This window comes from Neovison vison, chromosome 1, assembly GCF_020171115.1.
Source record: "Neovison vison isolate M4711 chromosome 1, ASM_NN_V1, whole genome shotgun sequence".
NCBI classification, from domain to species: domain Eukaryota; kingdom Metazoa; phylum Chordata; class Mammalia; order Carnivora; family Mustelidae; genus Neogale; species Neogale vison.
The window spans coordinates 166,044,292-166,116,380 of NC_058091.1; the positions used below are offsets into that span (position 1 = coordinate 166,044,292).

General features: G+C 40.1%; 1 protein-coding gene, 1 long non-coding RNA gene and 2 pseudogenes across 3 annotated transcripts; 1 reads left to right on the forward strand and 3 right to left on the reverse strand.

Moving 5' to 3' along the window:
• LOC122916630 overlaps positions 1–68 on the reverse strand; it is a 1,364-nt pseudogene extending 1,296 nt beyond the window's left edge.
• An 18,855-nt stretch (positions 69–18,923) lies between these two features.
• LOC122916754 lies at positions 18,924–29,122 on the reverse strand (annotated as a pseudogene).
• A 27-nt stretch (positions 29,123–29,149) lies between these two features.
• Positions 29,150–30,315, forward strand: LOC122915556. Its single transcript, XR_006386062.1, has 3 exons — positions 29,150–29,193; positions 29,308–29,453; positions 30,269–30,315. It is a non-coding gene; the product is annotated as an uncharacterized LOC122915556 (long non-coding RNA).
• Positions 30,316–34,612: 4,297 nt separating this feature from the next.
• LOC122915529 (T-cell-specific guanine nucleotide triphosphate-binding protein 2-like) lies at positions 34,613–50,981 on the reverse strand. 2 transcript variants are annotated; one of them, XM_044262284.1, is made up of 2 exons: positions 50,742–50,981; positions 34,613–36,378 (listed from the first exon to the last, which is right to left on the reverse strand). In XM_044262284.1, the coding sequence occupies exon 2, from the start codon at positions 36,356–36,358 to the stop codon at positions 35,042–35,044; it is 1,317 nt and encodes a 438-aa protein (XP_044118219.1). In that variant the 5' UTR covers positions 36,359–36,378; positions 50,742–50,981; the 3' UTR covers positions 34,613–35,041. The 2 variants fall into 2 exon arrangements, with proteins under 2 accessions (XP_044118219.1, XP_044118227.1); XM_044262292.1 differs by lacking the exon at positions 50,742–50,981 and adding an exon at positions 37,894–37,950.
• Positions 50,982–72,089: the final 21,108 nt, after the last annotated feature.

Sequence of the window (72,089 nt, forward strand, 5' to 3'; positions counted from 1 at the left end):
TTGTCAAAGCCAGAGGCCAAATCACTACTCTTTGTATAAGAGGATGTGGAAGAGAGGGACTGACCCATGGCTGGAGCAGTAGAAGGCACTATGGGGAGGAAAAAAAAAAGGGAAGAAAAAAGTTAGTACAGCAAGGAATGGCGTGGGCTCTGCTGTTAGGGACGGGTATAATGTCAGTCCTGGCCACAACATTGCACCCAGGAGCGCTTCTCTTTCTGTCCAGTCATTGCTTTTGTTCAGGCTCTTCCCTTATCTTCGAAAGCCCTTCTTCTATAAGACACTCTTCATTCTTCCAGACTAATTTTACAGCCTGATTCTTCAATCCAAACTTTTCCAGAAGCCCACATCATTCTTATTTATCTTGCTTTAGTTTACTTTGTTTGTAATGTTATGAAAATATTACTTTTTCATTGCAGCGAATCTAAGACAGCACCAGCAGTTATCTCAACACCCCTTCCCACTGTGATGTAAGACCCTCCAGAAAATCCACTTGTGATAACCTCCTACAACACCATGTCACAGAACTTGGTTCTCACATGAGGCACCTAAGTAAGGATGACTGGCTCCTTTCTTTCTCAGAAAAGATACTGTATATCTTCATTAGGAGAAACTTTCAATGATTGCAAATATGTTTTTTATCTAGTTTTATTTTGTGTGTGTGTTTTTTATCTAGTTTTTGTCTAGTTTTTTCTTTTATCTAGAAAGTGTGCTGGCTCATGAAAGTTTTGAAAGGACTCTTTGTATTTCATGGAAAAGCAACAGCAGGTGGCATGGGTTCCCATGTTATAAAAAGTATGTTGGACTATCCACTTGCTATGACCCACCCCAACTGTTCCAAGACCCCACCCATCAACTCCTTCATACCTGTGCATAAAAGTGGACAGAAATCACGCAGGGGAGATAGTCCTCCTGGAGGACTGACTGATGTATAGAGTGCCAATGATGTAAAAGATCATGTGAACAAAGACTGAAGCAGGGACTTCTGTCACTTTCTCTGGTATCAATGAAACTGAGCTTGTTCTTGAATCCCTGAACCTATCTGATCACTGGAAGCTTGTATCTTGAGAGGGGGCACCAGAAGAATCATATATCCAGCACTAAAGGTAATGTGAAAGATTTCTATACTGCCCCCTGCAGAGATTGAGAGCAGAGTTTTTAGACCAGGAAGCAAGTCATTTCAAGTCACCACTGATATCTGAGCAGCACGCTAGCTGGAGAGGTGTGCTTTGGCTAAAATGAGGGATCAGACGTTCTTTGGGGGCTTTCGGCTAGCCGTTGCTGCAGCCCAGGAGACGGTGGCAAAAGACATTTTTGGAAGAAATTATTCAGACCAAGTGTACATTGTCTGGACTTGCACACATATGAATGCAGCATGCAGACATTCTCCTTAGAAGAGAAAACCAGGGGGAGGGTGTCTAGCTTGGCAAGGGTGAAAGAGGCAACTATTAAACAACCAGGAATCATGGTGCCAGCACATCCGACTACCCAGCAGGAATATTCTTCGCATACAGAAGAAAGGAAATCCTGAGCATCTGGCATGTGCAGGGACAACCTCTTGCTGTGTGGAGAGAAAAGCATCCCACCACCCCTCTGGGGAGCAAGCCTCTCACAAAGCAGATTGAAGGAGACTAAGTATGGAAGTGGCATATACAAGCTTGGCCTCAAGGGCGAGCCAACAAGGTGAGACTACAACTCCTTCTGCTATAGTCTCCTGCCTGTGCATTCTCAGAGGATGGGGGAGGAAAAACAAAAAGACTCCTTGAAACAACTTGTTTCATGAGCTGGTCCACTTTCTACATAAAAAAAATGCATTGGAGGGTGAGGAAATACACCTGAGACAGGTCCTAAGGAGTGGAACAAATAAAGGGAAATAAAGGGAACCAAATGACAGAGTTAGAGGGTAAGCAGACGTGGAAAGGAAATTCTGTGCGCTGAGCATATTTCAACTCCACAAAAGCCATGCCCTATTCTTCTATAGGTTCTATACCTCACCTGATGTTGTATGTGAAGCTCTGTTACTTATTATTTTCTGCTGCAACAGCAGTGAAGGGGGGGCAGGGGCAGAGTACCTAACGGTATCCCTGGGAGCTTATACTTACCTTCTGGCACTGTGTTCTCTGCAGCTAGAATAGAAATGGCAGGGAATGTAAGAAATCCATGCCAGTAAACCTTAGATGTGCATCTCTACATACATTCCTCATCTAATCCTCTTAACAATCCTATAAGGACGTATAATAATTTCCAACTTCAAATCAAAAAATCAAATAAATGTTGAGGTTAAGAGACAGGCAATGAGGGTTTTACTGTTAGCAATGTTCAGACCTAGAATTCAAGGTGAGGGCTCTCTTCCAAGGGCGGAGTTCTGTCTCAGGGAGCAAAGGCAGAGCACACAATGAGGTGGTGATAGATAAAACTAGGACTCAAAATGAAGTCAGTGTGAGACACACAGGATTCATAGTTCTATGGAGAGATGTGTTAAAAAGAAAGCCACAGAGTCATAATGGGTCCATTTAAGTTAAAGCCCAAAGTCAGTAAACAAGACTTAGTTTCTAACAGCAGTTTCAACCCCCAGGGATGTAATCTTAGAGCAGTCGACTTGGCAGTTTCCTGGTCAGCACTAAAAACTATACTGACAGATCTTCTCTCTCCTTAGGATGGCAACTGAGCCTAAAACAAGGATTCTTTCCTAATAACTGTTTTCCTAATAATTGTTTTTCTGCTTTCTCTCCTCATTTAAAACCCTTTTCTTTTCTACAGCAAAATGGAGCTCTTTTCTAATTCCTAGATGGGATATTATCCAATTAAAAAATGACTTAATAAAGTCAATTAGGTTGTTAGAATTACTTGGTTCAATTCTTTTGTTTAACATATTTAGTGGCAGCGTCTACAGCCTAAGCAAACTTCTGACTCTATCTGGGGACAACAAGAAACACAGGTGTGGTGCCCAATGAATCCTTTTGAGTTCACCTTTTCTCAACATTTACAAGGATCATTGGTAAGTCCATCTTGTTTTGGGCTCTGCTCTTTTTTGCATGGGAGCTTGTGAAAGAATTGCCTTTCCAACCCAGGGTTAGTGGATCACTCTGTCACTGACACACAGGCTCTGACAGAGCAACATTCTTAGGCTTTGGTTCAATCCACAAGTCCACACTGGAATCCCTTCCCCAGTTCCAGGCCACAGTCAGTCTGGTCTCTGCTGGCTTAGTCTGTTCCCCATTTCCTGTCTGCAGTCTTCAATAATGAACCTGCTGGTTTAGTCCATGATGGAAATTTGTGGTTGTAGGTAGAGGGCACACTATTGAATAGTTCATAGTAACTTAAACCTAGCCCTTGGTTCTGAACTCAGATTCTGATTTGGGAACTGTTGGTGGTAGTTACATTTCTCCATGTGTGTGGAAGCAGGCTGCAGTCCCCATTCTTGGAGGTCTACTGGTTCAATCCCTGTCCTAATCCCTAGTTATTTGGGTACTGCTGGTGTCCATAGTTCAATTACATCAGTACTGTTGTGTTCTTTGAATATGTCCATGAGGTAAAGGACTAGCTTACAAAAAAACACTAAATAAACAAAAGAATAAATAAACTAACAAAAAATAAATGGGATCTTTAAAACTCCAAACAGTTAAGTGCTCTACCCACCAGCACATTGTGTATGTTGTATCTAAGATCCATGGTACTCCTTCTTACCCTGTTCATAGGAAAGCAAACTGGGACTGTACTTGAAAACAGCATTGAGGTGACTCAAAAAGTTAAAAATAGAGCTACCATATGATCCAATAATTTTATTACTAGGTATTTACCCAAAGAATAAAAAAATACTGATTCCAAAGGATACATGCGCCTTAATATTTACAGCAGCATTATCAACAATAGCCAAATTATGGAATGAGCCCAAATGTCCATCAACTGATGAATGGATAAAAAAAATGTGGTACATATGTAGAGGATGGGATATTATTTATCCACAAAAAATAAAGCCTTCCCATTTACAGAGAAGTGGGTGGACAATTATATCATTCTGAACACCTATTAATTCAACCTGAGATGTAAGAAAAGAATTGCTGAATCTCTGCAAGTAGAAAAGTAGGTGCAGGGAAGTGAAACTGAGGGGAGATATTGGAAGATAAAGGGCAGGGAAGGGATCCTCCATAAGTCAGCTATGGGAAAGTAAAATAGCTCCAGAACACAAAATTGGAACCTGTAGAAATGTGTTCCTGGGAAAGACATCCCTGAGTGAAAGGTGCTCACCAGGTGAAGTAGGACAGAATCCTAGGTGGGACAGTGTGGTCTCAGGATCCCCTGAACCATAGAAAGAATGGGGGTTCCTGAGCCAGTAGAGTTCCCATACACTGGAGCAGAGAAACTAGTTGTCAGCAAGCTCTGGAGGAGGCTCTGAGCTCAGTTTGGCATAAATCACAAGCTGTGTCCTGATGGGGTGACTGCTCTCTGCATGGAGACCCTCTGCCTTCCCCTGGGAGGGGCAGAGCAGATGTGTGCAGAATCAGGCAACAACTATCTGTGTGGGAGCCTTTTAAAGAATTTTAAAAGAACATTTTAAAGAATGTTAATGTAAACCATCCACCTTCCCCTGGGAGGATCAGTGTGGGCACACACTGCAGAAGTCTGCAGAGTTTGGCACATACAAAGTGAAGACTGCTTATCCCTGAGAGAGGGGACCACCATCTTTCAGCTCCGGGGTGGAGATCAGGTTGGCCATTTTTACTTTGATCTTCAAAAGGGGCATGAAAAGCCTTCAGGGAACAAACACCACTCAGAGCAACTAAAACTGCTTACACTGGTCTGGTCCACTTACAAGGGGAGGTGAACTACTCCCAGGAAAGACACCTAAGAATCAGGGCAGCAGCCCCCACCCAGAAAGCCAACTGGAAGAACAGGTAAACAGCAAGTTTGTGGCCTACATGGGTTTGTAAAACTCCAGCTCTAGGGGAAAATAATGTATACAACTTGGTTTTGTTTTGTTGTGTTTTGTTTTCTCATGATTCACTTACCTTTCAGTGTAAATTTTTCTATTTTTTCTTTTTTCCTCTTTCAACTAGTTTCTTATTTTATCAACTCCTTGATTTTGTTGTGTTGTTGTTGTTGTTGTTGTTGTTGTTTGACAGAGAGATATCACAAGTAGGCAGAGAGGCAGGCAGACAGTGAGAGGGGGAAGCAGGCTCCCCATGGAGTGGAGAGCCCGATGCTGGGCTCAATGCCAGGACCCTGATATCATGACCTGAGCCAAAGGCAGAAGCTTAACCCACTGAGCCACCCAGGAGCCCCTCAACTCTTTGTTTTTTGGTCTTTTTTAACTTTCATCTTTTTACATTTTCACACACACACACACACATATAATATATATACATACACTTCATTTTGGCTTCTTTTCTCTATTCAATGTGTGTGTGTGTGTGTGTGTGTGTGTGTGTGTATTTCTCTATTCAATTGTGTGTGTATGTGTATGTGTATTTTGTTGTTGTTGTTGTTGTTGTTTGGTTTTGCTTCCCTTACAATTAGGGGATTTAGTGTCTTCTAACAGACCACAATACACTCAGGACCAGGTGGCTCACCCCGTTCTGTCCACTCTATAACATTATATACCATCTTCCACCATCTTTTTTTTCCCTTTTTTCCTTTTTCTTTCTCATTTTTTTCTAGTTTCTGACCTCCCCAGACTTGTCTAGTATGTATTTTGCTTGTCTGGATGTTCATATTTTCCATAGTGTTCACTCATTCATCCATTCTTCTCTGGGAAAAATGACTAGAAGGAGGGGTTCACAACAAAAGAAAGAACCAGAGCTAATACTCTCTGCCACAGATTAAATTGATATGGATATAAGTAAAATGTTGGAGATGGAAATCAGCAGAACAACTATAGAGTTACTAGCTGGACTGAGTAACATCTTCATGCAAAAATGAGATTTAGTCAGGTCAAAAATAAAAATGCCCTAACTGAGATGCAGTCTAAATTGGATACTCTAAAAGGTAGGGTAAATGAGGCAGAAGAGAGAGTCAGTGACAGAGAAGACAAGCTGATGGAAAAAAGAAAGATGAGGAAAAGAGAGATAAACAACTAATGGACCATGAGGGAAGGAATTGGGAAATCAGTGACATCATAAAGCAAAACAATACTAGTATTACTGGGGTCTCTGAAGAAGAAGAAAGATAGAGAGGTCCAGAAAATATATTTGAGCAAATCAAAGCGGAGAAATTCTCTAATTGGGGAAGGAAACAGGCATTCAAGTCCAATAGCTAAAGAGAATGCCTCTCAAAATAAAAATAGATAAACAACCCAACATATAATAATGAAGCTTGCATATTTTGAGGTAAAGAGAAAAAGTCCTGAAAGCAGCTTGAGATAAGAGGTTCTTAAGCTACACTGGTAGAAACATTAGGCTGCCACCAGACTTATCCACAGAGACCTGGAAGGCCAGAAAGGGCTGGCATGATATATTCAGAGTACTAAGTGAGAAAAACACACAACCAGGAATATTTTATGCAGCAAGGCTGTCATTCAGAGTGAAAGGAGAGAGAAAGAGCTTCAAGTACAAACAGAAACTGAAAGAATTTGTGACCACTAGTCCAGCCCTGTAAGAAATATTAAAGGGGATCCTGTAAGTGAAGAGAGAGAATATTCTTGGGAGTAACATAGACCAGAAGAAACAGAGACAATCTACAGAAACATGAACTCTAAAGATAATACAATGGTATTAAATTCATATCTTTCAATAATTACTCTGAATCTAAATGAGCGAAATGCTCCAATCAAAAGACACAGGTGAGGGGGGACAAGATGGCGGGGTAGTAGGAAGAGGCGCCTTTTCAGCCGTACCCCAAAGTGAGCTGATTACTTACCAAAGAACTCCAATCACCCATGAAATCAGCCTGAGATCAGAATTATACACGTCTGGATCTCTACAGGGGCAGAAGACGCCAGTGGGCAGGTAAAGCGGAATGGGAACTGTGGACTGATATCGGAAGATAAACAAAAGGGGGAGGGAGCCACCAGTGGTGACCGGTGGGAAAGTATTACCCCAATACGAGGGAGAGTGCCCTGCGTCTGGGGACCAGCATTAACTTGGAGACTGGTTGAAAGCAGTCCAAAAGAGCAAAAGATCGCGGGGGGAAATTGTGGGAATCAGGGCGGCTAGGGACAGGGGCTTAAGTCCCCGGTCCCAGACAGCCTCCCCGGCGCAGAGGCAGAGAGAGTGCAACGGAGAAACCGCTCTTGGTCCCTAAGCCGCCAGCGCGCCTGAGAATGGGTGGGTTCTGGCTCCTGTGAGGGGATGGGGGCCGCACCGGTCTGCAGAACTCAGCTAGCCCTACCACAAAGCTCAAGATACGCGCACACGTCCCTCAAGCTCCCCTGAGTTACAAAGGCCCAGCTGGCGCTCTTTGACCCGCTCCATTGTTTCAAAACCTAAGCCGCGTGCCCGAAACTCTTCCCCTGACAGAGGCGCACAAAAGCCCAGCCTGGGGCTTACGGACCAGCGCCCCGTTCTCAGTGCCCGAGACGCGGGCCCGAGGCATGGCCGCCTCTGAAAAGAGGTGCGCACAAGCCGGGCACTCCCAGCCCGGGCCGGCGGCAAAATCTCAGTGTGCGACTGCTGCTTGGAACCTCTCTGGCGGTCGGGAGCTCCCAGACAGCCGCCACTGCCTCGGATTTGGGTACGAGCAAAAGATCCTATGCCCCCAGGGTCTGCAACTTGGAACCTGCTCTGCCAGCGGCCAAGGGGGAATTTATTCAGCTTCTGCACCCAGACTGAGGCTTCTCTCTGAGACGGAGATCAGGTTGCGGTTTGATTTCTTCTAATACTACAAAAACCATCAAAGGCAGTCAAGGTGAGAGGGAAAAAAGTGAACAAGCATAAAAACCGCTTTTTATGCCTGAAAGCCTGAAAAAAAACCAGTTTCCCCAGAGCCCACCCCCTTTCAGGGGGCGGGAGGACTCAACTCAGGAAACATCACTGACTGACAACCCATGTGGCAGGACCCTCCCCCAGAAAACAAACCAAGAAAGAAAAAAAAAAGACTACAAGAGAACAACCACTACTTCATAGGAAAACTTGTATTGTTCACTCATTTCCACTATTCCGGTTCATTTTTTTTTTTTTACACATAGGTAATTTTTTTAACCTATTTACCATCACAGCGAGCTGTACAGTACATCAAATTCCATACTACCTTTCTAACCAGAACTTTTTGATACATACACCTATGTTTTTCTTTTGCATTTTTATTTTTTGAATTCCTTTTTTAAAATTTTAGTTTAGTTAAGTCTAGTTTATTCCTTTTTATCTTTATCTTCTAATATTCATATAGAGTTAAACTTCAAAATAATCTCCTTTCCCCAATCAATACTACCCCTATAGGTAAACCAATTTTTAATTCCCTTTATCTTAGGAAAGTTGAGTCCTTTAACAAAGATATCAAGATACATCCAGGAAGAATCAAAACAACCTTCCTCGCACACACTGAGAATTTATAAGAACTCTCCCATCTTCTTCCACCAGTGTTTCTGTGTTTTTTGTGTTTGTCCTGATAGCATATAAATTTTACACTTGTGGTTCTTTTTGACGAGGTTCTTTCTTTACTTGCATATATATATATTTTTTTCTCTTGCCATATACTTGTATCAGACTTTTTATCTCTTTTTGTTTGTCTACTTCATAAATCTTCCCTTGGGGCCCATCTGGGCTGAACCTTCTTTTTCATCTTCCCTTTCTTTCCTGTATCTCTCTCTCTCTCTTTTTTCTTTTTCTTCTTCTTCTTTTCTTTTTTTTCTTTTTCTTTTTCTTTTCTTTTGTCTCTCGTTTGGGTGGGGAATCCTGATTGCTCAGAAGTGTTCCAGGGTGCACCTTGACTGCACCAGAATTGATACATCCAGCTACATCTGTTCAGTCATCTCCCACCAAAATGACTAGGAAGAGGAATGCCCAACAGAAGAAAAATACAGAGGATGGACCTTCTGCAACAGAGCTAAAGGCTATCAACATAGACAACATGTCGGAAAGAGAATTCAGGCTAACAATTATCCAGGCAATAGCTAGGTTGGAGAAAGCCATGGATGACCAAACAGAATTGATTAGGGCTGAACTGAAAGCGACCAGACAGGATGTTCACAATGTTAGGGCGGAGCTTAAAGCTACCAGGGAGTAGGTTCACAATGCTCTCAATGAGTTCCAATCTAATCTAAACTCTCTCAAAGCTAGGGAAACGGAGACAGAAGATAAAATTAGTGATCTGAAGGACAAACAGATAGAGAGAAAGGATCAGGAGGAAGCCTGGAACAAACAGCTTAGAAACCACGAAAACAGAATCAGGGAAATAAATGATGCCATGAAGCATTCCAACGTCAGAATTATTGGAATCCCTGAAGGGGAGGAGAAAGAAAGAAGTCTAGAAGATATCGTGGAACAAGTCCTTCATGAAAATTTTCCCAATCTCGAGAATGGAACCAGCGTTCATGTACTAGAGGCTGAATGATCTCCACCCAAGATTATACATTCCAAAAAAACCAGCACGACACCTGATAGTCAAATTGAGGAATTATAATTGTAGGTATAATCTCTTGAAAGCTGCCAGGGCAAAGAGGCTCCTTACTTACAGAGGGAAGCCCATCAGAATAATGTCAGACCTGTCCACAGAGACCTGGCAAGCCAGAAGAGGCTAGCAAGATATATTCAGGGCACTAAATGAGAAGAACATGCAGCCAAGAATACTTTATCCAGCAAGACTGACATTCAAAATGGATGGAGAGATAAAGAGTTTCCAAGACCGGCAAGGCTTAAAAGACTATGCAACCACCAAGCCGACACTGCAGGAAATATTAAGGGGGGTTCTATAAAAGAGGAAAAATCCCAAGAGTAGCATTGAACAGAAATATAGAGACAGTCTACAGAAAGAAAGACTTCAAAGGTAACTCGATGTCAATAAAAACGTATCTATCAATAATCACCCTCAATGTGAATGGCCTAAATGCACCCATAAAATGGCACAGGGTTGCAGATTGGATAAAACGACAGGACCCATCCATATGTTGTCTACAAGAGACCCATTTTGAACCTAAAGATACACGCAGACTGAAAGTGAAGGGATGGAGCAGCATCTTTCATGTCAATGGGCCTCAAAAGAAGGCAGGGGTAGCGATTCTCATATCAGATAAATTGGACTTCAAACTAAAGACTGTAGTCAGAGATACAGAAGGACACTACATAATCCTTAAAGGGACTATCCACCAAGATGATCAAACAATTGTAAATATCTATGCTCCCAATATGGGAGCAGCCAATTACTTAAGAAAACTGTTAATCAAGATAAAGAGTCATATTGATATGAATACACTAATCGCAGGAGATCTTAATATGCCTCTTTCAGAATTAGACAGAAGCAGAAAATCAATAAAGAAACAAGAGCATTGAATGACATATTGGACCAGATGGACCTCATAGATATATACAGAATATTCCACCCTAAAACAACAGAATACTCATTCTTCTCATGTGCACACGGAACCTTCTCCAGAATAGACCACATACTGGGTCACAAATCAGGACTCAAAGGATACCAAAAGACTGAGATGATTCCCTGCATATTCGCAGGTCACAATGCTTTGAAACTGGAGCTCAATCACAAGGAAAAGTTCCGAAGGAACTCAAACACCTGGAAGCTAAAGACCACCTTGCCTAAGAATGCTTGGATCAACCAGGAGATCAAAGAAGAACTGAAAGAATTCATAGAAACCAATGAGAATGAAGACACTTCGGTCCAAAACCTATGGGATACAGCAAAGGCGGTCCTAAGGGGAAAATACATAGCCATCCAACCCTCCCTCAAAAAAATTGAAAAATCTAGAACACATCAGCTGTCTCTACACCTTAAAGAACTGGAGAATCAACAACAAAACAAACCAACTCCACATATAAGAAGGGAAATCATCAAGATTAGAGCTGAGACCAATGAGGTAGAAACCAGAGATACAGTAGAACGTATCAATGAAAATAGAAGCTGGTTTTTTGAAAGAATCAATAAGGTCGATAAGCCACTGGCCACACTAATCCAAAAGAAAAGAGAGAAAGCCCAAATTCATAAAATTATGAATGAAAAGGGAGAGATCACAACGAACACCAAGGAAGTAGAAACAATCATCAGAAGTTATTATCAACAGTTATATGCCAATAAGCTTAGCAACCTAGACGAAATGGATGCATTCCTGGAAAAATATAAACTACCAACATTGAGCCAGGAAGAAATCGACAACCTGAATAGACAAATATCTAATAACGAGATTGAATCAGTGATCAAAAACCTCCCAAAAAACAAGAGCCCAGGACCTGACAGATTCCCTGGGGAATTCTACCAAACTTTGAAAGAAGACATAACACCTATTCTCCTGAAGCTGTTTCAAAAAATTGAAGCAGAAGGAAAACTTCCAGACTCTTTCTATGAAGCCAGCATTACCCTGATCCCCAAACCAGGCAAGGACCCTACCAAAAAGGAGAATTTCAGACCAATATCACTGATGAATATGGATGCTAAGATTCTCAACAAGATTCTAGCCAACAGGATCCAACAGCACATTAAAAAGATTACCCACCATGTTCAGGTGGGATTCGTCCCTGGGCTACAAGGATGGTTCAATATTCGCAAATCAATCAATGTGATACAACAAATTAATATGAGAAGAGAGAAGAACCACATGGTCCTCTCAATTGATGCAGAAAAAGCATTTGACAAAATCCAGCATCCGTTCCTGATTAAAGTGCTTCCAAGTATAGGGATAGAGGGAACATTCCTGAATTTCATCAAATCTCTCTACGAAAGACCCACAGCAAATATCATCCTCAATGGGAAAAAGCTTGCAGCCTTCCCGTTGAGATCAGGAACAAGACAAGGATGCCCACTTTCACCACTCTTGTTCAACATAGTATTAGAAGTCCTAGCAACAGCAATCAGACAACAGAGAGAAATAAAAGGTATCCAAATTGGTAATGAAGAAGTCAAACTCTCTCTCTTTGCAGATGACATGATTCTTTATATGGAAAACCCAAAAGACTCCACCCCCAAACTACTAGAACTCATACAGCAATTCAGCAACGTGGCAGGATACAAAGTCAATGTGCAGAAATCAGTGGCTTTCTTATACACTAACAATGAAAATACAGAAAGGGAAATTAGAGAATCAATTTTATTTATTATAGCACCAAGAACCATAAGATACCTGGGAATAAACCTAACTTAAGAGGTAAAAGATCTGTACTTGAGGAACTACAGAGCACTCATGAAAGAAATTGAAGAAGACGCAAATAGATGGAAGACCATTCCATGCTCTTGGATCGGAAGAATAAACATTGTTAAAATGTCTATACTGCCTAGAGCAATCTATACTTTAATGCCATTCCCATCAAAATTCCACCGGCATTCTTCAAAGAGCTGGAACAAATAATACTAAAATTTGTATGGAATCAGAAGAGACCCGAATCGCTATGGAAATATTGAAAAACAAAAATAAAGCTGGGGGCATCACGTTACCTGATTTCAAGCTTTATTACAAAGCTGTGATCACCAAGACACCATGGTACTGGCATAAAAACAGACACATAGACCAGTGGAACAGAGTAGAGAGCCCAGATATGGACCCTCACCTCTATGGTCAATTAATCTTCGACAAAACAGGAAAAAATATACAGTGGAAAAAAGACAGAGTCTTGAATAAATGGTGCTGGGAAAACTGGACAGCTATATGTAGAAGAATGAAACTCGACCATTCTCTTACACCGTACACAAAGATCAACTCAAAATGGATAAAAGACCTCAACTAGAGACAGGAATCCATCATAATCCTAGAGGAGAACATAGGCAGTAATCTCTTCCATATCAGCCACAGCAACTTCTTTCAAGATACGTCTCCAAAGGCAAAGAAAACAAAAGCGAAAATAAACTTTTGGGACTTCATCAAAATCAAAAGCTTCTGCACAGCAAAGGAAACAGTCAAAAAAACAAAGAGGCAACCCACAGAATGGGAGAAGACATTTGTAAATGACAGTACAGACAAAAGGTTGATATCCAGGATCTATCATGAACTCCTCAAACTCAACACACATAAATAGGCAAACACATCAAAAAATGGGCAGAAGATATGAACAGACACTTCTCCAATCAAGACATACAAATGGCTATCAGACACATGAAAAAATGCTCATCATCATTAGCCCTCAGGGAGATTCAAATTAAAACCACATTGAGATATCAATGTGGGTGGCTCAGTTGGTTGGACGACTGCCTTTGGCTCAGGGCGTGATCCTGGAGTCCTGGGATCGAGTCCCACATCGGGCTCCCAGCTCCATGGGGAGTCTGCTTCGCTCTCTGACCTTCTCCTCGCTCATGCTCTCTCTCACTGTCTCTCTCTCTCAAATAAATAAATAAAATCTTTTAAAAAAAAACGAAAAAAGCTTCTGCACAACAAAGGAAACAGTCAAAAAAACAGAGGCAACCCACAGAATGGGAGAAGATATTTGCAAATGACATTACAGACAAAAGGTTGATATCCAGAATCTATAATGAACTCCTCAAACTCAACACACACAAAACAGACAATCATATCAAAAAATGGTCAGAAGATATGAACAGAGACTTCTCCAATGAAGACATACAAATGGCTATCAGGCACATGAAAAAATGTTCAGGGAGATTCAATTTAAAACCACATTGAGATATCACCTTACACCAGTTAGAATGGCTAAAATTAACAAGACAGGAAACAACATGTGTTGGAAGGAATGTGTAGAAAGGGGAACCCTCTTACACTGTTGGTGGGAATGCAAGTTGGTGCAGCCTCTTTGGAGAACAATGTGGAAATTCCTCAAAAATTAAAAATAGGACTTCCCTATTATCCTGAAATTGCACTCCTGGGTATTTACCCCAAAGAAACAGATTAGTGAAAAGAAGGGCCATCTGTACCCCAATGTTTATAGCAGCAATGGCCACGGTCGCAAAACTGTGGAAAGAACCAAGATGCCCTTCAATGGATGAATGGATAAGGAAGATGTGTGGTCCATATACACTATGGAGTATTATGCCTCCATCAGAAAGGATGAATACCCAACTTTTGTAGCAACATGGATGGGACTGGAAGAGATTATGCTGAGTGAAATAAGTCAAGCAGAGAGAGTCAATTATCACGTGGTTTCACTTATTTGTGGAGCATAACAAATAGCATGGAGGACATGGGGAGTTAGAGAAGAGAAGGGAGTTGGGGGAAATTGGAATGGGAGGTGAACCATGAGAGACTATGGACTCTAAAAAACAATCTGAGGGTTTTGAAGGGGTGGGGGTTGGAGGGTCGGGGTACCAGGTGGTGGGTATTATAGAGGGCACAGATTGCATGGAGCACTGGGTGTGGTGAAAAAATAATGAATGCTGTTATGCTGAAAATAAAAAATAAATTAAAAAAAATTAATCATAACTAGCCATCAGGAAGATTCAAATTAAAACCACATTGAGATATCACCTTACACCAGTTAGAATGGCCAAAATTAGCAAGACAGGAAACAACATGTGTTGGAGGGGATGTGGAGAAAGGGGAACCCTCTTACACTGTTGGTGGGAATGCAAGTTGGTGCAGCCTCTTTGGAGAACAGTGTGGAGATTCCTCAAGAAATTAAAAATAGAGCTTCGATATGACCCTGCAATTGCACTCCTGTATATTTGCCCCAAAGATACAGATGTAGTGAAAAGAAGGGCCATCTGTATCCCAATGTTTATAGCTACAATAGCCATGGTCACGAATCTGTGGAAAGAACCAAGACACCCTTCAAGGGACGAATGGGTAAGGAAGATGTGGTCCATATACACTATGGAGTATTATGCCTCCATCAGAAAGGATGAATACCCAACTTTTATAGCAACATGGATGGGACTGGAAGAGATTATGCTGAATAAAATAAGTCAAACAGAGAGGGTCAATTATCATATGGTTTCACTTATTTGTAGAGTATAACAAATAGCATGGAGGACAAGGGGAGATGGAGAGGAGTAGGGAATTGGGGGAAATTGGAATGGGAGGTGAACCATGAGAGATTATGGACTCTGAAAAACAATCTGAGGATTTTGAAGGGGGCGGGGTGGGAGGTTGGGGAACCAGGTGTTGGATATTGGAGAGGGCATGGATTGCATGGAGCAGTGGGTGTGGTGAAAAAAACATGAATACTGTTATGCTTAAAAAAATAATAAAAAAAAATTTAAAAAAGAGAGAGAGAGAGAGGCAGAGACAGAGAAATAATCAAACAAGAAGGAGAACAGAACACAAAGTAAACTAGATCCTGGGTGTATTTTGAACTGTTTGTTTGAGGAAATTATATCCCAAAATAAGAAAGAAAGAAAAACTTTTATATATATAAAAAATAAAATTGCATACAATGAAAGGAAACTATTTATATACATATATATGTATATATATATATATATACACAAACACACTTAAACACATATATATAATCTAAATATAAAAATTTTAAAAGACTCAAAAAGGGAATTGAAAAAATAAAAAGTAGCTAAAAAGGAAAAAATATAAAATTGAAAGACTATTGAATAAGAAAAAAAAAAGATGAATGTTATATACTGTTTTACCCTAGAGTTTAAGTTTTGCAGTTCTGTATAATCAGTAAACTAGGTATTAGCCTCATGTTCCTCTGGTCTTCTGGGGCAGGGGCCTGTTGCACTGATTCTCAGGGGTCTTTCCTGGGTGAAATGTACCACCCACCCTTGCCAGTAGCTGGGTTCAGTGCAAGCAGCTGTGGATTGCCTTCAATGGTGCTGTATTGCTCCCTGAAGGCTTTCAGCACCAATGGGGAGGATAAAAAATGGTAGCACACCAATCCCTAGCCCCAGAGCTGAAAGGTGACTCCCCACTCAGAGAAAAGCAGTCAATCACTCTTATCTCCCTGGTTTCCATCTGAACTCTATGATCACCCATCCTGTGACAGAACATTGTTTATATCAGGCATGCAACCCTGTTTCAAGTCTCCAAACTTTATCAGATCCTGTGGTACAGACTCCTACCCCTCCTCAGGGGAGGAAAGGGCATCTCGCTGGGCTTCTGCCCTTGGCTTGGCCCCTGCTTGGAGAGTGGTCACCCAACCAAGCAGTAGTTTGTGGTTTATGGCAACACTGTGTAGAACGCCAGCTTCTAAACTCAACTGTTTGCAGCAGACTTTCCTACTCTGATGTTTGGGAACTCTGTCACACTCAGGCACCCCCTTTCTTTTTGTGGCCATGGGGATCCTGACACAATGCTGTCCCACCTGATATTCTGCCCTGCTTCACTAACTGAGCTTTCCAGGGAGGATGTCTCCCACCCACACAGACTTCAAAAGTTCTCATCTTGTATTTCCACTGCTTAAATACTATCTGGTAGCATCCTTAAGCCAGACTCTTCCCTAGCAGTTTATCTTCTGATGTATATCTCTGTATTCATGTCTCTGTACCTCCTACCTTGCAAATGGTTGCTTTCCTATTTGTAGAATTTCAGCAATTCTTTTCTAAGATCTCCAGTTAATTTTGCAAGTGTTCAGAATGATTTGGTAACTACCAAGCTGAATTCCAGGGACAAGATGAAATTAGACTCCCCTATTCCTCTGCCATCTTAACTCCTCCTTTTTCTCCTAGAAAAGTTTTCTTAAATGAGATGATCCAGGTGTAAAGATACCAAGGTGGCAGCTGTATAACACAGACTGACCCATGTGATATTTTGACTACAGGAAAGTGAAAAGCTTCTCTTCATGAAAACAAATGCAAAAAGAAAGTTTAGAAATCTCCACAAATCTGCGGATTTCTGTATAAATGTAGTCAGCTAATGATCAATGGAAGGAAAGTATTTTAAAATTCCAGAAGTCACTAAGAAAAACTGAAACAATCCAGCATGAAGGTGGGCAAAAGACATGTACAGAACGTTCAAAGAAAAAGAAACATGTATAGAGAAAAATACAGAAATTACCACAAGTAGTGAGACAAATTCACCTCTGTGCACTATGATTTGACATCGTTAATTAGTTTACTGCAAAATTTGAAAAGTTGGACAAACTCAGGTATTGATGAGAATGTACATTGATAGATTCTCTGAAACATGGCTGCTGGGACTGTAAATCAATACAATCTTTTTGAAAAAAACAGTATGGCTCAATCATAAAATTGCATATTCATGGGCCTCAGAATTCAGCATTTCTACTCCTAACACTATACTTAAGAGTCACTCTGCAAATATGTGCAGAAGGCATGGACATGTGCTCCTAGCATCAGTCTTCATAATTGTGGGAAAAGAGAGGACAGGCATTGACAGAGAACAGATAATTAAGCTTACCTACACAGTGTGGAAAGGACTGAACCACAGATATATGGAGAGCAATTAATCTTTTGGTATAATGTTGACATTGCAGATTAATTTATGTAATCTTCTGAATGCTGAGTGTTGATGGAAGTGCTCCAGGTCACTAGTCCCTGCTGGCATTTCTGAAACCCAGGGATGAAGAGTTCCTACAATTTTCCTTGGAGACAACCAGGTGGTCATCCAAGGAATGTGAATGGAATTGGCACTGGGCTCTTTACTGGCAACATGGCATGCTAGAAGGAGATAGATCTTCATAGTTCTAAGAAAATATAATGTTGTGTCCAGAATCTTCTACTCAGTTAAACTATTGAAAGTGATCACAAAAAAATGGCATTAATTTGAAATGCAAAGACTAGAAAGTTTACCACACAGAGAACTTTTTCCTCACTTTGAGAATGGATGCAAAGTAAATGAACAGGGAACATGGAATCCAGAAACACCAGTGCCACTAAGTGAATGGATGGATATGAGCAAGGCCTGTGCTCCAGGTTGGGAGAGCAAGTAGTCCAAGTGAGAGCAGGAATTAGAGGTGTTTCACAGAAAACCTTCAGGGAGAACCCTAGCATGCTCTTCCTCAAGGGAGTGCTCACATTCTACTGTCATTTACTCTCCCTCCAGCTACTGAGCATGGCTGTATGTAGCTATCTTGCTCTTTCTTTTCTTCTTCTTCTTTTTTTTTCTTCTGTTTTTTTCTTGTTAAATATCGATCCCCAACTGGATAACTCTGTGTGGCCTGAGGCTGGATGAAAGGACCTGAAAATGTTGGCAGAGGCTGGTCCTTTGGTAGATAGCAAGGAAGGACATGTCCAGGGCCCAAGGAGGAAAGAGCTGTGATTGGAGAAGGTGCAGCTCCTTCATGCTGGGTACATGCAGGAGTGACTCTCACAGAGAGAGGAGGTCACCCACAACTGGCTATTTTGTAAGGAGCTTCTTGATGATATTATCTGGTGTCTGTTGTTGTGGATCAAATTATCCTGAAACTTAGTGGCTTAAAACAAGTGTTTATATGTGCTTATAGTTTCTGAGGGCCATAATTCAGGAACAGTTTTAATTGTGTGGTTCTGGATAAGGGTCTCTCCTGAGATGGCAGTCAAGCTATCAGCTGGGCTCCATCTCCTGAAGTCTTGCTGGGGTTGAAGGATTTACTCTCAAGATGACACATTTACATGACCAGCAGTTAATGTAGGCTGCCTCTGCTATCCTCCACATGGCCTCTGATTCCTCAGCACCTCTCCAAAATTTTGATGGTAATGAGGCCGAGAGAGGAAAGAGGAGAGGAAGATGGAGAGAGAGAGGAAAACAGAGCTGGAACAGGAGCAAGGCAGCGCCAGTGAACAGAGTGTTTATAAGACAGAGATGCACTTTTCATAACAAAGTTCTGGAATTTTTGGACATTCATTTATTTTTTATTTTTTTTTAAAGATTTTATTTATTTATTTGAGAGAGAGAGACAGTGAGAGAGAGAATAAGCGAGGAGAAGGTGAGAGAGCGAAGCAGACTCCCCATGGAGCTGGGAGCCTGATGTGGGACTCGATCCCGGGACTCCAGGATCACGCCCTGAGCCGAAGGCAGTCGTCCAACCAACTGCGCCACCCAGGCGTCCCTGGACATTCATTTATTGCTGCCATATTCTATTAGTCAATCCAGGGAAAGGGCTTAAACACAGACATGAAAATAAAAAGAAATGTTAGAGGTCATCTTAAAGTGTCTACCACTGACAAACAGGGAGGTCAAGATTGTGTGAGTCCACAAAGTGTGAGATGAGAAGTGAAAGAACATGGACATCAGAGAAATAAAGGTAAGGTTAAGTGAGAAATGGATGTCAGGATGACTCTATGTCACATTGAGCAGATATTTTCTTCCACTTCTCATTTAATAAAAGACAAAAGTACAATATATTTGGGAATTTCCTGACATGTGTTCAAAATGAGCAAGTCATCTCATATACCTCAAGGAACTTACAATCAATGAAAGTGAAAGTAACTGAGCTTGATTGAGAATTCAGAAAGGATGTGAGGACAGGACCCCAGATGTCCTGACTTCCCTTCAGAAGGAGGTTGCTGAGACATCACTTCTTCAGATGATGGAGTCTGTCAGGATTTTCTTCAGGATGTCCTTGGTGTCGTTGGCAACTATTTCAAGGAGGCATCTGTGTTTCCACTTTCTAAGGGAGTTGAAAACAAAGCCGCCTAACAGTGGGATACATCTCAGAATTAAACATAAGCAAGAGACTACATTACAATTCATGCAAGAAAATAGCCAGTCCCCTCTGAGGACAGTGTTTAGATCTCAAGACCTCATATGGGCCCTGTACTCCTCTATGGACTTCCCCATACTCTGAACCATCTGTCGGAGAGATTCATCATCTATACCAAAGAACATGCGGTAGGCTATTAGACTTTGCTCCAGATCATCTGCATTCCAGATACCAAGGGTGTCAAAAGACTTTGAGGCTACTGTCTTCATGCAAGTGATCACTTTGTCATTAATGGCTTTCTTATAAGTGTGGGAGAGATTCTCTAGGGGACCATGGTACCTGGTGTCAGAAATGTCCCTGTGCCAGGTGCTCCTAAGCTTGGGAAAGTCATGCAATAAGGGGTCAAAGCTAGAGACCAGGAATATATTGGGATTACACACTCCCTCTTTTTGAGAATTTCCCTGATATTCTCATGAATATTCTTCATGAGTTGTTCCTTCGAGTGGACACTTGTGTTGATGTCCCTGTCCAGCTTGGTGTAGATGATATAGAACTTCTTTCCCAGGCTCTGGATGATTTTGGCAAGCTTCACGAGATTCATGCTGAACTATTCCGATGCAATGATGATGATGAAGTCATACAGAATAAACTGCATCTCTTGCAGATAGTTCCCCAGGCTTTGAGTATCTGCCCCTATTCCAGGTAGGTCCCACAGCACCACGTTGGGAAAGTGGGAACAGAAGTAGTGAGTGCGAGTCTGGATGGTCCTCACCACCCCAGTGGGAGCTGAGTCCTCCTCCTCCTCCTGCCCAATTCTCCACAGTGCATTATGGAGGAGGATATGCCATTGCCAGAGTCCCCAGTCACTGCAATGTTCACTGGGGCACTGGATGCTGTCTTCAGGGTCTCCTTGATCACAGAGACTACCTCCAGCAACTTCTCTCCCCCCACGGCCTTTTCCACATTTATGGCAACCTCCTTAGGGAGGACACTACAGCCATATTGTATGGCATATCAGAGGTGGAGGTGTGAAGAGCGTGGATGGGCTGTGTCACATCACTGAGCAATCGAGTGACCTGCAGAAATAGGAAAAACATGGGAGTTAAGAGAGCCCAGCACATAGGGTGGCAGAGGAATCATCAGATTTGGTAACCCAAACTGAGGGCATCAGATGCACACCCAACTTCCGGCAAAGGTACTTAGGTGACAAACAGCAAGCCTCTGGAAAAATGTTTGCTAGTTTGTCAAAAATTTAAACACATTCAGCCACAGAAAATGAGGAAATCCTACCATTTGTAACATGATAACATTATGCTAAGTAACATAAATCAGACAGACAAATACTGCATGTTCTAACCGATGTGTGGAATCTAAAATCAAAATAATATAAATTCACAGAAAAAGAGAACACAACACTCTTGTGGATTCAATTTATCACAGGGTGAGGAGGCAGAATTGGAGGAAGTGTTCAAGAGGTACAAGATTTCAATTATAAGATAAGTAAGTACTAGGGATGTCGTGTACCACCTGATGACTACAGATAACACAACTGTATGATTTATAGAAAAGTTGTCAAGGGACTATAACCAGAGTTCTCATCACATGGAGAATTTTTTCTCTTTTTCCTTCTTTCTTTTCCTTTTATTGAGATGACGGATGTTAGCTGAACCTACTGAGGTAATTACTTCACAACATATATAAATCATGCTATATGCCTTAAATTCATACAGTGATGTATGCCAATTCTTTTCTAATAAAACTAATAAAATAATTTAAACAGAGTCACCAAATGACCCAGCAGTTACATTCCTAGGTGGATACCTAAGAGGGATGAAAATGTACATATAGGTAAAACCTGCATGCAAATGTTCACAGTGACATTATTACAATAACCCCTCAGGGGGAATTCACACAGTTGTCCACCACTGTTCAATGGATAAAGAAAAGTGGTCTATCCATACAAAATATCACTATTGGGCAAGAAAAAAATGAAGTAATGATACCACCCACAACATGGATGAACCCCAAAATATTATGCTCAGTGAATGCTGACAGCCCATCGGACGATGTATTCTGTGATTCTATTCATATGAAATGTCCGGAAAAGGCAAATCCTTAGGCACAGACAATATAATGAGGGTTTCCTAGATCAGAAGGGCAAATGGTAGGAGGGAAAAGAGAGGTAGTCAAGAGGTACAGGATATCTTTTGGATAATGAACATGTTATAAATCTGATTATGATGGGTGTATATCTTTGTGAATATATTCAAAGCTACTGAAAACTTTAAAAGGATGAACCACAGAATGTGTAAATTATATCCCAATGAAGTTGTTGAAAAGAAAAGCAGGAAAGGTGCTCATTGAGGAGATATGCACATGTTAGACGCTCAGAGGAGACCACTGATGAATGCTCCGTAGCTGTGCTACTAGTAGTCAGCTTCTCAGCAGGTTACAGATGGAGCGGTTTGAGCAGAAGGACATTGTGAGGGTTGCTCAGTCAGGAACCAGGCAAGTATGGGTACTCCTCCACCCAGATTGGGTGAGCAAGATGTCCCACCGGGGATGTCCCCAGGCAGAAGCAAACTTGTGCCAACTCTCCATACAGTTCAATCCCAAGGACCGACATATCCTCAATACATATGTCTTCAAAGTCAAGAACAAATTAATTATTTTAACAGCAGTGATAAGTGCGTTTTCCCCCATTTTCCATATCTTTCACCACTAACTGCATACCTAAAAAATCCCTGCCCCATCCACTGCAACATTTAAGTTACACAAGCTTTCCAAATAATATCCTATTGATTTTTAAGTCAGTACTTGTGTTTGTACCTGACTGTTTATCTTTGCTGTGATTATTGCTATAACTATTTAAGCTCTCCCATGAGCTTTCTCTTGTAAGCTGAACCCTGCAGTAAGATTGCAAGCATTTGGGGTGCCCGGGTGGCTCAGTGGGTTAAAGCCTCTGTCTTCAGCTCAGGTCATGATCCAGGGTTCTGAGATTGTGCCCCGCATCAGGCTCTCTGCTCAGTGGGGAGCCTGCTTCCTCCTCTCTCTCTCTGCCTAATTGTGATCTCTGTCTGTCAAATAAATAAATAGAATCTCAAAAAAGAAAAAAAAAGATTGCAAGCATTTCATATGGCAGAATTGGGAAAGAGAACTGGTTGGGATTACCCACTGGACTCTCCTCCTGTGTACTACACACACGGTGCTTACTGGTGGGCTTTCACAATCCCACAAGTTATGGCTGCTTGCTGTGGTAATTTCCCTTAAGACATCTACTATCTCTGTGTGCACAAATGCAAATTTGAAAACACTTTCTAATTCAGGGCTGACTCTTTGCTGAGGAGTTTTCTTGTACAGCCTCATTGTACATCAGGGCTCTCCTGATGCTCCTGGAGATGAGACCTCACATCCAAACACTCAAGTTTCTGCAGAAAAGGACTGCAGTCCTGTCTGTAGGACAAATTTCATGTTGAGCTGTAGGAGCTATGGTGCAGCTTGTTACCCACCACACTGGCTTTCCTCTCCAATGGTGTGTCCCCCTTGCATGATTGCCCTCCAGAGTTCTCTGGGTGCTTTCTTCCAATGAGAAAATTGCCAAGAGCCCTGACTGAGTTTTCAGACAGGCTTGGCCCATGGTAATGTGACTTTTTCACATTGAAAACTGAGCCCCAGTGTTCTGTGTTGTGCAGCAGGGAAGCTACCCACCTCACAGATCTTCAGGGAGGGCTTCATGTTAAGATCCAAGTGAAAGCCTGGGGAGGCCTGCCAGCAACTGCTTGGTGAATCCTCTCTCATCTTATGACCTCTGAGGAAGGCTTTTCTCTGGTTTTTCTTATTCCCTCCACCTCTTTCTGCAGTGTATGAAAATTTTGATCATGAGTCTGTGTGGGCAGGATGTTCTGCATGCCTTTTCTTGATTAATCTTCTCTGAGCTCTATTAAACAAGTGATAGTATTATTCCTGGTCACAGAACAAGAAACAGTGTCTCACAGATGAGAAACAAGCCTCAAATTGCATAGCAATGACCCAGGATCTAAGATATAAATTCACAGTGTGACTTTCTGTTTCTGTCTGGACAGGAGAGGAGAATCATCCTATTAAATGCTGAATCTCCAGCCCCAGAGGCTGAGGGTTGGCTGGATTCTAAGATGCTTCTCCTGGGGATGTGGGTCCAATATTATTAAAATCATAATAAAAAAAAAAGAAAAGACCTACCAGTTTCAATAACTCATGACACTTAGACCCTCTTGTTTCCCATGCCAATTGCTTTGGGAAATGTTTTCCTTTTGTGTTACTTGTGTGCTCCATACTCTCTTGTTCTTTTCTGTGACCATGCCTCTCTCCCCTCCATAGCTTGCATGTTTCTTTTCTCTCCTATACCATGGCTCTGCACTTCCTACCTTCTTCGATGTGGCCCCTTCACTGCTTTAGTCATGGAGTTTGTTTTGTAGTCCTTATGGTGTATTTCTGGGATATTTGAGATGATTTGATAGTTATCTAGTTGTGTTTGTGGGACAAGGTGAACCTAGGGTCCTCCTACTTTGCCACCATTTTCCTCTCCAAAACATTTGCCTTCACTTATGAATGCTATAATGTTCTGATTTTTAATAGATCACCAATTAATGTCCACTGATAGCCTTCTTCTCCTTTTTAGAGTTGCCATTGTATTTAATAAGCATAAAAGATAGTGAGATGAACATGTGTCACAGGAGATGAAAGAGAAATATTAGCTAAGGAAAAGCCTTTATCTGAGGTATTTATGAGAGAGACAAGTACATAAGATGGGAAAATAGTCAAAGGGTTTGCATATGGTGGGTCTAACTTGCTTGGTAATAGCATATTTTATGCCCAAGCTTCAGATGTTAGGGAATAAGAGAAAAGAGGATTATGATTACTACTTAAAAAATTAAAATAAATAAATAAAATAAAAATAAATAAAATAAAATTTAAAAATCAAATAAAAAGAATAAACTAATAAATAAAAATACAAATAAAAAATAAAATAATAAAAATAAATAAATAAAATTTAAATTTAAAAAAAAATCAAAAAGTCCTTAAACGTATCCAGTCCGTCATCTAATAAAGGAAATGCAAAATAGAAATGGCTTCTACACTAAGATATCATTTATCCCCTATTAGATTAGGGGAAATTGCAAAGTTTTTGAAACTATAGAAAAATGGTTGTCATACAATGCTGGTGGTTGCACATATGATATAGCCTATTATATGGTGAATTACACCATCTCTAGGGGAATTACACACACATTTACACTTTGCCACCGTCATCCTAATTTGAAGGATTTGGGCCATAAAAATTGAGAGTAGATTAGTGGTTGGCAGGGGTTGGAAAGTGGGGAAAATGTGTAATGCTACTGAAAGAGGACAAGCTTTCAGTTAGAAGGTGAATGTTACTATAGTTAATAATACTGTTGTGTACATTTGAAATTTGTTAACAGTGTAGGTCCTAAGCTTTTCTACCACACAAGCACAAAAGGTAAATATTTGAGGTGATTAATGTATTAATTAACTTGATTGTAGTAATTATTTCACAAAATATACAATTATATCACATCATCACCTTGTGTACTTTCTATCTGTCATTTTTACCTAAATCAGCTAGGGGTAGGACAAAAAACTGGAAAAATTACAAAGAACACATATTTGCAGCAGTATTTGAAATGGGAAAACATTAAGTCGAAATATTCTTCAGTAGAAATATTAGTTACAAAATAGATGACTTGACAAATATACAAAAGAGTGAGTAATTCCCTATATATTGTTATGCACTCATCTCCAGGATATATTATTGTTCAGTGCAAAATGTAAGATGAGGAATTACGTGTGTAGTATGTTACTGATGCTCTAAAGTAGTTCAAAATATAAATGTATATTTCCATATATTCTTCAATTAAACATGAGAAAACTTTAGGAATAAAATTTAATTACCTACAGGGGAAGTGATGATACTGTGTGGAGAGGCAATGGTAAGAACTAGATTTCACTTAATGCAAATTATTTGCACTAGAAATATATAGAGGTATTTACATAGGAATATAAGTGTATAGTTAAAAAAAGACCCAACACTTGTAGAAACAAAAAGCAAGTCAAAACAAATTAATCTAAGCAAATGGGTGGTCTAACAAAGCAGAAGATTTTTTAAAAATTTCTTTATTTATTCATAATTTTTAAAGTTCCAGTATAGTTAGAGTTAAGATGGCAGAGGAATAGGGGGTCTTAAGTTGTCTCACCCTTTGAATATAGCCAGATAGTTATCAAATCATTCTGAACACCTGTGAAATCAATAAAAGATCTGAGAAAAGAAATGCTGTGAGTTTATTTGTAGAAAAGTGACCACCTTTTGAAAGTTAGGAGATGTGGAGACTTGAACCTGGAGTGACATAACTAAGGATATGGCAGAGAGGATGGACCCTGCTTAAGGAGGCTGCTGCAAAGTATTATAAGCAACAGAGAGCAAAATCAGAATGTTTAAAGCCTGCTACAATGAAGGATGTCCCTGGCTTAAAGGTGCTCAGATGGTAAATGAAGGCAGAATCACAGGTGTGGCAGTATGGTCTCAGGATCCCCAGGGTCACAAGAAGAAGGTGGGGGAATGCCTGAATGGGGCAGAGTTTCTAGGCATAGGGTTGGGAAACTGGCTGAAAACAGTGAGCCTAGGGTCTAGCTTTCTGTTCTATGTTGCCACAAACTGCAAACCACTCCATGGTCATGCCACCACTTTCCTACAAGGGGCCCAATGAAAAATAGAAGTGTGAGGAGACCCACTCCCTCCCCTGGGAAGAGCAGCATGGGTCCCAGCCATAGGAGTTCATAAAATTTAGTTTTGAAACTCAATCATATGCCTGAGATTAAAAACAAACAAACAAAAACAAAAACAAAACAAAAAAATCTTGGTCACAGGCAGGGTCAACACAGAGTTCTGATGGAAACTTGGGAGACAAGAGTGATTGCTTTTCTGTGAGGGCTCACTGAACACTGGGGAGAGTGAACTTTCAGCTTTGGAGCTAGAGAGTGGGGTGCCACCATATTCATCCCATAGATCAATGTTGAAAGACTTTAGGGAGCAAAACAGCCACATATGTTGGAATCCAGAACCACTTACACTGAGCACTGCTTTTGCACAAAGGAGACACGTTTGCAATAGGACAGGTCCACCTGAGAATCAGCATGACAGGCCCAATCCCAAGAAGGCCAGCACAAACAATTGGCTCCCACCAAGTTTACTGATCATAGAGGGCTGCAAAGCTTCAGCTCTTGGGGAAAACAGTATACAGCATTTTTGTATTTTTTTATTCTTTAGTCTTTTAGTATTTTTTTTCAGTTATTGTCTTATTTTTTCAATTCTTCTTTAAACTTTCTTAATTTTTATTTATATATATACATTATATACTTTAAAAATTTTGTTTCCTTTTATTGTATTTTATTGTATAAATATCAATCTATATGATTATAGCTATCTATCTATCATCTATCTGTAATGTTTTTCTTTTTTTCTTATTTTAGGATCTAGTTTCTTTGAACAAGGAGACCAAAACACACTCAGGATCTAGTGCTTATTTGGGTTTGTTCTTTTTTTTGTTTTGTTTTATGTTGTCATTGTTGTTATTCTTGTTTTTTAGTTTTGTTTTTCATTTTCTTTCTGAATTTCTTTTCTGGACAAAATAAGGATATAGAGAAATTCATCCCAAACAAAAGAATAAGATGTAGTACTCATTGCAAGATATTTAACCGATATGGATATAAGTAAAGATATCAGAGCTAGAATTTAAAACGATGATTATTAAGATACTAGCTGAGTTTGAAAAAAGCATAGAAGACAATGGAGAAACATTTACTGTAGAAATAAAAAAAAGTCCCTAACCCTACCCCCCTTCTCCCAACCCCCCAGAGATGAACCATGAGAGACTATGGACTCTGAAAAACAATCTGAGGGGTTTCAAGTGGCGGGGGGGGGGGTGGGAGGTTGGGGTACCAGGTGGTGGGTATTATAGAGGGCACAGCTTGCATGGAGCACTGGGTGTGGTGAAAAAATAATGAATACTGTTTTTCTGAAAATAAATAAATTGGGAAAAAAAAAGTCCCTACAATTTATTCAGGCCAAACTTAAAAATGCTTTTGCCTATATTCAATTCCAAGTGGAGTCATAAAAAAACAAGGATGAATGCAGTAGAAGAGTGAATCCATGATATAGAACATAAGATGATGGAAAATAAGGAAGCTGAAAAGAAAAAAGAAAGAGAACTATTAGACCACAAAGACAGATTTAGAGAAATTGGTGATTACATAAGTGAAATAATATCCACATCACAGGGGTACCAGAAGTGAAAAGTGGGAGAAAGGAGCCAAAGTTTTATTTGAACAAATTATAGCTCAGAATTTCCCTAAACTGAGGAAGGAAACAGCCAAAGTCCAGGAGGCACAATAAGCCCCCTCAAAATCAATAAAATTAGGTCAAACCTTGACATATAATAGTGATGCTTGCAAATTTCAAAGATAAAGAGAAAATCCTGAAAGCAATTCAGGAAAAGAGGTCCATAGATGACAATGATAGAAACACAAGTCTGGCAGATGACCTGTCCACTGACACCTGGCAAACCAGACAGGACCGGCATGATATATTCAATGTACAAAAGAGAAAAAATATGCACTAAGATTACTTTATCCATCAAAGCTATCATTCTGAATAGAAGGAGAGATAAAGAATTTCCAGGACATGGGGCACCTGGGTGACTCCATGGGTTAAAGCCTCTGCCTGCAGCTCAGTTCATGATCCCAGAGTGCTGGGATAGAGCCTTGAATCAGGTTCTCTGCTCAGCAGGGAGTCAGCTCCCCCCACCCCAACAACTTGTGATCTTTGCTGTCAGATAAATAAATAAATAAAATCTTAAAAAAAAAAAAGAAAGAAAGAAATTCCAGGACAAACAAAAGCTAAAAGAATTTGTGATGACTAAGCCAGCCCTGCAGACAATATTAAAGGGAATCACTAGAGTGGAGAGAGATCCCCAAAGTAACAAAGACCAGAAAGGAAAAGAGATGATCAACAGTAATGACTTTACAGGTAATATGATGGCAGTAAATACAAGTCCTTCAGTAATTACTCTGAATGTAAATGGACTCACTGCTCCAATCAAAAGACTTAGGGTATAACAATGGATAAAAAAAGAAGATCCATTAATATGTTGCTTATAGGATACACATTTTATATCCAAAGACACCTCCAGAATGAAAGTGAGGAGGTGGAGAACTATTTATCATGCTAATAGACATCAAAATAAAGCTGGAGTAGCCAACTTCTGTCAGACAAACTAGATTTTTTAAAATATTTTTTAATTTTTTAATTAACATGTAATGTATTATTAGCCCCAGGGGTACAGGCTTGTGACTCACCAGTTTCCACACTGCACAGCAGTCACCAGTGTTAATGCTGTAGGAGTCCTACACTCCAGAATGGAGAAAGTGAAACCGGTTCTCCCCCTTTTTGAGAACTGGTGTGATTTCCAGGAATAGAAACTGAAAGCAGCCATCCCTGATTTCCCTGCACTTGGGCTGAGGTCCTGCAACAACCAGTATCCAGAAATTACACAGCTCTGAGCAGGTTAGGCACTGGAACAGAAAACCCTGCACTTTCACCTTCCTAACTCCTTTTGTGTCCTCTCCAAGCTCTTCCTAGGGCACCCCAACCCAACACAATTCTCTTCTTTCCTTACAGAGCATCCTGGGCATTGAACATGTTTTGGATGGTCTCAGAAGGAATGGTCTCTGCTTCAGGGCTGAACTCTTATCCAGGGAGGGGTAACTTCCAGGAAGACGACCGATACCTTCTTGATAGTAGTCACACAATGCTTCCTGGAGCAGGTAAGTGAGAGGGCTCCTACAACCCAACTTGGCTAATAACCCTCCTACTGTGACATGAAAGATAGAGTCTGACACCAGAGCAGAAGAGCTTGGGGACTGGATTACCCATTTCAGTGAGTAGTCACCATTGGGACCCTCTCCGAATATTCTTCAGGGACAAAACAGCACCCTAAATCTTTGGCTGCTGCAAACCTATCCAGCCCTCCAGTGTAGAGGTAATGGGATTATCACCTCCATGTTCACAGCACTGGGGTTGGAAAAGGACAGGGAGATTTGTCATTCATATTCTCTTAGGGTCTAAGTAGTATGTAAGACAATGACAATTTCAGGGGGGTAGCTTGGAGTTGGGAGAGTCTATCTGGAACACTGCCTTGACCTCCTGTGGATTAGGGAGTGGGGGTGGGGTTTCAGGGACAAGGGGCCTAACAGAACTTAGACAATGTATAACAGTGCACATGTGTATCTGCATTGGAGGAACTATCCCCCTTGGTGGACACCAACTCCATCCTTCACCTCAGTGAGGTGGACTCTTGAAATACTCTTCCCAGACCAGGTCCTTTTGTGCTTCATACCCACTGATGATGCAGATGTTTATTATACATTCCTAGAACAAATCAATATGTTGATATTTTTCCCTCACCCTTTCCCTGTGATGATAAAATGGGGGAAATATGGGCTTGTCCCACGTTGGTTTCAAACTACAAAAGACCTTAATGCCTTAGATTTCTAGTTTGGTGATCATTGGGCATGGTACGAACTATATAGGACCCTGCACTGGAAGTCCACTAATGAGTATTTTCCTTTCTGCTTCTTAGGTCATGAAAACTATCTGGTGCATTATAACAAGAGTTCAAAATAAAATTTACCCAGTGCAACAGAATCCAGTAGGTTAAAATAACGGGTAGTCAAACTGTTGGTAAACTCTCTCTTTAGGAGAGAGTTTACATATACATATATGTATATGTGTGCATGCATGTGTGTTGAGTGTGTACTTAGTTCTTGCGTGAAATGCATCTCTCACTGCTGATCTCATTCAGAAGGCTGAAAGATCTGCTCCCAAGGTCTGGTTCTTTTGCAAGCACAGCTGCCTTCTCTAGTTGAATCTGCTACCTGGGCTCTTTCCAGAAAGGTCTATGTCTCTTTACTCAGAGACCCTCAAACGCTCTTTAGAAAGGGAAGATCAGAGGTTTAGCATGAGTAGGATCTACAAGAAGGAAGAGGGGGGGAGGCACTTGCACCTGGACTTGTCTATGATGGCTTTTGGGTCAGTAATATGAGCCTCAGTGTCCTGCAGACACATATGCACTGACCACTCCTGGAATAACTTACAGCTTGTCATGGAGTTACCCTTGTGCCATCCTGCAATGGTAGTGACACATTGACACATGCCTAAAAGGATCCCGAGAGGGTCCCATGTGTGGGGTTTTCTAGCACCAGGTGCAGGGCAGAGACCAAATGAGCAGGTAGTGGGTAATAGGAGAGCTGTGGCTGGTGCTTCATAACCTCGATCACCCCCATTCAATAGGGTCCAGCACAGGGGCTCAGCTGAGAAGACATGTGAAAAGTCTATGGTCAGACATAGTCATAGAAGTGGTCTGGAAAAATATAAGTTTCTGCTCACCTCCCACACCCACCTTATGGTGGGGAATGGTCATACTCTGCCCTAGTCCCTAATTGCTTTCCGAAGGGCTGTGGCAGAACTGGCTTCAACATTTCAGATGACAGATTTAGTAGAAGATATACAATGGTATATTGTGTTTCAGTCATCTAACAGAAGTATGTCCCATACCTTCTGGGGCTAAAGGTACTAGACAGAATCTCAGGAATTATTTACTGTAAGTGCATAGAATTGCATGTGTATTTTTATGATACTAATCATCTAACATGGGATGAAAGAATGCTTTTTGGGACTTTAAACTTTAAACTTTTGATTGATCTAACAGTTGGGAAGTCAAGGTGATGTGGGTACATATGGAAGTTGTGATGGGATTTAGACAAACCAGGAAAAAAAATAAAGGGTTGTAGCCCAGGTCCTATGTTCTGGCTGGCTTGGGCACCACAGGAACACTGATAAGGACATCCAGTCTTTTCTATCCCATACGAGGGCAAATTTACAGGGCAAGCAGAATATATAGCATGCTGAGGGACAGCAGAAAGTCCTTCACACAACCAAGTCAGTGAGCCTGGAACTCACCCAAGTGAACTCACCCATTGTCTTCCTGGAGCCATGATGGCAGTTGAGGCCTCCAGGGACTTCTATGTACCCCATAAACAAGAATGGAGGCTATTCTGGCTAATAGTCAGGAGAGGTCTTAAAGAAGGCTTTGAGTACAAAGGCAAGGGCTACTCTTCTTCTTATTCCAGAATGTTATTTCAGCCTGAACCAGCCCAGAGCTCCATCTTTCTGACTTCTAGCCAGCTTTAACCATGTGTGCCTGTCCACCATGTCATTCACCCCCTCACCGAGCTCAGGGCACCTCCACTCCCTGCAGGAAGAGGCACCATTTTTGCTGACCTATTGCAACTCTCCTGATGGAGGACCCTGAGAACTTTGTGGACACAAGCCTCAGGAGAGTCTAGTGCCCAAGCAGATGGGATCATGATTACATCATAATCCATCAGCTTCCCTCCCTCTGAACTCCCAGCATCTCTTGATCATTTCATTGGGCATCTCTAACTGCCAATGGGGGTTAGGTTCACTGCAACATTTTCTGAGAAGTGGGGATACATTTTGGGATTTCTCTTCACACTTGGAAATCAGTGAGTTTAATATGGAGTGAGGAAGGGAGTTGAGAGAGAACTGTGATTTCCATTCTCTCTCCCAAAAGTAAGCGTGCATCCAGGGAGAGGTAGATGGTAGTTGACAGCAATAATTGGGTCTATTTTAATTATTATTATTATTTTTATTTGACAGATGGAGATCACAAGCAGACAGAGAGGCAGGCAGAGAGAGAGAGAGGGAAGCAGGCTCCTGGCTGAGCAGAGAGCCCAATGTGGGGCTTGATCCCAGGACCCTTAACCCACTGAGCCACCCAGGTGCCCTGAAACTGGTAGGTCTTAAAGCCTGGAATTTTAAAGGTCAGTGGGCTCAGCTGGATTAGAGCTCAGAGGGCCTGGCCCTGCTCCTGATGAAAACACAGGCAAACAACACTAGGACAGACAGCCTGGAAACAGTGACCTAAATAGTGTCTGGGGTACATAGTGGGGAGATATTTCGATCTTCTTAGATTAGTCCCTGAGAGGCAGCATCATGGAGACACCTTCCTAGGAACAAAGGAAGTGGCCAGTGCCATTTCCCTCCTCAACCCCTCAGCATAAACACAGAGTCACCCGCGGGAAACAGCAGAGTGCCAACTCTGGCTGCTTAAGTTGCATACACCGAAATCCACCCATCTGGAAATGCCAGAAGGCAGTGGAAATGCCCTTCTTAGGCTTCCATCAGTCCCAGGGTGACAGACTCCTCCCCAAGAAGACCAGCCCAAACGCCTGTCCACACCACATCGCCCACCAAAAGAGAGTTCTTCAGGCCTTCAGTTCTCATAGAGATGGTATCAGGTCTTGTTTCACAAGAAATCGAGATCCCACTTGGTTAAAACTCAGGATTCAGGAAAAGGACCAAACACTGCCTACTGCAGACAAATAGAGCCTCTACAGACAACTGGCCTGAAGGATAGAGCAGCCAAAACACAGGGTATATGGAGCATATACCAATGCACTCTCTAAAACTGCACCACTTCTTTACATCATCTTCAAAAATAAATTTTAAAAAATGGATTGAAGAATTCAATGTGAGACCTGAAACCATAAAAATCCTAGAAGAGAACACAGGCAGTAACTTCTCTGATATTGGCTTTAGCAACTTCTTTCAGAAGAATCTCCGGAAACAAGGGAAACAAAAGCAAAAATAAACTATTGGGACTACATAAAAAGACAAAGCTTCTGCAGAGTGAAGGAAACAGTCAACAACTAAAAGGCAACTTCTGGAATGGGACAAGATATTTGCAAATGACATACCCAGTAAAGGGTTAGTATCCAAAATATATAAAGAACTGAAACAATTCAACATACAAATAATAAATAACATTAAAAATGGGCAGAATACATAAATAGACATTTTTCCAAAGAAGACATCTAGCTGGCCAAAAGACCCATGAAAAGACGCTCCACATCACTCATTATCAAGGAAATGCAAATCAGAACTACAATGATATATCAACTTGCACTTGTAAGAATGACTAAAATAACAATAAAAGAAACAGCAGCGGGGCGCCTGTGTGTTGGGCTGCTGCCTTCGGCTCAGGTCATGATCTCAGGGTCCTGGGATAGAGTCCCGCATCGGGCTCTCTGCTCAGTGGGGAGCCTGCTTCCCTTCCTCTCTCTCTGCCTGCCTCTCTGCCTACTTGTGATCTCTCTCTGTCAAATAAATAAATAAAATCTTTAAAAAAAAAAGAAAGAAAGAAACAGCAGGCATTGGTGAGGATGTGGAGAAATGGATCCCTCTTGCACCATTGCTAGAAATGTAAAATGGTACAGCCATTCTGGAAAACACTATGGACGTTCCTCAAAAAGTTAAAAATAGAAGTACCCAATGATATAGCACTATTAGTTATGTGCACAAAGATTAGAAAAATACTAATTAAAAGGGATACATGCTTCTCAGTGCTTATCTGCAATAGTCAAATAATAGAAACAACCCACGTGTCCATTGACTGATCAATGGAGTAAGAAGATATGATATATAGGTACAGATAAAGATGTAGATATAGATAAAATGAAATATTTCTCAGTCATAAAACAGAATGAATCCTGCCATTTGTAATGACATAGATAAGGAGAGAGTTATGTTAAGTGAAATAAGTTGCTCAAAGAAGATAAATATCATATGAATTCATTCACATGTGGAACTTAAGAAAAAAAACAAATAAGCAAAGGGGGAAAAAAGAGACAGAGAAAGGCAAACCAAGAAACAGACACTTAAATATAGAGAACAAAAAGTGGTTACCAGAAGGGAGGTGACTGGGGGGATGGGTTAAAAAAAAGATGGGAATTAAGGAGTGTACTTTTTGTGATGAGCACTGGGCGTTACTTGGAGGTGTTGAATCACTATACCGTACATCTGAAACTAATATTACATTGTATGTTCTCTAATTGGAATTTAAGTAAAATTTTAAGAAGAGAATTTACGGATTCATAACAGAATGTCAGGAACACCAAAAATGCACTATGCATGCATTTATTTCAAAATTCATTTTCAAAACCCACTCTGGGCATAGCCATTTTTTACTAGTGTGTCAGTAGAACGATCAGTGCTGTGTATGCAGTAACCATCACACAAAGAGTTATTCCCTCCACTAATCAGAAAATTCCAGATTACTGTCCTTCACTTTTCCCAAAACAATCATACAAAGGAAGGATTCTTCAGAAGTCATTGCTTTCACTGTCAAATAATAGTCATTATGTTAGTGGTTTATTCAAGAGTGTATTATGGAAATGTCTGTGATACCCTTGAGGGCAGTGGGTCAGAATGCTTAAAAAAAGCCCTAAGTCATCTTTCCAGGCACCAGTGCCATAGCAGCCCTGAGCATAATTCAGGAGCTGGCTGTCTTACTTTTCCCATTTTCATTCCCAACATCCTGAGGTAAATAGGCTTGTCTAGAGTCCTCAAAGTACTTAGAAATCTGCTTTTTAAGAAGAACTTTTGCATCACTCGCCACAGTCTCAAGGACAAAATTTTGAAGGTAGAAAATCTTGTTAAAGTAAATACCAGAGGCAATGGGTCCACCACTAACAGAGCAGAAATTTTCCACATATCTCCACAGTTTTTCTCCTAAGGATTTCTCATCCTTCTCAGCTGATAGCAAATGGGGAAAATTAAGGTTTTCCTTGAGTTTCTCCACTGATACGTCCAAGTCCTTGGCTATCATTTTCAGGGATGAGTCATCCAGCCCAAAGTAAACCCTGTAGAGGGTTAAAGTGTCCTTTAAAGTCTCCATATCTTTATCACTGATGTAACCCATCATAGGGACAAAGGCTGATGCTCCAGCCCTCATGGCCTCCAGCCAGACCTTCTTTCTCAGGGATTCCCTCTTTCCGTCAATAGTGGCCTCAGTAATATTTGGCAGGTATTGCATAAAGATGTGGCGCTTATGCTCTGGGAGGTCCCTCACAAGGGTACTGTCCAGCCTTGGGAAATCATAGTTAGCCAATTGAAAGCTGGAGATTAGGAAGACCTGAGGATCACTCACATTGGCCTTTTTAAGGTTATTCACACAGTCATTGTGGATCTTTTCCAGGATTTCTTGTTCATTAAATTTGTTGGGATGAAACATTTTTATGTTATGTAAATCACAGTCTATTTTAGTTCGAACAAAGTAGAAATTCTTCTTCATTTTTTTAATTGCTGAGCACAGTTGTGCATCACTGGTTTTGAAGCGGGTAGCAGAGATGATGATAAAGAAGTCATACTCCCTAAATTTCATTTTCTCCAGATATTCATGAGGTGGAAATTTAAAGGGCCCTATGCCAGGCAGTTCCCATAATGTCACATTGGGAAGCTTTGGGTGTTCATATTTCTTTCTCTCCATGGTAATCCCTATAAAACCAGCAGGGGCAGCCCCTTCCTCCTCATTCCCCAAACGTCGTATGGCATTGATGAAGCTGGACTTCCCTGTCCCAGTCTCCCCAATCACAGCAATGCTCAGTGGGGCATTATTGATATCTCTTAATGCATTATTGATGACAGAACCCGCACTCTGAAGGTCCCCCGCTTTCAGGCTTGATTGAATTGAATTGATGGCTTCCTGAGAGATGATTTTGCTTTCCATCTTGAAGTCCTTATAAAACTTCTCAAAGCTGGAGAGCATATCACCACCATGAGAGGGTTGGGAAGAGGAGGACTGACCCATGGCTGGAGCAGGAGAAGGCACTATGGGGAGAATAGAAGAGGGAAGGAAAAATAGTTAGCATAACAAGGGGTGGCTTGGACTGTGCTCTTAGAAACAGTATAACATCAGTCCTGGCCACAACATTGTATCCTGCAGCCCTTCTCTTTCTTTCCAGACATTGTGTAGACTTCTGACCTGGATGTAAAATTTGCTCTTGATCAGTCTCTTCCCTTATCTTGAAAAGTCCTTCTTCTTTAAGATACTCTTCATTCTTACAGACTAATTTCAAAGCCTGATTCTTTTATCCAAACTTTCCTGTCCACATTATTCTTTGTTTATCTTGCTTTATTTTTCTCTATTTATAATGCTATGAAAATAATACTTCTTCATGGTGGCAAATCTAAGAAGACAGCACCAGCTCTTACCCTCACACCCCTTCCCACCTGTTCTGTGGGACCCTCCAGAAAATCCACTTCTGATAACCTTAAACATCACCATGAGACCTTGGTTCTCACATGAGGTAGCTAAATAAGGATGAGTGGCTCCTTCCCTTCTCAGAAAAGATACCGTATATTTTTCATTAGGAGATAGAAATTTTTAAATATTGGAAATGTGTTAAAGGAGTTCTTTTTGTATTTCTGGGAGTAGATACAGCAGGGGGCATGGATCCCCATGCTCTAAAAAGTCATGCTGGACTATCCACCCAGGACTTGCTATGAACCACCCTAACTGTCCTGAGACCCCACGCACCACCTGCATCATGCTTGGGTGTAAAAGGGGACAGAAACCCTATGGGAGAGATAAGTCACCTGGAGGACTGACTGATCTATAAAGTGGAATTGATGGGAAAGGTGGTGTGAGCAAAAACTGAAGCAGGAGTTGAGTGGAATGTTTTAAGATGTCAGCCATGATGAGGAGGTCCTTCTGTCAGCTTGCCTGCTGGCAATCAAATGGTGCTGGATCTGCAGTCCTGGACCTATCTGATCATGAAGGATTATAATACCTTGAGCTGTGGAAACCAAGGAAATCATATACACAGGACTAAATGGAATGTGAAATATCTGTAAACTCTCTCCTATGAAGACTGGAAAATGTAGAAATTCACATTGTCTGGCTAGAGAAGACAATAAACACATGCCTCCCTGGATGAGACTGGTTGAAAAATGAAGAAGGGGTGTCCAGAAAACGGGGCCCTTTTAAGGTTTCTGGGCTGAAAACAGCCAGATTCTCATTTTGGTTCAATGCACTCATCGAGGGAGTAAATGCTTGATTTAGTAGAAATACTTATCTTTGGATGTCACGCATTCCATATACTCCCTGTCTGCATGCCCATTAGAAGCACACTTTGTTCTAGTCACATGATATTCCCTATGCCACTGTCTCAATTATTACAGCGTCACATTCCTTCTTGTTTTTCTTATTCCCTTGTTGTATTGATAACATTCACAATGAAGGTGGAGGCAGAGTCAGGCTTGGGAAATGCATTAGAGTGTCTGGTCCCCTGGCCCTCTCCTTTTGCCACCTAAGGTGTCTGAAGTAGTCTTTTCATCTGTTACCTCAGGGTTTGCCTCAGTTTTTAGACCAGGAAACAAGTCACTTCAATCACCACTGATGTCATGCCAGCATGCAGGCTGGAGAGGTGAGCCTAGGCTAAAACTGAGAGATCAGGCACATTTTCCAGGGGTTTCCTGGCAGCCACTGGCTGCAGCCTAGGATGAAGGATGACAAAAACAAATTTGGGAAGAAAGTATTTAGAGCAAGTGTACAAGGTCTGGACTGACACACATATGACTAGGGCATGGAAACATTCTCCTTAGAAGAAAAAACTGGGAATCTAGCTTGCAAGGGTAGCTATTAAGAACTTAAGAAAGCACCTGTGACTGCTCAGCAGGAATATTCTTCACATGCAGAAGAGTATAAATCTTGAGCAAGTGGCATGTGCGGGGTCAAGCCCTTGCTGTGTGGAGAACAAACACTATCACCCCATTGGACACAAAGCAGAATGGGAAACAGTGAGTGTGAAAGAAGCGTACATAATTAGGGCACCAGGGAGGAGCCAAGGAGATGAGACTTCAGCCCAATCAGGTGTGGTCTCATGCTTGTGCATTCTCAGAGGATGTACAAGAAAATACATAAGAGAGTGAGGAAATCTCTGACTGAGACAAGTCCTGAGGAATAGAACAAATATAGCAAAAGGAAATCAGACGACGGGGTAGGAAATGCAAACAGATGTGGACAGCAAGATCCTATGTGCTGAGTAAATTTCAGACTCACAAAAGCCATGCCTTCAGCTGATGTTGTATGTGATGTCCTGTTATTTATTATTTTCTGCTGCGACAGCAATGCAGGGAGAGCAGGGCCAGAGTACCTTATGGTATCTCTGAGAGCTTGTATTCTGACCCCTGGCAGTGGGTCTTCTGCGGCTGCTATAGAAATGGGAGGGAATGTGAGAAATCCATGCCAGTAAACCTTAGGTGAACAGCTAGACATACGTTTCTTATCTCATCCTCTCAACAACATGACTCACAGACTTTATAGTTCTATGGAGCCATGTGTTGAGAAGAAAGTCACAGGGTCATAATGGAGCCACTTGAGTTATTGCCCCAAGACAGTTAACCAAGGCTTAATACCTATTTACCATCACAGTGAGATGTACAGTACATCAAATTCCATAATAGCCTTTTAACCTGAACTTTTTGATACATACACTTGTGTTTTTCTTTTGCATTTCTATTTTTTTAATTTAGTTTAGTTTAGTCTAGTTTATTCCTTTTTTATTTTTATTTTCTAATATTCATATAGAGTTAAACTTCAAGATAATCCCCTTCCCCCAATCAATGCTACCTCTATAGGTAAACCAATTTTTAATCCCCCTTTATCTTAGGAAAGCTGAGTCCTTTAACAAAGATATCAAGATACATCCAGGAAGAATCAAAACAACCTTCCTTACCCACACTGAGAATTTATTACCAATCTCCAATCCTTTTCTTCTGCCAGTGTTTCTGTGTTTTTGTGTTTGTCCTGATAGTATATAAATCTTATACTTGGGGTTCTTTTTGACAAGGTTCTTCCATTATTTGCTTATATATATATTTTTTCTTTTGTCATATACTTTTATCAGTCTTTTTGTTTGTCTATCTTTGTTTATATACTTCATAAATCTTACCTTGGGGCCTATTTGGGATGAACCTTCTTTTTTATCTTCCCTTTTTTTCCTGTCTCTCTCTCTCCCTCTTTTTTTTTTCCTTTTCTTTTTTTTTCACTCGTTTGGGTGGGGAATCCTGAATGCTCAGAAGCATTCCAGGGTGCACTTTCACTGCACCTCGGTCGATACACCCAGCTCCAACTGTTCAGCCATCTCACACCTAAATGACTAGGAGGAGGAAACAGAAGAAAAATAGAGAGGATGGGCCTTCTGCAACAGAGCTAACGGCTATCAACATAGACAATGTGTCGGAAAGGGAATTCAGGCTAACAGTTATCCAGGCAATAGTTAGATTGGAGAAAGCCATGGATGACCAAACGGAATTGATTAGGGCAGAACTGAAAGCGACCAGACAGGATGTTCACAATGTTAGGGCAGAGCTGAAAGCTACCAGGGATGAGGTTCACAATGCTCTCAATGAGTTCCAATCTAATCTGATCTCTCAAAGCTAGGGTAATTGAGACAGAAGATAGAATTAGTGATCTGGAAGACAAACAGATAGAGCGAAAGAATCAGGAGGAAGCCTGGAACAAACAGCTTAGAAGCCACGAAAACAGAATCAGGGAAATAAATGATGCCATGAAGCGTTCCAATGTCAGAATTATTGGAATCCCTGAAGGGGAGGAGAAAGAAAGAAGTCTAGAAGATATCGTGGAACAAGTCCTTCATGAAAATTTTCCCAATCTCATGAATGGAACCAGCGTTCATGTACTAGAGGCTGAATGGTCTCCACCCAAGATTATACATTCCAAATAACATCACGACAACTGATAGTCAAATTGAGAAATTATAATTGTAGGTATAATCTCTTGAAAGCTGCCAGGGCAAAGAGGCTCCTTACTTACAGAGGGAAGCCCATCAGAATAATGTCAGACCTGTCCACAGAGACCTGGCAAGCCAGAAGAGGCTGGCAAGATATATTCAGGGCACTAAATGAGAAGAACATGCAGCCAAGAATACTTTATCCAGCAAGACTGACATTCAAAATGGACGGAGAGATAAAGAGTTTCCAAGACCGGCAAGGCTTAAAAGACTATGCAACCACCAAACCGACACTGCAGGAAATATTAATGGGGGGTCCTATAAAAGAGGAAAAGTCCTAAGAATAGCATTGAACAGAAATATAGAGACAGTCTACAGAAAGAAAGACTTCAAAGGTAACTCGATGTCAATAAAAACGTATGTATCAATAATCACTCTCAATGTGAATGGCCTAAATGCGCCCATAAAATGGCACAGGGTTGCAGATTGGAAAAAACGACAGGAACCATCTATATGTTGTCTACAAGAGACCCATTTTGAACCTAAAGATACACCCAGACAAAGTGAAGGGATGGAGAAGCCTCTTTCACGCTAATGGGCCTCAACAGAAGGCTGGGGTAGCAATTCTCATATCAGGTAAATTAGATTTTAAACTAAAGACTGTATGTAGTCAGAGATACAGAAGGACACTACATAACCCTTAAAGGGACTATCCACCAAGATGATCTAACAATTGTAAATATCTATGCTCCCAATATGGGAGCAGCCAATTACTTAAGAAAACTGTTAATCAGGATAAAGAGTCATATTGATATGAATACACTAATCGTAGGAGATCTTAACACACCTCTCTCAGAAATAGACAGATCATCCAAGCAGAAAATCAATAAAGAAACAAGAGCATTGAATGACATATTGGACCAGATGGACCTCATAGATATATATAGAACATTCCACCCTAAAACAACAGAATACTCATTCTTCTTAAGTGCACACAGAACCTTCTCCAGAATAGACCACATGTTGTGTCACAACTCAAGACTCAACCAATACCAAAAGACTGAGATGATTCCCTGCATATTCTCAGATCACAATGCTTTGAAACTGGAGCTGATTCACAAGGAAAAGTTCCGAAGGAACTCAAACACCTGGAAGCTAAAGACCACCTTGCTTAAGAGTGCTTGGATCAACCAGGAGATCAAAGAAAAACTGAAACAGTTGATGGAAACCAATAAGAATGAAGACACTTCTGTCCAAAACCTATGGGATAAGCAAAGGCGGTCCTAAGGGGGAAATACATAGCCATCCAAGCCTCCCTCAAAAAAATTGAAAAATCCAGAATACACCAGCTGTCTCTACACCTTAAAGAACTAGAGAATCAACAACATATCAAATCAGCTCCACACATAAAAGGAAAATCATCAAGATTAGAGCTGAGATCAATGAGGTAGAAACCAGAGATACAGTAGAACGTATCAATGAAAATAGAAGCTGGTTTTTTGAAAGAATCAATAAGGTTGATAAACCATTGGCCACACTAATCCAAAAGAAAAGAGAGAAAGCCCAAATTCATAAAATTATGAATGAAAAGGGAGAGATCACAACGAACACCAAGGAAGTAGAAACAATCATCAGAAGTTATTATCAACAGTTATATGCCAATAAGCTTAGCAATCTAGACGAAATGGATGCATTCCTGGAAAAATATAAACTCCCAAAATTGAACCAGGAAGAAATCGACAACCTGAACAGACCAATATCTAATAACGAGATTGAATCAGTGATCAAAAACCTCCCAAAAAACAAGAGCCCAGGACCTGACAGATTCCCTGGGGAATTCTACCAAACTTTGAAAGAAGACATAACACCTATTCTCCTGAAGCTGTTTCAAAAAATTGAAGCAGAAGGAAAACTTCCAGACTCTTTCTATGAAGCCAGCATTACCCTGATCCCCAAACCAGGCAAGGACCCTACCAAAAAGGAGAATTTCAGACCAATATCACTGATGAATATGGATGCTAAGATTCTCAACAAGATTCTAGCCAACAGGATCCAACAGCACATTAAAAAGATTACCCACCATGTTCAGGTGGGATTCGTCCCTGGGCTACAAGGATGGTTCAATATTCGCAAATCAATCAATGTGATACAACAAATTAATATGAGAAGAGAGAAGAACCACATGGTCCTCTCAATTGATGCAGAAAAAGCATTTGACAAAATCCAGCATCCGTTCCTGATTAAAGTGCTTCCAAGTATAGGGATAGAGGGAACATTCCTGAATTTCATCAAATCTCTCTACGAAAGACCCACAGCAAATATCATCCTCAATGGGAAAAAGCTTGCAGCCTTCCCGTTGAGATCAGGAACAAGACAAGGATGCCCACTTTCACCACTCTTGTTCAACATAGTATTAGAAGTCCTAGCAACAGCAATCAGACAACAGAGAGAAATAAAAGGTATCCAAATTGGTAATGGAGAAGTCAAATTCTCTCTCTTTGCAGATGACATGATTCTTTATATGGAAAACCCAAAAGTCTCCACCCCCAAACTACTAGAACTCATACAGCAATTCAGCAACGTGGCAGGATACAAAGTCAATGTGCAGAAATCAGTGGCTTTCTTATACACTAACAATGAAAATACAGAAAGGGAAATTAGAGAATCAATTCCATTTACTATAGCACCAAGAACCATAAGATACCTAAAGAGGTAAAGGATCTCTACTTGAGGAACTACAGAACACTCATGAAAGAAATTGAAGAAGATGCAAATAGATGGAAGACCATTCCATGCTCTTGGATCGGAAGAATAAACATTGTTAAAATGTCTATACTGCCTAGAGCAATCTATACTTTTAATGCCATTCCGATCAAAATTCCACCGGCATTCTTCAAAGAGCTGGAACAAATAATCCTAAAATTTGTATGGAATCAGAAGAGACCCCGAATCGCTAAGGAAATGTTGAAAAACAAAAATAAAGCTGGCGGCATCACCTTACCTGATTTCAAGCTTTATTACAAAGCTGTGATCACCAAGACACCATGGTACTGGCATAAAAACAGACACATAGACCAGTGGAACAGAGTAGAGAGCCCAGATATGGACCCTCAACTCTATGGTCAATTAATCTTTGACAAAACCAGAAAAAATATACAGTGGAAAAAAGACAGTCTCTTCAATAAATGGTGCTGGGAAAACTGGACAGCTATATGTAGAAGAATGAAACTCGACCATTCTCTTACACCGTACACAAAGATCAACTCAAAATGGATAAAAGACCTCAACGTGAGACAGGAATCCATCAGAATCTTAGAGGAGAACATAGGCAGTAATCTCTTTGATATCAGCCACAGCAACTTCTTTCAAGATACGTCTCCAAAGGCAAAGGAAACAAAAGCGAAAATAAACTTCTGGGACTTCATCAAAATCAAAAGCTTCTGCACAGCAAAGGAAACAGTAAAAAAAACAAAGAGGCAACCCACGGAATGGGAGAAGATATTTGCAAATGACAGTACAGACAAAAGGTTGATATCCAGGATCTATAAAGAACTCCTCAAACTCAAAACACACGAAACAGGTAAACATATCAAAAAATGGGAAGAAGATATGAACAGACACTTCTCCAATCAAGACATACAAATGGCTATCAGACACATGAAAAATTGTTCATCATCACTAGCCCTCAGGGAGATTCAAATTAAAACCACATTGATGTATCACCTTACACCATTTAGAATGGCCAAAGTTAACAAAACAGGAAACAACATGTGTTGGAGAGGATGTGGAGAAAGGGGAACCCTCTTACACTGTTGATGGGAATGGAAGTTGGTGCAGCCTCTTTGGAGAACAGTGTGGAGATTCCTCAAGAAATTAAAAATAGAACTTCCCTATGATCATGCCATTGCACTCCTGGGTATTTATTCCAAAAATAGAGATGTAGTGAAAAGAATGGCCATCTGTACCTCAATGTTTATAGCAGCAATGGCCACGGTCGCCAAACTATGGAAAGAACCAAGATGCCCTTCAACAGATGAATGGATAAGGAAGATGTGGTCCATATACGCTGTGGAGTATTATGCCTCCATCAGAAAGGACGAATACCCATCCTTTGTTGCAACATGGACGGGACTGGAAGAGATTATGCTGAGTGAAATGAGTCAAGCAGAGAGAGTCAATTATCATATGGTTTCACTTATTTTTGGATCATAACAAATATCATGGAGGACAAGTGATGTTAGAGAGGAGAAGGTAGTTGGGGTAAATTGGAAGGGGAGGGGAACCATGAGAGACTATGGATACTGAAAAACAATCTGAGGGGTTTGAAGTGGCAGGGGGGTGGGAGGTTGGGGTACCAGGTGGTGGGTATTATAGAGGGCACGGATTGCATGGAGCACTGGGTGTGGTGAAAAAATAATGAATACTGTTTTTCTGAAAATAAATAAATTAATTTAAAAATATATATATAAAAAAAGAATAATGTCAAACCTGTCCACAGAGACCTGGCAAGCCCGAAAGGACTGGCAAGATTTATTCAGGGCACTAAATGAGAAGAATATGCAGCCAAGAATACTTTATCCAGCAAGACTGACATTCAAAATGGATGGAGAGATAAAGAGTTTCCAAGACCAGCAAGGTTTAAAAGACTATGCATCCATCAAGCTGAAGCTGCAGGAAATATTAAGGGGGACTATGTAAATGAAGAAAAATCTTAAGAATATCATTGAACAGAAATATAGAGACAATCTACAGGAAGACTATCTACAGAAAGAAAGACTTCAAAGGTAAAATGATGTCAATAAAAATATATCTATCGATAATCACTCTCAATGTGAATGGCCTAAATGAGCCCATAAAACAGCACAGGGTTACAGATTGGATAAAACGACAGGAACCATCCATATGTTGTCTAAAAGAGACCCATTTTGAACCTCAAGATACACCCAGACTGAAAGTGAAGGAATGGAGAAGCATCTTTCATGCCAATGGGCCTAAAAGAAGGCCGGGGTAGCAATTCTCATATCAGACAAATTAGATTTTAAATTAAAACTGTAGTCAGAGATACAGAAGGACACTACATCATTCTTGAACGGACTATCCACCAAGATGATCTAACAATTGTAAATATCTATGCCCCTAATATGGGAGCATCCAATTACATAAGAAAACTGTTAATCAAGATAAAGAGCCATATTGATATGAATACATTAATAGTAGGAGATCTTAACACGCCTCTCTCAGAAATAGACAGATCATCCAAGCAGAAAATCAATAAAGAAACAAGAGCATTGAATGACACATTGGACCAAATGGACCTCATAGATATATACAGAACATTCCACCCTAAAACAACAGAATACTCATTCTTCTCAAGGGCACATGGAACTTTCTCAAGAATAGACCACATACTGTGTCACAAATCAGGACTCAACCAATACCAAAAGACTGAGATTATTCCATGCATATTCTCAGATCACAATGCCTTGAAACTGGAGCTAAATCACGAGGAAAAGTTTGGAAGGAACTCAAACACCTGGTAGCTATAGACCACCTTGTTTAAGAGTGCTTGGATCAACTAGGAGATCAAAGAAGAACTGAAACAATTCCTGGAAACCAATGAGAATGAAGACACTTGGTCCAAAACCTATGGGATAAGCAAAGGCGGTCCTACAGGGGAAATACATAGCCATCCAAGCCTCCCTCAAAAAAATTGAAAAATCCAGAACACACCAGCTGTCTCTACACCTTAATGAACTGGAGAATCAACAACAAACCAAACCAACTCCACACATAAGAAGGGAAATCATCAAGATTAGAGCTGAGACCAATGAGGTAGAAACCAGAGATATAGTAGAACGTATCAATGAAACTAGAAGCTGGTTTTTTGAAAGAATCAATAAGATCGATAAACCATTGGCCACACTAATCCAAAAGAACAGAGAGAAAGCCCAAATTCATAAAATTATGAATGAAAAGGGAGAGATCACAACGAACACAAAGGAAGTAGAAACAATCATCAGAAGTTATTATCAACAGTTATATGCTAATAAGCTAAGCAACCTAGATGAAATGCATGCATTCCTGGAAAACTATGAACTCCCAAAATTGAACCAGAAAGAAATTGACAACACAAACAGACTAATATCTACTAATGAGATTGACAACACGAACAGACCAATATATACTAATGAGATTGAAGCAGTGATCAAAAACCTCTCAAAAAACAAGAGCCCAGGACCTGATGGATTCCCTGGGAAATTCTATCAAACTTTCAAAGAAGAAATAACACCTATTCTCCTGAAGCTGTTTCAAAAAATTGAAGCAGAAGGAAAACTTCCAGACTCTTTCTATGAAGCCAGCATTACCCTGATCCCTAAACCAGGCAAAGACCCTACCTAAGACGAGAATTTCAGACCAATATCACTGATGAATATGGATGCTAAGATTCTCAACAAGATCCATAAGGAACTCCTCAAACTCAATACACACAAAACAGACAATCATATTTTTAAAAATGGGCAGGAGATATGAATAGAACTTCTCCAATGAAGACATACAAATGGCTATCAGACACATGAAAAAATGTTTATCATCACTAGTCATCAGGGAGATTCAAATTAAAACCACATTGAGATACCACCTTACACCAGTTAGAATGGCCAAAATTAGCAAGGCAGGAAACAACATGTGTTGGAGAGGATGTGGAGAAAGCGGAACCCTCTTACACTGTTGGTGGGAATGGAAGTTGGTGCAGCCAGTTTGGAGAACAGTGTGGAGATTTCTCAAGAAATTAAAAACAGAGCTTCCCTAGGACACTACAATTGCACTACTGGATATTTACCCCAAAGATAGAGATGTAGTGAAAAGAAGGGCCATCTGTACCCCAATGTTTATAGAAGCAATGGCCACGGTCGCCAAACTGTGGAAAGAACCAATAAGCCCTCCAACGGACAAAGGGATAAGGAAGATGTGGTCCATATACACTGTGGAGTATTATGCCTCCATCAGAAAGGATGAATACCCAACTTTTGTAGCAACATGGATGGGACTGGAAGAGATTATGCTGAGTGAAATAAGTCAAGCAGAGAGAGACAATTATCATATGGTTTCATTTATTTGTGGACCATAACAAATAGCATGGAAGACAGGGGGAGTTAGAGAAGAGAAAGGAGTTGAGGGAAATTGGAAGGGGAGGTGAACCATGAGAGACTATGGACTCTGAAAAACAATCTGAGGGTTTTGAAGGGCCGGGGGGTGGGAGGTTGGGGGAACCAGGTGGTGGGTATTAGAGAGGGCACGTATTGCATGGACCACTGTGTGTGGTGCAAAAACAATGAATATTGTTACGCTGAAAATAAATTTAAAAAGTATTTTTTAAAAAACTATACTGACAGATCCCCATCTCTCCCTTAGGAGGGCAAGCTTGGCTAAAATAATGGATTCTTTTCTGCTTTCTCGCTGTGCTTAAAAACTTTCCCCTTTCTGTAACTTGATGGAGCTCTTTTCTGTTTGCTAGATGGGATACGGCTGATTCCTAAGTCTTTTAATAAATCCAATTAGGTTGGGCGCCTAGGTGGCTCAGTGAGTCAGGCCTATGTCTTAGACTGAGGTGAAGATCTCAGGGTCCTAGGATCGAGTTTTGCGTCGGGCTCTCTGCTTGGCAGGGAGCCTGCTCCCTTCTTTCTCTCTCTCTCTCTGCCTGCCTCTCTGCCTACTTCTGATCTCTCTATCAAATAAATAAATAAAATCTTAAATAAATAAATAAATAAATAAATAAATCCAATTAGGCTTTTAAAATATACTTGATTGAATTTTGTTTTTTAACAGATTTGGTGGCAGTGTCTAGATCCATAGCAAACTTTTGACTCTATCTGGGGACAAAAAGAAACACAGGAGTGGCACCCCATGAATCCTTTTGAGGTCAGAGTCTTTCTCACTATTTCCAAGGGCCACCAGTAAGTCCATCTTGGTTTGAGCTCTTTTTTGCATTACAATTCCTGATTGAATTGCCTTTCAAGTCCAGGTTAATGCATCACTCTGTCACAGACACAGAAGGCAGTGACAGAGCACCAGCCCTTAGACCTTGGCTCAGACAGAAGTCCACCCTGTCATCCCTTCCCCAGTTCCAGGCCACAGTAATGGTCTTTCCTGATTTAGTCTCTTCCCCACTTCCTGTCTGCAGTCTTTATTAATGGAACCTGCTGGTTTAGTCCATATGGACATTGGTGATGATTTATAGAGGGCTCTCTATTGAACAGTTCCTCATAACTTCTAAACCTAACCCCTGGATCTGAACTCAGATTCCAAGTTGGGAACTGTTGGTGGCAGTGACAGTTCTCCATGTGTGTGGAATGAGGCTGCAGTCCCCATTCTTGGAGATGTGCTGGTTCAGTCCTTGTCCAAGTCCCTAGCTATTTGGTACTGATGGTGTGCATAGTTCTATTACCTCAGTACTCTTGGTTTCTGTTAATGTGTACATGAGATTAAGCCTTGGTTTAAAGAAAAATAATAAATAAGTAAAATGAGCACATAAATAAATATATGGGATCTTTAAAATCCAGAGTTAAGTGCTCTACCGTCCAGCACATTATTTTATATCTAAGAACTATGATTCTACAAGCTATAAGCATCTACAGCCTGCTTTGTGTCCTAACAACTTGGCTTGATAACTTTCAGGTTGCTAGCCACAGAGGAAGGCCAGACAACAGTGTGAACTGCTTCCTACTTCTCAGGGTCATGAGATCAAGTCCTGCATTGGGTTCCATCACAGCACAGAGTCAACTTGAGAATCTCTCCTCCCTCTGTCCCTCCCCCTGCTTCCACACATGCTCTCTCTCTTTCTCTCCAAAAATATATATTTTTAAATCTTTCTATACAATTCATTTAAAAAAAGAATTAGTCTACAAAATATATGAGAAACTGATACAACTCAACACCCAAAAAACAAATGACCCAACTTAAAAAAGTGTAAAAGAAATGAGCAGACATTTTGCCAAAAGGACATCCAGATGGACAACACACATATGAAAAGATAAACATCGTCACTCACCATCAGGAAAATGCCAGTCAAAATTAAAATGAGATACCCATACACATGTCAGAATGGCTAAAATGAACAACCAGGAAACAAGTGTTGCAGAGGGTGTGCAGATAAAGGAATGCTGGTACGTGGGTGGTGGGAATGACTGGTACAGCCACTGTGGATAAGAGTATGGAGGGCCCTCAAAAAGTTAAAAATAGAATACCCTACCATCCAGTTATTGGACTATGGGGTATTTACCCCTAAGATAGAAAAACACTACTTCAAAGGGATGCAAGCACCCCTCTGTTTACTGAAGCATTATTTACAATAGTCAGATTAAGGAAGCTGCCCAAGTGTCCACTGATAGATGAGTGGATAAAGAAGATGTGATATATATTACTTAGTCATAGAAGGAATGAAATCTTGCCATTCATAACGACATGGATGGAGTTTGAGAGTATCATGCTAAGTGAAATAGTCAGACATAGATAACTGCCATATGATTCCACTCTTATGTGGAATGTAAGAAAAAAAGCTAATGAGCAAAAGGAAAAAAAGTGACTGAGAGAGACAAACCAACAAATAGAGTGTTAACTATAGAGAACAAACTGTTGGTTACCAGAGGGGAAGTGAGTGGGGATGGATGAAACAGGTGATGGGTATTAAAGGGTACACTTACTATGGTGAGCATTGAGTCATGTACAGAACTGTTGAATCACTAAATTGTGCACATGAAGATAATGTTACACTGTATGTTAACTATACTGGCATTAAAATTAAAAACAATAAATGGTGGAATAATTGACTTTGATGTCGCATGATGTGTGATTACTCCTTTTATGGGTAATCTAAGCATACTTATTAAGAACAAGCATAGGGGCGCCTGGGTGGCTCAGTGGGTTAAAGCCTCTGCCTTTGGCTCAGGTCATGTTCCCAGGGTCTTGGGATCAAGCCCCGCATCGGGTTCTCTGCTCAGCAGGAAGCCTGCTTCCCCTCCCTCTCTGCCTGCCTCTCTGCCTACTTGTGATCTCTGTCAAATAAATAAATAAATAAAATCTTTTAAAAGATTATTTATTTGAATTGTTCATTAATAGATAATACATGCATTGTCTCCCCCACAGAAAGATAGTTAGCCATGAGATGGAGATTAGGGGTTGTCTGATCAGGAAGCTCTTGTGGAAAAGCCCCATCCACTGACACCCTAGACATTCACATGATCCTTCTGCAGTTCACAGGAATCAGGTTTGTCCTCCAACTTCCCTCTGAAAATGTCCCAAATAGTTAAATGCTCTGACTGGCTCACAGCCATCCACCAGACATCCAGCCCCTCTCAGCCTTTCAAGTCCACAGCACCTGAGATCAAGCATCTAGGCTCTCCCAAGCTTAGACATACAAATCTGTGATTTCTTGCTTACCAGCTCCTGGAGGGAAAGAGACTCCTGGTATCAGTGTTGAGCTCTGAACGTGTCCCTGGGCAGCTCAGGAAATGCTGAGCCGGATGGACGTGCTCCCTGCAGCCCACAGCAGAAGCACTGCTGCTCAGACTGGCCTTGCAATGGAACAAACAGGTCCTGTGTGCTGGTGTGGTCACTGCAGAGAGAAAGAGCTGATGGTCACCCCAAATGTCTATACTGCCTGTGAGGAGCAGGCAGGACTTAAATCATCTCTGGCCTCTGCTCCACCCTCAGAGGAATCTGACCAATAGTAAAAAGAAGCAGCCATCACATTGCAGAGCCCTGCATTTCCTGGAATAGAAAGTGAAATTGAAGTTCTAAGGGCTCCTTTTCTGAAAAACACAGCCATCGCCAGGAAAGGAAACTTAAAGGCATCAGGCCCATTGATGTGGTGTGTTTCTGGCTTCATGGGTGAAAGGAGGACACAGGATCCCAGGCAGCAGGCTTCTCAGTGACCCCAAAGGACACCTAACTGAGCCCCAGACTCCATACCAGGCAGAATCTGAATGCACATTCAGAGAACACAGTCTTGGGAAAATGACAGTCATGCCTCACCTGTTAAACTTGGACAGCCCATACTCTATGGGAAGTGAAGTCTAGTAAAGAGGGTACCTAGTCCTAGGCCCTGGTTCCTGGCAAGAGCTTCAGAATCCCTGGAGATTTCCTGACGGTTGGAAGCTGACTTTGTTTTGCCAATGAAGTGATTCCAGGCAGGATCCTAAATTGCTTCAGGTCAGTGGCTGGTCACCAGAAAACCAACCCTGTCAACACAGGGTGGAGGCTCTGGGCCAGTTGAACTTCTGGGAGGAGAAGAGGGTAGACACTGAGTTCAATTAAGTAGCCAGTAATTTAAGCAATCATGTCTTTTAATGAAACATCAACCAAAACCCTAGACACCAACGCTCAGTGGGCTTCTTAGTTGATGTTTGCATGATGTTCTGGAAGGTTGCATACTCTGGCTCCATGGACAGAGGCATGGAAGCTGTGTACTCTCCACCAGAACCCACCCTATGTGTACCCTTTTAAATAAAACTGGACTTGTAAGTATAACACTTGCCTGACTCATGTGAATCATTCTGATCAATTAATAAGCCTGAGGGGGTTACAGGACCCCTCTAATTTGTAGATAGTTGGAGATACAGATGGCCTAGGGACCCTCCCGCCCCCCAGTGCAGCTGGTGTCTGAAGTGAGTAGTCTTCTGAAGGACTGAGCCCTGAAACCTGGAGAGTCTTTACTAACTCTGCATGGTTAGTGCAGGAATTAAAAGACAGTATACCCAATTGGCATGGAAACTGAATAGGGAGTAACCCTGTGTCCTGGGGAGCCATATCCTGGCTTTAATTTTTCTTTTCATATTTTAAAATATAAATCTTTATATATTTTACAATTCAAAGGGTATAAAATGTATGCAATAATATGTCCCTCCGCTTGCCAGTGGGTCTTTGTCAAGTGTCTGTGCTAGATAGACCATGTCATCCTTATAGGTCCATTTTATGAGTGTATGACCAAATATGCACAATACATTTTCTCCTATTTATAAAAATGGCAGCCTCCCTTACACAATGTCCCGCACCTTGAATTTTTCATTTGATATTTGGTAATAGTTGCGGACATGCACACTCAACCCTCCTCCTGTTAAAATAGTGTACACCTGAAATTAATGGAAAAGTGTATATTAACTAACCAGAATTAAAAAACAAAAGTAAAAAAATAAATTATGTAAAATAAAATAACAAAAGAATAAAAATATATTTATTAATGTGTTTTCAAGTAAACATCTGTTTTACTGACAAGTAGGTTAAGAAATAAGACCTAGGTGAACTATGGCTCAATAAAACTGTCGTTTTAAAAAAGGAGAAAGAGAAATGGGATTTGCCATCAACCCAGTAAAGTCTGGTGATGCCCTGCAAATAGCAAGTCCCTCCTCCAATGTGGAGTTTCTTCCCCTCTCTTTTTTTTTTTTTTTTTATTGAAGCACAATTAACATAAATGTTATATTAGCTTTAAGTGCATATAATATGAATACAACAGCTGTAGACATTTCTCAAAGCTCTCCTTGATAAATGTGTCACCCTCTGTCACCATAGAACATTGTTACAATATTATTTATATTCCCTATGTTGTACCACTCGTCTCTGTGATTTATATTCTTTATAGATGGAAGTTTGTACCTCTTAATCTCCTTCATTTATTTAACCTTTCCCCCCTCCCCTTACCTTACCTCCCTTGAGGCAGCTACTGATTTGTTCTCTGTATTTCGTAGTGTTTTTTTGTTGTCTGTTTAGACACCACATTTAAGTAAAATTATGTCGTATTTGTCTTTATTTTTCTGAATTATTCCAATTAGTATAAGATCTTGTAAGCCCATCCATGTCATTGCAAATGGCAAGCTCTCATTCTTTATGGCTGAGTAATATTCCATTTTATTCATAGTGCATGGTCTATTTCTATTGGTCTATCAGTGCACACTTGCATTGCTTCCATATCTTGAGTATTGTAACTAGCGCTGCAATAAACATAGAGGTGCAGATACCTTTCTGAGTTAGTGCTCTTGTTTTTGGTAAATTCCCAGGAATGAAATTACTGGGCTCGGTGATACTTTTATTTTTAATTTATTGAGGGAATTGCATTCAGCTTTCCACTGTGGTTGCACCGATTTACATTCCTGCAACAATACATGGTATTTCCTTTTTTCCTACATCCTCACCAATACTTGTTACTTTTTTGTCTTTTTAATACTAGCCATTCTGACTGGTTGAGATGTTGAGATGATGTCTCATTGTTGTTATGATTTATATTCCCTTGATGATTATTGAATGTTGAACATCTTTTCATATCTATTGGTATATGTTTTTGCTTTTGTTATATCTACTCAGGTCCTCTGCCTATTTTTAAATTGGATATCTTTTTCTGTGTTGAGTTGTGGAAGTTCTTTATACATTATCTATATTAACACCTTATCAGATGTATCATTTGCAAATATCTTCTTCATATGCTAGACTGCCTTTTGTTTTGTTTATTGTTACCTTCACTTTAAAAAAGCCTTTGGTTTTGTCATGGTCATAATGGCTTATTATTGTTTTTGTTTATCCTGCCTGGAGAGACATATCCATAAATATGTTCCTGAGAGAAATGTCCAAGTGATTACTGCATGTATTTTTTTAAATTTTTATTTATTTTTTAAATTTCTTTTCAGTGTTCCAGAATTCATTGTTTTGTGCACCACACTCAGTGCTCCATGAAGTACATGCCCTCCATAATATCCACCACCAGGCTCACCCAACCTCCCACCCTCTCCCCTCCAAAACCCTCAGTTTGTTTCTCACAGTCCACAGTCTCTCAGGGTTCATCTCCCCCTCTGATTTCCCCCATCTCACTTCTCTTCTCCATCTCCCAATGTCCCCTGTGCTATTTCTTATGCTCCACAAGTAAGTGAAACCATATGATAGTTGACTTCCTCTGCTTGGCTTATTTCACTCAGCATAATCTCTTCCAGTCCCATCCATGTTGATACAAAAGCTGGATATTCATCCTTTCTGATGGAGGCCTAATACTCCGTAGTACATATGGACCACATCTTCCTTATCCATTTGTCTGTTGAAGGGCATTTTCATTCTTTCCACAGTTTGGCGACTGTGGCCATTGCTGCTATGAACATTAGGGTACATATGGCCCTTCTTTTCACTACATCTGTGTCTTTGGGGTCAATATGCAGCAGTGAAATTATATTTTTTAAGAGTATTATGGTCTCGTGTCTCATATTTAGGTATTTAATCCATTTTGAGTTTATTTTGTGGTATGATATAAAAAGTAGTCCAGTTTCATTCTTTTGCATGTAGCTGTCCAGTTTTCCCAAAAACTATTTGTGGAAAAAATTGTGTCTTTCCTTTGTGTGTTCTTCCCTATTTTGTTGTACATTAATTGACCATATATTTACAGCTTTAATTCTAAATGAAAATTCTTTCCCATTGATCTCGTGTCAATTCGTGTACCAGCAACATACTGTTTTGATCTCTACAGCTTTGTAAAATAACCTGAAGTCTGAAATTGGGATGTTTCCAGCTTTGTTTTTATTTTTCAAGATTACTTTGGCTGTTTGGGGTCTTGTGTGGTTCCACACGAATTTTAGGATTGCTTGCTCTAGTTCTGTGAAAATTGCTGTTGGTATTTGGACAAATTGCATTAAATCTCTACACTATTATGCATTACATGGACATTTTAACTGTATTTGTTCTTCAAATCCATGAGAAAGGGGTGTCTTTCCATGCATTTGTGTCATTTTCAGTTTCTCTCATCACTGTTTTATAGTTTTGGGGGTGCAGGTCTTTCACCTCTTCACTTATTTATGTCCAGATATTTCATTACTTTTGGTGCATACTTGTAAATGGGATTGTTTTCATAATTTCTCTCTGCTGTTTCATTATTACTGTATATAAATGCAGTGGATTTCTGTACACTGATTCTGTATCTTATGACCTTACCTAATTCACTGATGAGTTCTAGTAGGTTTTTAGTGGAGTAGTTAGGGTTTCTTTCTTTTTTTTTTTTAAATGTATCATGAATCATGTCATCTGTAACAGTGTAAGTTTTACTTTATCCTTACCAAATGTTTTAAATATTTTGTTTATTTATTTGAGACGGAGAGAGAGAGAGAAAGAGGGAACATGAGTGGATGGAGGGGAGGGCAAAAGGAGAGAAGGAAGAAAGTTTCCCACTAAGCAGGTAGCCCAATGGGCGGCTCAATCCCAGAACACATAATCTTAGGATCATGACCTGAGCTGAAGGCAGACACTTAGCCGACTGAACCATCCAGGTGCCCCAGGACCCAGGACCTTGAAAAGGCCATGGCTTTGCGGGGAGAGTAAGGTAGTGTAAGTCCCAGGGCTGGCCACGTCAGGGTGACAAGATGAAAAAGGACTTCCTCCGCATTCATGCTCTTTATAAGAACAGATGGGGTATAGTGGCAAGATGGCAAGCAGCGTGGACTTTGAGAGTGTAAATTCAGCACTTGGGATGCATATCAAAACCTAAGGAACAGAATATTTAAGTTCAATGTCCCTTATAAGAGGGTCAATAACTCCTTCCCTTTGAATATTTTAAACATCTGTTATACATGAGGCAACACAAACAACCATCCACTCTCTCCCTTACTGACAACCTTCTGCCCTAAAGGAGACCTCTTCTGAGTAGTGGATGAGCAAAGAATGCTCAGGGGATTGTGGGCCAGTAGTGTCTTCCTCTACACCTCTGTGCCATCTACTCTCTGGGGAGTAATGGAGCATTTGAGGGTCAGCCTCTCCCATATATACCTTGTTACAGCATAAAGCACCCACCCACTGATGGAGAAAGTAGTGGGAAAATCTTAATTACAGTAGCAGCAAGTATAACTACTCTGGAGCTTGGAGGCAGATATTGTTCATGGCACTCAGGTCTCTTTTTGTAAATTTGATGTAGAAATTTCTGTGGAAGGAAAACCATTATTCTTCCAATTTGCCCAATGAATCCATCTTTGTTTTCCAGTCTCATTCTTAATTCACCTTCATTCTCTCCTATCTCCTGTTCCTTATTGTGCCCTGTTCACAAGTCCCTTGGCCCATCTACTGTTGTAAGGTCTTAGAAATACAAACCCTGACTTTGTTCCCTTCACGCTGTTCTCCCATAGTATCTGGAAATATGACATTGTAAAACATTTCCCTTTTCCTCTTTCAACTTCCTCCTCCCTGCTATAGTGCCCTCCTACATGATAAATTATTTATTTGGACATGTTCCCATATTAGTGGATTTCACGTAGTTTGGTGACGAAGGTATTGATATGATGACTAGGGGAAATCCTTCATTAAAAAGTCAATGGACAATTGTTACCTTGATTGTTACTGAATCTTTATTACCTGACTAAATCAAACACATGTAAACTACCTCATAACGTGTGAGAATAATGAAAAACATAGGGTGCATTTCTGTCATGATTTAAGCAATACAGACCAGAGTGCAGGGAGAGACCATAGTCAAATCCCCTTTGTATAACAGTGGAGTATGAGTGTAGGATAGGACCCCACCACTGACAGAACATAACAGCATTTGTTGTTCTGTTAGGCAATTTGACCCATCTCTGTGGCATCTTCTTCTTTGTTTTCCCCCTCCCTGTGGCATCTTCTTAAACCTAAGTCTCTGAAATCTTATGCAAGAAAATTTTAACATCACTGGCCTGTGTACTGATAAATTTCAAATGTGGAAATGCAGGTTTTCAAAAATTGAAAGAAAATGCTCAACAGGGGTGCCTGGGTGGCTCAGTGGGTTAAAGCCTCTGCTTTCAGCTCAGGTCATGATCCCAGGGTCCTGGGATTGAGCCCCACATCGGGATCTCTGCTCAGAAGGGAGCCTTCCTCCCCCACCCCTGCCTGTCTCTCTGTCTACTTGTGATCCCTGTCTATAAAATAAATAAATAAAATCTTTAAAAAAAAAAAAGAAAGAAAGAAAATGCTCAACAAAACAATTACTTTGCATTGCTACCAATTAGGAAAACTCACCATATTTTTAAATAGTTCTATGGTAATGAGGTCTAGATTGCATTAACACACGGCATAGTTTCCAACTGGAGACACCCAATAAACATTCACTAAATTCCAAATTTTCTTCCATTTTAGAAACAGTCTCACACACAATGCTTCTCTCTTCTTCAGAGAAGATGGGATGAGCAGTGGGATGAAATATTACCTTCCCACCAGCTCCCACTGTCATTCAAACCTCCGAAGCACAAGCCTGTATCTCATTAGTGCAAGTACACCACTGGCTCACTCAACAGCTCCAGAGAAATAAGAGATTTTGGATATCAGAGGTCATTAATGTTTCCACTTACACAGCTGAAAATGCTAATGCAAATTAGCTCTCTGGTTTCTTAAATGGCACTAATCCATTCATGAGGGCTGAAAATGCCAAGATTAACAAAGAGCTACCTGGAGTCCCAGGCACAGGAGCACTCCTACATAACTGACCTCCCTGGGAAATGCAGGCACTGGGGCCTCCTGTGATCACTGCCCTGAGCAAGGGGCTGGAGAGTCTCTGTCATGCCTGGGTAAAGTGTGAAAACAACAGGAAGGATGACAGCCTCTGACTTGAGCCCCTCCTTCAGGAAGACTTGGCTGAACTTTGCAGCCCACATTTACAGAACATGAAAGTGAAACCACCATTTCCCCACAGAACAAGCAATTCTGGGAAGAAACATAAAAGTGTTTTGACTTAGGCTGGCTCAGGGAGTGAGGGGAGGGCTGAGAGTCACCAGGGACAATGGGAGGCAGGTCTCCAATGACCTCTGAGGTTACCTAACCAAGACTCCCATGGGAGTCCTGGAGGCAGTGAGAAAGGTTGTGAGCAAGTTTCTAAAGCTTCTAGAGAGAAGCATTTCCCCTCAGAAAGGAGAGGGACTATATCATTTCTCTGTGCTGTTTTTGTTTTTTTCTTTCATTTTTAGGTTCCCTGTTGCTGACTGTGAATTTTTCACTCTTGGGCATATATGACACTGGAAGGTCATGGGGTCACATCTCATGAACAACTTAAATTACTAAGAGGGACTCTGGGGAAGTCTGGCAAGACAGCAGCGTGGGAGTTCAGAGAAGGAGGAAGGAGCCTGGAGTCTAGGATTATGTGGAAGATCAGGAGGAAATTAACAAAGTTTCTTTAGAAGAAGCAGAACATAAGAGGATCTGCTATTTCAGATAATATATTTTTTTTAAGATTTTCTTTATTTACTTGGAGAGAGAGGGAGCAAGCACAAGCAGGGGGAGCAGCAGAGGAAGGAGCATGTTCCCCACTGAGCAGAGAGCTCAACAAGTGGCCTGATCCCAGTACCCTGGGATGATGATCTGAACTGAAGGCAGATGTTTAACCAATGGAGCCCTCCAGGCACCCCTATATAATATTTATTTCTATGTATTGTATCTAAGGCAGTTGGATGCTGCCACAGGGACAGACTAACCGATCCCCAGAAAGGGACACAGAGACCTGTATAAGATTCAGGCATATTTGGAGTTCTGTGACATGGGAGAAGTGCATGGGATGTCATGGGGTACAGAAGGCACCACCTAGTAAATGGGACTGACAGACTGGTTCTCCATATGGATATAAGTTACTGAATCTCTCCTTACGTTACTTATGATAATCAGTTCCAAAGGGATTTAAGACCTAAATCTCAAATGAAAACTGCAGAAAATCATATAACTGTTCTTAGAGAAGGATTTCTTTTTTTTTTTGTAAGTTTCAGAGGTAGAGTTTAGTGATTCGTCAGCTGCATATAACACCCAGGCTCATTTCAAGTGCCCTCCTTAATGCCCACTACCCAGTTAACCCATCCTCCCGCTAACCTCCCCTCCAGCAACCATCAGTTTGCTTCTTTGATTACGAGTTTCTTATGTCATTTTTAAGGAGCACTGGATGGTATGTGTAAACAATGAATCTTGGACCAATACATCAAAAACTAAAGATGTATTGTATGGTGACCAATATTACACAATAAAATTTAAAAACAAAAATGAAAACAAACAAAGAGTCTCTTATGGATTGCTTCCCTCTCTGATCTCATCCTATTTTATTTTTCCCTACCTTGCCCTATGATTCTCTATTTTGTTTCTTAAATTGAACGTGAGTTAAATCATGTGATGATTACCTTTCACTGATTGACATATTTTGCATAGCATAATACCCTCTAGTTCCCTCCATGCTGATGCAAACGGTAAGGTTTCATTTTTGATAGCTGAGTAATTATATATATATATATATATATATATATATATATATATATATAAAATGCCCCTAATCCAATAACCCCATCTCCCCACTAAGCTGAGTAATTATATATATACATACATACATACACACACACACACACACACACACACATATATACCTCTTCTTCCTTATCCATTTGTCTATCAAGGGACATCTGGGCTCATTCCATTGTTGAATATTATGGACATTGTTGCTATAAACATTGGGATGCAAATCACTATGATTATATCCTTTGGGTAAATACCTAGTAGTGAATTGCTGGGTTGTAGGTTAGCTCTATTTTTTAACTTTTTGAGGAATCTCCATGCTGTTTTCCAGAGTAGCTGTACCAGCTTGCATTCCCACCAGCAATGTAACAGGGTTCCCCTTTCTCCACATCCTAAGCAATATTTATTGTTTCCTGACTTGCTAATTTTAGTCATTATGACTGGTAAGAGGTGGTATCTCATTGTGGTTTTGATTCATATTTCCCTGATGCCAAAGTGATGTTGAGCATTTTATCATGTGTCTGTTGGCCATTTATATGTCTTCTTGGGAGAAATGGTTGTTCATTTTTTTCTGCCCATTTCTTCACTTTATTATTTATTTTGTGGGTGTTGCATTTGATAAGGTCTTTTTTAAATTTGTTTTTCATTTTTTTATTTAACTCCATTAGCCAACATATAGTATATCATTAGTTTCAGATGTAGTGTTCAATAATTTATAAGTTGTACATAACATCCAGTGCTCACCAGATCACATGCCCTGCTTAATGCCCCTAATCCAATAACCCCATCTCCCCACTAATCTTCCCTCCAACAACCCTCAGTTTGTTTCCTATAGTTAAGAATTTTTCATGGTTTTTCTCCCTCTCTGACGACCTCCCATTCAGGTTTCCCTTCTTCCTCTATGATCCTCTGTGCTGTTTCTTATAGTTCACACATGAGTGAAGCCATGTCATAATTGTCTTTTTCTGTTTGATATATTTTGCTCAGCATACTATCTTCCAGTTCCATTAACATTGATGTAAATTTTAAGGATTCATCCTTTCTGATGTCTGAGTGATATTCCATTGTATATATATATACCACACTTTCTTTATCCATTCATCTGTCAATGGACATCTCAGCCCTTTACACAGTTTGGGTATTGTGGCATCCCTCTATGAACATTGGGTACAGGTACCCCCTCAGATCACTGTTTTTATCTTCAGGGTAAATACCCAGTAATGCAATCCCTGGGTCATAGGGTACCTTTATTTTTAACTTCTTGGAGAAACTCCATACTGTTTTCCAGAAAAGTGGTACCACCTTGCATTCCCTCAATGCTGTATGTATTAAGAGATCCCTTTTCTCCACATCCTCACCAACATTTGTTGTTTCCTGTCTTGTTAATTTTAACCATTCTGACTGGTGTGAGGTGGTACCTCATTTTGGTTTTGATTTGTATTTCCCTGATGCCAAGTTATAAGGAGCATTTTTTTTTCATATGTCTGCTGGCCATGTGTATGTCTTCTTTGGAGAAATGTCTGAGCCCATTTCTTGTCTGGATTATTTGTTTTTGGGGGGAGTTGAGTTTGCTAAGTTCTTTATAGATCTTCGATACTTGTCCTTTAACTAATATTTCATTTGCAAATACCTTCTCCCATTCTGTAGGTTGCCTCTTCTGTTGACTTTTCTGGTGCTGTGAAGAAGCTTTTTATCTTGATGAAGTCCCAGTAGTTCATTTTTGTTTTTGTTTCCCTTTCATTTGGAGACATGTCTGGCCAGAAGTTGTTGCAGCTGAGATTGAAGAGATTGCTGCCTGGTTCTCCCCTAGGATTTTGATGGATTCCTCTCTCACATTTTGTTCTTTCATTCATTTTGAGTCTATTTTTGTGTATGGTGTAAAAAAAAATGGTCCAGTTCCATTCTTCTGCATGTGGCTGTCCGATTTTCTCAGCACCATTTATTGAAGAGACTGTTCTTTTTCCATTGGATATTCATTTCTGCTTTGCTGAATGTTATTTGACCATATAGTTGAGGATCCATTTCTGGGTTCTTTAGTCTGTTCCATTGATCTATGTGTCTGTTTTTGTGCCAGTACCATATTTTCTTGATGGTTATAACTTTGAAATATAGCTTGAAGTCCAGAATTTTCATGCTATCCCTTTCATTTCTCTTTCAGAATTCCTTTGGCCATTCAAAGTCTTTTCTGTTTCCATACAAATTATAAGATTCTTTGTTTCAGCTCTTTGAAAATTGCTGATAGTATTTTGATAGGGATTGGATTGAATGTGTAGATTACTTTGGGTAGCATAGTCATTTTAACAATATTTGTTCTTCCAATCCATGAGCATGGTATGTTTTTCCATTTCTTCATGTCTTTCTCAATTTCTTTCATGAGTCTTATATAGTTTTCAGAGTCCAGATCCTTTACCTCTTTGATTAGCTTTTTTCCTAGGTAGTTCATTGTTTTTAGTGCAATTGTAAATGGGATCAATTCCTGGATTTCTCCTTCTTCTATCTCATTGTTAGTGTATAGAAATGCAACTGATTTCTGTGCATTGATTCTTTATCCTGCAACTTTGTTGAATTCCTGTTTCAGCTTTAGTGGTTTTTTGGTGGAGTCTGGGTTTTCTGCATGTCTTCTGCAAAGAGTGAGAGTTTGGCTCCTTATTTTCCAATTTAGATGATTTTATTTATTTTGTTGTCTTATTCTTGAGGTTAGGTCTAGTACTATATTAAACAACAGTGGTGAGACTGGGCATCCCTGTTATGTTCCTGACTTTAGGGGGAAAGTTCTCAGTTTTTCCCCATTGAGATTGATATTCTCTGTGGACTTTTCATAGATGACTTTTATGATATTGAGGTATGTTCTTTCTATCCCTTCATTGTGTAGAGTTTTCATCAGAAAGGATGCTCTATTTTGTCAAAAATTTCCCCCTACATCTTGAGAGTATCTTATGGTTTTCTCTTCTCTTTTTTAATGTGGTGTATCACATTCATTGATTTGCGGATATTGAACCACCTTGCAGCCCAGGAATAAATCCCACTTGGTCATGGTGAATAATCCTTTTAAGGTAATGTTGGTTCATCTCCCCCTCTGATTACCCACCCCCTTCATTTTTCCCTTCATTCTCATATTGTCCTCAGAGGGTTTCTGGGGGTGGGGTTGAGAGATGGTTTAGCCAGCAATGGGTATTAAGGAGGGCATATATTTCAATGAGCACTGGGTGTTATATGTGAATAATTAATTGTGGGACACTACATCAAAAACTAATGAAGTACTATATGGTAACTAATATAACCTAATAAATAAATTAAAATTAAATTCAATTAAAAAGTAGTTTAAAATAAACCTAATACTGCAATTGGATGTACCACATTGTAATATATTTTATTGAGGTAGCCTAAAAAATCACTTTTAACAAAAATTTTAAAATTTTAACAAATAAATAGAGTAATGATGGATCTTCTTGGCTAGTATCTTGGTGAGAATATTCACATCCATGCTCATCAGAGATATTGGTCTTTAATTCTCCTTTTTGGTGGGATCTTTGTCTGGTTTGGGGATCAAGGTAATGCTGGCTTCAAAGAATGAGTTTGGAAGTTTTCCTTCTTTTTCTCTTTTTTGAGACAGCTTCTGAAAAATAGGTTCTTTAAATGTTCTTCTTTAGTTCTTCTTTAAATGTTTGGTAAATTTCCACTGGGAGGCCATGTAGTCCTAGACTCTTGATTTTGGGGAGATTTTTGATTACTGCTTCAATTTCTTTGCTGGTTATAGGTCTTTTCAGGTTTTCTATTTCTTCCTATTTCAGTTTTGTTAGTTTATATGTTCCTAGGAATGTATCCATTTCTTCCAGATTGCCTAATTTCTTGGCATGTATGTACTCATAATATGCTCTTCTAATCTTTTGTATTTCTTTGGTATTGGTTGTGATCTTATTCTTTCATTTATCGTTTTATTAATCTGAGTCTTTTCTCGTTCATTTTTGATAAGTCTGGCTAGGGGTTTATTCGTCTTCTTAACTTTTCAAAGAACCAGCTCCTAGTTTTCTTAATCTGTTGTACTATTCTTTTGATTTCTATTTCATGATTTTCTGCTCTAATATTCATTATTGTTTTCCCTCTCATGGATTTAGGCTTTATTTGCTATTCTTTTTCCAGATCCTGTAGGTGTAATCTTAGTTGTATATTTTAGACTTTTTGTTCCTTGAGAGCAGTTTGTATTGCTATGGACTTCCCTCTTAGGACCATCTTTACTACATTCCAAAGGTTTTGAAGAGTTTCTTCCCATTTTAATTTGTTTCCAAGAATTTTTAATTCTTCTTTAATTTCTTGGTTGAACCATTAATTCCTTAGTAGGATGCACTTTAATTTCTATGTATTTGTGTTCCTTCCACATTTTCTCCTGTGATTTAGCTCAAGATTGAAAGTAGCATGGTCTGAAAATATGCAGGGAATAATCTGTCTTTTGGTATTGTTTGAAACCTGTTTTGTGACCCATTATGTGGTCTCTTCTGGGGAATGGTCCATGTGCACTCGGGAAGAATGTGTATTCTATTGCTTTAGAATGGCATGGTCTGTGTGTATCAGTGACGTCCATCTGGTCCAGTGTGTCACTCAAAGCCCTTGTTTTCTTGTTGATCTTCTATTTAGATGGTCTGTGCATTGCTGTGAGTGGGGTGTTAAATTCCTCTACTAATATAGTATTATTATCAGTGTTTCTTTAATTTTGTTATTAATTGGCTTATATAATTGACTGCTCCTATATTAGAGATGTAAATGTTTACAATTGTGAGATCTTTTTAGATAGAGCCCTTTTTTCTTATATGGTGTCCTTCTACATCTTTTATTACAGTCTTTGGTTTAAAATCTAGTTTGTCTCATATAAGGATTGCTACCCCAGCTTTTTATTGCTGTCCATTACCATGATAAATGATTCTCCACCCCTTCATTTTCAATCTGGAGGTAACTTTGGGTCTGAAATGAGTTTCTTGTAGATAACATATCAATGGTTTTGCTTTTTTGTCCAATATGACACCCTGATCTCCTGATAGGAGTATTTAGTACATTTATATTTAGAGTAATTATTGAAAGATATGAATTTAGTGCCATTGTATTTCTGTAAAGTCAGTGTTTCTGTATATTGTCCCTTTCTTTTGTTCTGTTCTATGTTATTTTGGGGCTCTTTCTTTGCTTATAGGATCCCCTTTAATATTTCCTGCAGGGATGTTTTACTGATCACAAATTCTTTTAGTCCCTGTTTGTCCTGGGAGCTCTTTATCTCTCCTATTCTCAATGATAGCCTTGCTGGATAAGGTATTCTTTTTTTGTTCTTCTTTTTTTTTTATAATTCATTGACCCGAGAGAGAGAGAGAGAGAGAGCATGCACACAAGCAAGGGGAGCACCAGGCAGAGGGAGAGGGAGAGGCAGGCTCCGCTCTGAGCAAGGAGCTGGTTGTGGGACTCAATATCAGGACCCTCGGATCATGACCGGAGCCTAAGGCAGATGCTTAAGCAACCCTGGTGTCGCTCTTTTTTTTTTTTTTTTTTAAGATTTTATTATTTGGGAGTGAGAGTATGAGTGGGGCCAGGGAGGAGTGGAGGGAGAGGGAGATGCAGGCTTCTTGCAAGTAGGGATCCCAATTGAGATCATGACCTGAGCCGAAACAGAGAATCAGATACTTAACTTACCAAGCTACCCAGGAGACTCCCATTTTTATTTTATTTTATTTTTTTTACTATTTATCATACTTTAAAAAAAATTTTATAAACATATAATGTATTATTACCCCCAGGGGTACAGGTCTGTGACTTGCCAGGTTTACACACTTCACAGCACTCACCATAGCATATACCCTCCACAGTGTCCATAACCCCACCACCCTCTCCCTAACTCCCTCCCCCGGCCACCCTCAGTTTGTTTTGTGAGATTTAAGTGTCTCTTATGGTTTGTCTCCCTCCTAATCCTGTCTTGTTTCATTTATTCTTTTCCTACCCCCCAAACCCCCTACGTTGCATCCCCACTTTCTCATATAAGGGAGATCATTTGATAGTTGTCTTTCTCCAATTGACTTATTTCGCTAAGCATAATACCCTCTAGTTCCATCCAAGTTGTCGCAAATGGCAAGATTTCATTTCTTTTGATGGTTGCATAGTATCCCATTGTGTATACATATACCACATCCTCTTTATCCATTCATCTGTTAATAGACATCTAGGTTCTTTCCATAGTTTGGCTATTGTGGACATTGCTGCTATAGACATTCAGGTGCACGTGCCCCTTCGGATCACTTCATTTGTATCTTTAGGGTAAATACCCAATAGTGCAATTGCTGGGTCATAGGGTAGGTCTATTTTTAACTTTCTGAGGAACCTCCATGATGTTTTCCAGAGTGCTTGCACCAGCTTGCATTCCCACCACCGTGTAGGAGGGTTCCCCTTTCTCCACATCCTTGCCAGCATCTGTCATTTCCTGACTTGTTAATTTTAGCCATTCTGATTGGTGTGAGGTGGTATCTCATTGTGGCTTTGATTTCTATTTCCCTGATGCCAAGTGATGTTGAACAATTTTTCATGTGTCTGTTGGTCATCTGGATGTCTTCTTTGCAGAAATGTCTGTTCATGTCCTCTGCCCATTTCTTGATGGGATTATTTGTTCTGTGGGTGTTGAGTTTGATAAGATCTTTATAGATTTTGGATACTAACCCTTTATCTGATATGTCATTTGCAAATATCTTCTCCCAGTCTGTCAGTTGTCTTTTGGTTTTGTTAACTGTTTCCTTTGCCATGCAAAAGCTTTTAATCTTGATGAAGTCCCAATAGTTCATTTTTGCCCTTGCTTCCCTTGTCTTTGTTGATTTTCCTAGGAAGAAGTTGCTGCAGCTGAGGTTGCAGAGGTTGCTGCCTGTGTTCTCCTCAAGGATTTTGATGGATTCCTTTCTCACATTGAGGTCCTTCATCCATTTTGAGTCTATTTTCATGTGTGGTGTAAGGAAATAGTCCAATTTCATTTTTCTGCATGTGGCTCTCCAATTTCCCCAACAGCATTTGTTGAAGAGGCTGTCTTTTTTTTTCCACTGGACATTCTTTCCTGCTTTGTCAAAGATCAGTTGACCATAGAGTTGAGGGTCTATTTCTGGGCTCTCTAGTCTGTTCCATTGATCTATGTGTCTGTTTTTGTGCCAGTACCATGCTGTCTTGATGATGACAGCTTTGTAGTAGAGCTTGAAGTCCGGAATTATGATGCCACCAACTTTGGCATTCTTTTTCAATATTCCTCTGGCTATTCGAGGTCTTTTCTGGTTCCATATAAATTTTAGGATTATTTGTTCCATTTCTTTGAAAAAATGGATGGAATTTTTATAGGGATTGCATTAAACGTGAGGATTGCTTTAGGTAGCATAGACATATTCACAATATTTGTTCTTCCAATTGATGAGCATGGAACATTTTTCCATTTCTTTGTGTCTTCCTCAATTTTTTCATGAGTACTTTATAGTTTTCAGAGTACAGATTCTTTGCCTCTTTGGTTAGGTTTATTCCTAGGTATCTTATGGTTTTGGGTGCAATCATAAATGGGATTGACTCCTTAGTTTCTTTTTCTTCTGTCTTGTTGTTGGTGTAAAGAAATGCAACTTATTTCTGTGCATTTTATATCCTGACACTTGACTGAATTCCTATACAAGTTCTAGCAGATTTGGAGTGGAGTCTGTTGGGTTTTTAACAGATAGTATCATATCATCTGCAAAGAGTGATAGTTTGACTTCTTCTTGGCCGATTTGGATGCCTTTAATTTCTTTTTGTTGTCTGATTGCTGAGGCTAGGACTTCTAGTACTATGTTGAATAGCAGTGGTGATAATGGACATCCTTGCTGTTTTCCTGATCTTAGTGGAAAAGCTCTTCGTTTTTCTCCATTGAGAATTATATTCGTGGTGGTTTTTTCATTGATGACTTTGATGATGTTGAATATGTACCCTCTATCCCTACACTTTGTAAAGTGTTGTTCAGGAAGGGATGCTGTACTTTGTCAAATGCTTTTTCAGCATCTATTGAGAGTATCATATGGTTCTTGTTCTTTCTTTTATTAATGTGTTGTATCACATGGATTGATTTGCAGATGTTGAACTAACCTTGAGGCCCTGGAATAAATCCTACTTGGTCGTGGTGAATAATCCTTTTAATGTACTGCTGGATCCTATTGGCTATGATTTTGGTGAGAATTTTCGCATCTGTGTTCATCAAGGATATTGGTCAGTAATTCTCTTTTTTGATAGGATCCTTGTCTGGTTTTGGGATCAACTTTATGCTGGCCTCATAAAATGAGTTTAGGAGGTTTCCTTCCATTTCTATTTTTTGGAACAGTTTCAGGAGACTAGGAATTAATTCTTCTTTTAATGTTTGGTAGAATTCCCCTGGGAAGCTGCCTGGCCCAGGGCTTTGTTTTGTTGGGAGATTTTTGATGACTGCTTCAATCTCCTTACTGGTTAGGGATCTGCTCAGGTTTTCTATTTCTTCCTGGTTCAGTTGTGATAGTTTATACGTCTCTAGGAATGCACCCATTTTTTTTCAGATTGTCCAGTTTGTTGGCATAGGGTTGCTCATAATATGTTCTCATAATGGTTTGTATTTCTTTGGTGTTGGTTGTGATCTCTCCTCTTTCCTTGATGATTTTATTCATTTGGGTCCTTTCTGATGAGTCTGGCCAGGGATTTATCAATCTTATTAATTTTTTCAAAGAACCAGCTCCTAGTTTCATTGATTTGTTCTATTGGTAGGTTTTGTTTGTTTGTTTGTTTGTTTCTATTTCATTGATTTCTGGTCTGATCTTTATTATTTCTCTTCTTCTACTGGGTTTAGGCTTTTTGTTGTTCTTTCTCCAGCTCCTTTACATGTAGGGTTAAGTTGTGTATTTGAGACTTTTCTTGTTTCTTGAGAAAGACTTGTATCACTATATATTTTCCTCTCAGGACTGCCTTTGCTGTGTCCCACAGATTTTAAACTATTGTGTTTTCATTACCACTTGCTTCCATGAATTTTTTCAATTCTTCTTTAATTTCCTGGTTGACCCATTCGTTCATTCATTAGAAGGATGCTCTTTAGTCCCATGTATTTGGGTTCTTTCCCAATTTCCTGAAGTTCTAGCTTCAGAGCATTGTGGTCTGAAAATATGCAGGGAATGATCCCAATCTTTTGATACTGGTTGAGACCTGATTTATGACCCAGGATGTGATCTATTCTGGAGAATGTTCCATGTGCACTAGAGAAGAATGTGTATTCTTTAGCTTTGGGATGGAATGTTCTGAATATATCTGTGATGTCCATCTGGTCCAGTGTGTCATTTAAGGCCTTTATTTCCCTGTTGATCTTTTGCTTGGATGACCTGTCCTTTTCAGCAAGGGGGGTGTTAATGTCTCCTACTATTATTGTCGATGTGTTTCTTTGATTTTGTTATTAATTGGTTTATATAGTTTGCTGCACCCATGTTAGGGGCATAGATATTTAAAATTGTTAGATCTTCTTGTTGGACAGACCCTTTGAGTATGATATAGTGTTCTTCCTCATCTCTTAAGTCTTCGGCTTAAAATGTAACTGATATAAGGATTGCCACCCCAGCTTTCTTTTGATGTCCATTAGCATGGTAAATTATTTTCCACCCCTCACTTTAAATCTGGAGGTGTCTTTGGGTCTCAGATGAGTTTCTTGTAGGCAGCATATTGATGGGTTTTGGTTTTTTATCCATTCTGATACCCTGTGTCTTTTGATTGGGGCATTTAGCCCATTTACATTCAGGGTAACTATTGAGAGATATGAATTTAGTGCCATCATATTGCCTATAAGGTGACTGCTACTGTATACTGTCTCTGTTCCTTTCTGGTCTGTCACTTTTAGGCTCTCTCTTTGCTTAGAGGATGCCTTTCAATATTTACTGTAGAGCTGGTTTGGTGTTTGCAAATTCTTTCAGTTTTTGTTTGTTCTGGAAGCTTTTTATCTCTCCTTCTATTTTCAATGAGTGCCTAGCTGGATATAGTATTCTTGGTTGCATGCTTTTCTCGTTTAGTGCTCTGAATATATCATGCCAGTACTTTCCGGGGGCTAGGTCTCTGTGGGTAAGTCTGCTGCCAATCTAATATTTTTACCATTGTATGTTACAGACTTCTTTTCCTGGGCTGCTTTCAGGATTTTCTCTTTGTCGCTAAGACTTGTAAATTTTGCTATTTGATGACGGGGTGTGGACCTATTCTAATTGATTTTGAGCCGGATTGTTTGCACCTCCTAGATTTTGATGCTCATTCCCTTTGCCATATTAGGGAAATTCTCTGCAATCATTCTCTCCAATATACCTTCTGCTCCCCTCTCTCTTTTTTCTCCTTCCAAAATCTCAATTATTCTAATGTTGTTTTGTCTTACAGTATCACTTATTTCTCAAATTCTCCCCTCGTGGTCCAGTAGCTGTTTGCCTCTCTTTGGCTCAGCTTCTTTATTCTCTGTGTTTAGGTCTTTCTTTATCACTAATTCTTTCTTCTGCCTCATTTATCCTAGCAGTAAGAGCCTCCATTTTTTAAAAATTTCTTTTCAGCATAACAGAATGCATTGTTTGTGCACCACACCCAGTGCTCCATGCAATACGTGCCCTCCATACTACTCATCACCTGGCTCACACAATCTCCCACCTCACCCCTTCAAAACCCTCAGGTTGTTTTTCAGAGTCCGTAGTCTCTCATAGTTCATCTCCCCTTCCAATTTTCCTCAACTCCCTTCCCCTCTCCTCTCCCTATGTCCTCCATGTTATTTGTTATGTTCCACAAATAAGTGAAACCATATGATAATTGACTCTCTCTGCTTGACTGATTTCACTCAGCATAATCTCTTCCAGTCTAAACCATGGTGAGTATTCATCCTTTCTGATGGAGGCATAATACTCCATAGTGTATATGCACCACATCTTACTTATCCATTCGTCTGTTGAAGGGCATCTTGGTTCTTTCCACAGTTTGGTCACTGTGGGCATTGCTGTTATGAACATTGGGGTACAGAAGGCCCTTCTTTTCACTACATCTGTATCTTTGGGGTAAATACTCAGTAGTACAATTGCAGGGTCCTAGGGAAGCTCTATTTTTAATTTCTTGAGGAATCTCCACACTGTTCTCCAAAGTGGCTGCACCAACTTGCATTCCCACCAACAGTGTAAGAGGGTTCCCCTTTCTCCACATCCTCTCCAACACATGTTGTTTCCTGTCTTGCTAATTTTAAGAGCCTCCATTTGTTTATTGCACCTCATTAATAGCTTTTCTCATTTCAACTTGGTTAGATTTTAGTTCCTTTATTTCTCCAGAAAGGGCTTTTATATCTCCAGACAGGGTTTCTCTAATATCTTCTGTGCCTTTTTTGAGCCCGGCTAGAACCTTGAAAATCGTCATCCTGAACTCTAGATCTGACATATTACTGATGTCCGTATTGATTAGGACTCTAGCCTTCAGTAATGCCTCCTGTTCTTTATTTTGTGGTGACTTTTTCTGCCTCGTCATTTTGTCCAGATAAGAATATATGTAGGAGCGGGCGCCTGGGTGGCTCAGTGGGTTAAGCCGCTGCCTTCGGCTCAGGTCATGATCTCAGGGTCCTGGGATTGAGTCCCACATCAGGCTCTTTGCTCAGCAGGGGGCCCGCTTCACTTCCTCTCTATCTGCCTGCTTCTCTGCCTACTTGTGATCTCTGTCTGTCAAATGAATAAATAAAGTCTTTAAAAAAAAAAAAGAATATATGTAGGAGCAAATAAAATACTAAAAGAGTGGCAAAGACCTCAGGAAAATGTGATTTAATAAATCAGAAGAGACCCCAAGGAAGTTCAGAAAAAAAATTTTTTAAAGAAAACAAATAATGAAAAAATATAAAAAAGAATATATATATTCTTTTATATATATCTTTTTTAATATAAAAAAGAATATATATACATACATACATATGTATATATGTATATGTGTATGTGTATATATATATATATATATATATATATTAGACTGGTGACTACAACAGAGTCACTCACTTAATTCTGAAAGTATTTTGGTCTCTTAGAAGAAACTACCTCCCAAAATTTTAAAGAATGAAAACATATCAGGGTAAACACAATGAAGGGATGGAATATGACTATAAAGATGAAAAAAATGTTTTTTTAATTCTAAAAAGGGAGTTGATAAGAGAAGTTGGTTGAGAAAATAAAGAAATAGAAGGTGGGGGAGAATTTGCTCAGGCTGGAGACTAGAACAAGCCCAGTGTTAGATTTACAGTGTATTTTGATCTATTAGAAGAAGTTATACCTCAAATTTTTTAGAAGAAAAAACCCTATGTGTATACAAAAATAAAGTTAGATACAATGAAGGATAAAATATGACTAGAATAATGAGGTTTCAAAAATATTTTTAATGAAGTGTATTATTAAGATAAACTACTTAAAAATGTTAAAAGAGGAAAGAGTAAAATTTTTTAGGAAGTTCAGCATAAGAAAAAAATAAAATTAAAAGCAATGAATTAACTTTGCAGGACTAAAGAATCATGGGGAGAAAGCC

What these genes read in the sequence shown, in the direction of transcription:
- LOC122915529 (XM_044262284.1), bottom strand. Translation starts at nt 36,358, where the DNA reads ATGGGTCAGTCCTCCTCTTCCCAACCCTCTCATGGTGGTGATATGCTC.